General features: G+C 35.6%; 3 long non-coding RNA genes across 18 annotated transcripts; all 3 read left to right on the top strand.

Moving 5' to 3' along the window:
* Nucleotides 1-37,785: 37,785 nt before the first annotated feature.
* LOC147382550 (uncharacterized) lies at nucleotides 37,786-39,184 on the top strand. Its single transcript, XR_015173470.1, has 3 exons — nucleotides 37,786-37,904; nucleotides 37,999-38,094; nucleotides 39,111-39,184. It is a non-coding gene; the product is annotated as an uncharacterized LOC147382550 (long non-coding RNA).
* Nucleotides 39,185-39,909: 725 nt separating this feature from the next.
* On the top strand, nucleotides 39,910-41,223 carry LOC147382549 (uncharacterized). The gene is made up of 3 exons (XR_015173841.1): nucleotides 39,910-39,978; nucleotides 40,305-40,768; nucleotides 40,977-41,223. It is a non-coding gene; the product is annotated as an uncharacterized LOC147382549 (long non-coding RNA).
* A 1,531-nt stretch (nucleotides 41,224-42,754) lies between these two features.
* LOC147382548 (uncharacterized) lies at nucleotides 42,755-50,348 on the top strand. Of its 16 annotated transcripts, XR_015173465.1 has the most exons (9): nucleotides 42,806-43,296; nucleotides 45,033-45,143; nucleotides 45,402-45,589; nucleotides 45,991-46,148; nucleotides 46,913-48,367; nucleotides 49,136-49,171; nucleotides 49,294-49,354; nucleotides 49,483-49,648; nucleotides 50,050-50,348. It is a non-coding gene; the product is annotated as an uncharacterized LOC147382548 (long non-coding RNA). The 16 variants fall into 16 exon arrangements; XR_015173462.1 differs by having other exon boundaries at nucleotides 42,755-43,296; nucleotides 46,913-46,962; nucleotides 48,056-49,354; XR_015173464.1 differs by having other exon boundaries at nucleotides 42,795-43,296; nucleotides 46,913-48,151; nucleotides 48,312-49,354.
* The last annotated feature ends 21,741 nt before the right edge of the window (nucleotides 50,349-72,089 follow it).

Below are 72,089 nucleotides of genomic sequence, written 5' to 3'. Positions count from 1 at the left end.
AGACCTTTGGACCTTTTAAAGGTCAATTTAGTATATATTTCTTTCATAGTCCAGGTCTTTTAAAGACCTTTGGACTTTTCAAAGGTAAATCTAGTATGTTTTCCTTTCATAGTTCGGGTCTCTTAAAGACCTTTGGACTTCTTAAAGGTCAATTTAGTATGTTTCTCTTCTACAGTTCAAGTCTCTCAAAAACCTTTGGACCTCTTAAAGGTCAATTTAGTCTACTTACCTTTATTAGATCAGGTATCTCAAAGATTTTTAAACCTCTCTAAGGTCAACTTAGTATGCTTTCCATTCATAGACCAAGTCTTTCAAAGACCTTTGGACATCTTAAAGGTCATTCTAGATCATAGACTTGATCTCTTAAAGATCTTTAGACCTCTTAAAGGTCACCTTAGATCGAGCTTTAATGTTAGAAGGTCTGGGTAGGGACTAAAAGCGCCCTCAATCCGCGGGGTGCGCGAATCCGCTGTTGACTTTGAGGTTTGGGAGTCGCCACCTAGTTATTACGGTCTAGGAATCGAATATTGACTCGAAATGGATAAACAAACAACTAATCTCTAAAAAATACTGAGTCCAGGGATCACATTACGGGATTGGAAGGTATTAGGCACCAACCTCGCCTAGCAAATGTCGGTCTCTACTAATTTCCCAAAATGATTACATTGCTATAAAGACCTAAATAATAATAATAAAAAAAATAAAAATATTTACCTTTTCAACGCAACGGTTTTGTTCCCTCAGATTTGATAGAACAGCTCCTCGTATAGTACTCCTCGCTTTGTTCTATAACCGGATTCGCTTTAGACCTCCAAGACGAAGTACCTCCTTCTTAGATTTGAATATTTCTGATTTGTTTATGAATTTCTAAGTGTTTTTTAGGGGTTTCTAAGTGTTTTTTAAGCTAAAGTTGGGGTATGGATGTTAGGTAAGGAGTTAGGACTTCAAAATTAGGATTTATTAGAAGCTAGGGAAGCTTTTTGACCTACTTTTCTTAGGGTTTATTTTTTGATACGAAAATAGGTTGCAAGGACCCTTATTTATAGATTTTTTAAAGTACTTTTTAGATAGAGTTGTGTTTAATTAGAATTATTTTTAAATAGAGTTAGTATTTAATTAGAATTACATTAGATAGTTTTATAGTTTAATTAGAATTCTATTAGATAGTTTTAGAGTTTAATTAGGTTTCTTTTAGATAGTTTTAGAGTTTAATTAGAATTCTTTTAGATAGTTTTTGAGTTTAATTAGAATTCTATTAGGGTTTTGACTTAAGTCTCACATGATTGGCTTGACTTTAGGATTTTGACTTAAGTCTTACTTTATTCACTTGAATTTTAATTAGTATTTCAATTTACATAAATATTTTAATTATTAATTTTAGAATTTTTAATTATTAAAATTGTAAAATTATCATTTTGCCCTCAAAAAGGAGTTTTTGTATTTTAAGTCATTTTTTAATATTCTAGGATGTTTTGGAATCGATTTTTCGTAAGGCATTCAATGGAATATTGGTTTTTGTCATTTATGAAATTTTTTGTGTGAAATGGTAATGAACTTTATAAGGGTATTTTCGTAATTTTATCAAATTTTGTGAAAATTGACGAAATGATTTATTTCATTTCGATTTGTTGTGTTATGTGTTTGAAAGGGTTTTTCTAAGTGTAATGTAGGCTTTAGGGATGTTTCGAGGTTAGGGGTATTTTGGTAATTTAGGTATTTTTTAGTGATTTTTATCGTGAAACTTCTTTTTATCTGAAAAATGATGATTTTTAGGCTTTTGAGGTTATATTTTCCTAGCGTAGCGTGATTTTTACAGTTTTTTTAGTTTAAGATACCTCATCCGAATTTCTGAAACACATCTAGTAACCAAATAGAGCATTGGAATAAACATCCATCATTGGGAACCGTTGCAATCGGGTTGACGAGTTGATTAATCAAGCAAGTACGAAAATGGAGTGTCTATAGATGCCCCTCTTTGGCAGAGGGTTGAAGCAAAGTAGATAGCAAATCTATTTTGGTAGATAGTGCGATATCCGAATGCCAAAGCCAGTGACAGTTCATTTTGTTGCCTAATTTAGCAATTCGTAGAGGCATTCAGATCCTTGAGGGTAAAGCTCTCCCCGAACTAAAAAATGTCAGGTCCTTGAATGCGAGCTCTCACTGACAGCGTCAGATCCTTAAATTTTAGAAAATTCTCCCTGACTAATGAAACAAAGGTGCACGTGTATATTTGAGATAAATCTCAGAAGATCTTAGCAAAATTTAAGCAAAAACTAAGAAAATCTAAGCATAACTAAGCATAATCTACGCATTATCTAAGTAGAAATTGAGCATAATATGAGCATATCCGAGAAAAAGTTGAATATCTTACTCTACATATCCTGGGTGAAAGAGTAATGAACAATTTTTTTTTTAAGTCCTACTCTACCTAATCGAGGTGAAAGAGTAATGGACTAATTTTCTAGGAGTCCTACTCTACCTTCTCGAGGTGAAAAAGTAATGAACTAATTTTCTAGGAGTCCTACTCTACATACTCGAGGTGAAAGAGTAATTCACTAATTTTTTTTTTTTTGAAGTCCTACTCTACCTGCCCAAGTAAAAGAGTAATGAACTAATTTTTTTGGGAAGTTTTATTCTACCTGCTCGGAGTCAAAAAGTAAGAAACTAATTTTTTGGGAGTCCTATTCTACCTGCCCAGGGTAAATGAACTAATTTTTTTGGGAAGTTCTACTCTACCTACTTAGAGTAAAAGAGTAATGAATTAAGCTTTTTGGGAGTCCTACTCTACCTGCCCAGGGTGAAAGAGTAATGAACTAATTTTTTTTGGAAAGTTCTACTCTACCTACTCAAAGTGAAAGAGTAATGAACTAATTTTTTATAGTTCTACTCTACCCACTCGGGGTGTGTAGACACCCTATTTTTGCATTCGCCTGATTAATCAACTCGTCAACCCGATCGCAATGATTCCAAATGATGGATGTTTATTCCATTGCTTTATTTTGTTACCAGAAATATTTTAGAAATCCGGATGAGGTATCTCGAACTGACAAAACCTTAGAAACCACGCTACGCTAGGAAAAAACGACCCCAGAAACTTAGAAATCATCATTTTTCAGACAAAAAGAAGCTTTAAGATAAAAATCACTAAAAAATTATCAAATTACCAAAATTACCAAAAAAATTACTATCAAGAGGGTAACTAATGAGACTATCGTTGTTCTTCTCACCGGAGTTAATAATAATCTTACTTTTACCTTACTTGTGGGACAAATAGGGGATCGAACCCAAGAGAAAGGAGGAATAGAGTTAAGCTAAGAAGATAAAATTCAAATTAACTAAAAGAAATTAAAACTGTTTTTCTTTGTATTTTTGAACTTATAAGAAAATGTAAAATTGCTAGAAAATAAACTAAAGTAAATGAAATTAAAAGCAAGTAAACTCATGAAATTAAAATACCATTGGAGGTGGATCTACCTAGAACATGTTGATGAGCAATTCCTAATTTCTAGTCTTTTTATAACTCAATCGTAAGGGCTTGGTGTTAGCTCCTTAGATCGGAAAGTTTTACAAATGAAACGAAATAAGGGAACATAAACAAAGTAGAATTCTTTGAAAACTTCCTACTACCAATTATCTAGTTTAAGCATATTTTATCTTGATCTAATCTAAGCATAAAGTATCTATATTAAGAATAAAAGGTGCAAGAAACTTAAAGAGAACTGATAAGCATTTTAAATAAAAAAAGGCATGAAATTAGAAATAACACAAGAACTTGCTCTGGGCTTTTCCACTATCCAATGGAGAGGAACTTAGCCTAATATCATTGCAAGAGAGGGAAGATAAGAGATGAAATAATTTTTCTTCATTTCATGGAGAAACTTACAACTTCTTCTTCTTCTACTTCTTACAAGACTATTTAGCCAAAAAAAAAAAACTAGAAAATGAAAATACAAAAAGTAAGAGAATAAGCTAAGAGCCTTAGATTAAATGAGTCTTGGATAAGAAAACTAAGATGGAACATTTTCTCTAGAAATGGAGGTTCTATTTATAGAAAAAAAATGTGTGTAGAAGAGTCTAAAAGTAGCATCTACTTTTCTTTGCACAAAAAGACAAAAGAGGAGAATATGAGTTAAGGATTACGACATTTCAAAGTGGCCCAAATACTTTTGCCTTGAGATTTTGATTCCAAATTGTTGATTTTCTGCATAAGAAACACACGTAATTAGATTTATTTAGTAAATGAATTTATTTATATATAATTAAGCCTAATTAACATGCAACATGATGTTTTGAGGCTTAACATAATTATTACCTTAATATGGAGAATTAGGTACAAAAATCAAGATAAATAATCGAAAAATGTGTGTATAATTGAGTGTTTGGAGACACTCATCACACCCCTAACTTACCTTTTTCTAGTCCTTAAAAAATAAAACTACCACTTTCGCAGGCACCTCGACTGCATTCAGCGAATGCAGCAAGCCCTTGAACCGCTAGGTTACCCCTAGTGGACGAGTTTGACTCGTGAGGATTTGTAGAAAATATACCCACAAAATTTGAAAATAACTTTGAAGTAAAAATAGTCAAAATCAAAACTTATATTGAAAAGCACAAGTCTTTTTTTTGGTTTTGTCAATCAATTGGAAGTACTACTTGGTACAGAGTCCCAACTCTTATTTCTCTACGACAAAACTTAGACTTAAATTGACCTTTTTGAGCGATAGTGATTCTAACTCAGAAATTTAAGAGATTCGATTTCCTAAAATGAGTTTCAACCTTCTAACTACTCAAGAATAGTTGGAGTAACTTAGGGTTTAATTCTAAACTTAGCATCCTGTCTGGGGTAGTGAGAAGTGTGGATATTCACTTTAATACCTCTAAGGGACTTTATCTATGATATTCCAATATACTCGCATTTTTACACTTGATGGCTTTCACCCTATTAAAATTTTACATAAACTTTTAGATCTTTGAATTTTTTTTTTTTTGAAATATCTCTTTTTTCTATTACTTTTTCACTCTTTTTCTAAGAAAAGTAGGTAGCCCTTTTCAAGGTACCCAGTCTAATTTAATGGTTGCTATACAAGGTGTATACAATCAAGTTCTGTTTTTCTTCTAATCAGCCAACCAATTGATCAAGGAAGTCAAAGTTCATCAAACCTAGTTTTTCCTTAAACTCTAGGTAGAAAGAAGGTAACAAGCTCTCTTAATAATTGGTGTTGACTCATTTTTTTATTTGGATTATTTTTTTGGTTTGTATTATCCTTTATCAGTACCATTTGGTTCAATTTTGGATATTTCAGATTAGGCATATAATTTTTCTTTTGATTCAATCTAGGGTCATTTTGGAAATGACCCTAAATAATGAAAGATTTAAATTGACATAAATTGAGGATGGAATGATGGTGATTGGAATGTGAGTTATGGATTTAAAAAAAAAAAAAATTTGGATGAATTTTTTTTAGCGCGTTACTAGGCATAGGTGGCGAGTTGTGAAAATAAATTATTTGTGAGTGATGTGGTAAGAAATAAAAATTTTGTCTTTTTTAATATTGTTTATGATGAGGAAATAATTTCAAGAAAAAAAAACAAAAAAAAAATCAGAAAGAAATTATTTTTACTTGTGGTGTGCCATTAGCAGAAAACAGCTTTTGCTGTTTTTTATCTTCTTCCCCATGTGTTTAAAAACGGAAAACATCAAAGAAACGTTTCTCTCTCTCTCTCTCTCTCTTCCTCTTTCTTGTAAATTTGAAATCTTTTTAAAGATTCATTGTACACTCTGGTCAAGGATTGATCGACCGAAATCAATGTATTTATCAAAGCAAAATCTGAATCGAACGAGAGGTTCTTGGATTCAAGAAGATTTGGAGGAATTTGATGGATTGCTGGGAGTGGCAAGACTACTTTAACTAATAAGTTAGATTCGTAAAGAAATTCATAAACTCGAAGGTCACATTGATAGGGTTTGGAGTCTCGCATGAAACCTCACCCACTGAGTCCCTCTTCGATTCCATCCCAGCTCACTGTCGATTTCACTCTCCCTTTCCATCATCTTCTTTACATCCATCTTGACAATCAAACTTGAGGGCATCGTTGGGCAGCACTTCATCCTCATGGAAGGTTTTATTGGTGGAGACCCATTCAATTCTTGTAGATGGGTCTGTAGTTCCTCCAGGCCGAAAGATTCTAACTTGCGAACCATGGGCTGGGAAACCAGCAAGGTTCGTTCAAACCCTCAGCCACAAAGAAACCTTAGAGATCCCCCAAGTTACTGTTGCAATTAGCAATCTGAGCAAAAATTTATCCGAATTTCTACCTTGCTCCATAGTTTATTTGTAGGTTGAGAAGAGAAAAGGAGAGACCGAGTTGTTTCAGTCAAGTTGAATCGGTGTTGAAGCAGTTGTGATGGATTTGAAACTTTTTTTTTTTTTTTTTTTTCGTTTGTTCTTATTTATGTTTCTTGCCACTCTTTCTTGGATTTTGGCTCAAGAACCTGCAAGTGCAACAGTTATAGTTGGGGCTGTTTAAACAGGTTGGATGACCTCATTCACTCATCAGCAAGATAGGGGCAATAGTGATGTTTGGCTTGAATGCAATTTATGAAAAAAAAAAAGAAATTCAAAAGGGTTATGTAAATTGTATGTGCTGTTAGCAACCTCAACAGTAAAAAAAATTGAGATGGAATCCACTTTATGGGTCATGCTTTCATGACTAACTTAGTAAAATATTAAATCTTACTAATTGTCATTAGGTTCATTGGGATTATCAAATTAAAAATCCAATATCATTGTTTCTATATTTCATGGAAATCTCTTATTTAAAAGAAAATTTAAAAAAAAAAAAAACTATTTTGATTTTGATCACGGGTATAAAAAAATGGATGGTTACGATCTCCCAAATTTAAAATTAAAATTCAACGGTGAAATAAATTTTTATATTTCTAAAATCTCATAATTTTGTGTGTTCTAACAGTGTGCCAGCGGATCATGTTTTGAAATTTTGACCTCTCCACGTGACATTTAAGAGCATGGTCCAATGTTGAACAAAATCTTAAGGATATTTTTTATTAAAAAAAAAAAAAAAACATTTAAAAGAAAATTCTTAAAAATTAATCTTCATTTTGATTTTAAATTTGATTTTGTAGCCACTTATTTTTCAAAACTTTGGATCAAAGTTATATATATACGTGCATATTGAACTTTTTCATTAAATGCAAAAGGTTGTGATATTGGATTATAAATGTGACGAACCATGTTGGCCTAATGACCCTTAGTGAAATTTGAAACCTTATGAGTTGGTCAAGCTAGCCTATGTTCGCAAAAGGTTTGCCATGCATGAAAAAAATCTTTTTGACTTGGACTAAAAATTGTGTGCTTATTTCAATGATTGGATCCAATTATTAGTCTTCGTGTTGATTGTTTATCTAACATTGCCATGATCTTGATTGAGATATATGCTTAATGTGCTTATGTGATTGGAATGGTATTGATCTTAATTAAATATTCATATGATTCGAATGGTTTTTGTCTTGATTAAATATTCATGTAATCCAATGTATGATGATCAGGCCCATGGGCCCATTAGTTTGAAAAAGGCCCCGGGCACACCCCACCCTGTTTTGCACACACCACATGCACGCTTACTGTTTTACTCACTTACACGTCCCATATAACCAACGTGGCACGGTCTCTTCGTAGATGCGACGTCATTCATGAAAACCACAACTCCAGTCACGTACCTTAGGGTATATCAAACTGGGACATCAATACCGTCTGATCAGGTGATTCTAAGAGGTATATTGATGCACCCATGCCGGAGCGACCTGAGCCTTTGACCTATTGTGAGCCACACAGTCGCACGTCCCGATTGCCAACGTAGTACTAGTACGTGGTCGGTCCCCTCGTGGGATGCCAAACCATTTATGAAAGCTACATCTCTTGACTCATACCCATACGTATGTAAAAGATAATCTAAGTATATCAATTGCACTTCTTGGTCAAAACCAGTGCCTAAGCAAGATCTTGCCCCGCTGTACCCTACTGTACGAGGGGGATAGACCACGTCTATTATAGACGAGTGGTATTTAAGTGGGCCCTTGCTCAGCATCGTACGCCACCTCTCAACTAGAGATCGAACTGGCTGTTTTTGGCTTCATAGAAGTGAATTGAGGTTTTAGATTATCACCTATACAGTATATCAAACCAAGTCACCACGTATCGAAAGGTATATAGGTGTGCTTGGGCAAGGGTGGCCAGATAAAAATGCATTGCACGTAGTAAGCTTAGAGTCTAGAAACCTTCCCTGTAGATCACGACTCGAACTTATCGTGGGTATTCCCGGGTTGTTTGATGAATGTATGTGAATGATGTGAATGATGAGATCAAAGTCTATGATTATCCTCAAGAATCAAAAATTTATTTTTGAAAATTAAAATGGGTGCACCAACCCAATAAAAAATCCATTCTTTTACAATAATGACCCAGTCCACCTCGATCCAACAATCATGATGGACCGAGCCATTTAGATCAAAATGGAAATCGAATTTTCAAAGAAGAAAAGGAAAATATTTTTCAGAAAAGAATGTTTTCCAAAAGAAGTGTTCTCTAGAAAAAATATTTTTCAAAAAAGGTTTTTCATAAGAATAAGATTCTTGAAAGGAAAGTATTTTCTAAAATAAAAAGAAAATTGACATTTTACATGGACCTTGGAAGAGTACTAAAATACCCTTTTGTGTCAAACCAGGATGCTAGTCGCCGGCGATAACCCAGTCGAGCAGTTAGTCAAAACAACCGTCGTAGGGATGCACCCTGTAGAGAAGATCAATTTTGGGAGATTCATGTTGAGGAGTGCTCTCTACTTCCACGAATTTGAGATAGACTGGAACCTCTTACATGCTAAGGCTAAGCGATGGAACCCCTATCTTCACATATTCCATATGGGGTATATGCATTTGTGCCCTACTCACGAGGATTATTGTGGCATCATGAGGATATCCACTTCAGGACCTCTAGTCAGGCCCTCATTGAAGACCGGATATTCTGGTGACCTCGCCACAGGACTAAACATTTCCAAGGAAGAAGCCAAGGCCTTAGTCCATGACAGGAGATTGAACTTAGTACCTTTATTGGGCCCGTATCGCTCCCGCAGTCACCCTATCAATGTAAAATCCGAAGCCTGGCGAGCTACTAGAGATTATCGATTGTGCCTAGGAATCCTAGCCCAATACATACTGACCTCCAATAGTGATGGCCAAACTATCCCTGAGTCCTTCATAGATATAGTCTCTCAACTCTCAAGGAAAGCCAACCAGGTACCTCTCATCCTAGCTGAAACTTTCTCAGGTTTAGATGTCATAAAAAGGGTGAAGGGGAAAACTTCGAAGGAAGCCCCTACTTACTCTATATGTGGTTTTGTGATCGTCTCAAAATCGTAGATGTTCCCTCAAACCTTGAATATGGGCTAGAATACTTTTTCAAGAGAAACCTGTTAGTGCGTCACAACTCAGTCAAAGCTTGGAGTAAATGGTTAGACTCTCTCCTTAACTGTCATATCAGTTTTAGGTGCCCTTGGTGGATGACTGATCCCCCTGTTCTAGGAACCAAAGGATCCTACTATGTCCGTCTGATTAGTTTAGAAGAAACATCTTTTTACCATCCTAATCTGATCCCAGAACAGTACGACATACCTATACCTTTGACTGAAAAATTAGTACACCTCATTGAGAAAGCTTGGAACAAACGCACCTTAGGGTATCCAGACGGACCAGCAGAATTCAAAGAGCATGTTGTTAAAGCCAAGAGGGTCAAGCCTGACAGCAATCCTGATGACCATCAAGACAAAGCCAAGCGTCCATGTAAAAATAGTTCAAGTCAAATTTGTTGAAAGATGTTTTAATAAGAACATATTGTTTGTCAATCATTTTCAATAAAACTATCTTTATTTTTTAATAAATATTTCCTTTTCGAATACTCATTGTGTGAATGGATTAATTAATGGATTGGTGTACAAACCTCAAGAAAATGATTCTTTAAAATGTTGTCAAGAGGGTAATAATGAAATTGACTAAATCTACCTTTGATGGGGTCATATAGGATTATCATTGCGCCCAAACTCAAGCGTCCACCTCCTAGTTGGAGTCGTAAGTCCAGTCGGTTAGAACGAGCCACAATACCAAGTCAACAAGTCGAAATGGCATCAGAATCTGAGCTCACTGAGATCCGTAAGATTTTAGCTGCCTTTGCCAATGATATCAACAGTATAAAGGGCAAAGTGGAAGTCTTAGAACAGATTTCGGAATCAACTGGCAATCTCCATGACGATCCTAAAAGAAAAAGGGTAGAAGAAAATATAGCGAGACGTGCCCATGAAGTCTTTGAACTCGATGGAGATGAAGAATATGTTGATGAGAATCCAGTGTTAGCCAACAGAATGTCTCAACTAGAGTCAGCTATGAAGAGTATAAAGGGTATCGATGAAATTACAGCTGGCATTGAAGCCCTGAACCGTATCCCTAGAATTCATCTACCAGAGAAGTTTGTGATTCCTGAAATGGACAAGTTTAGTGGGGTAGGTTGTGCAAAAACACATCTTAAGGTGTATGTTACTCACATGCGCACTATGGGGCTTAACGATGAACAGATGACATTGCTATTTCAGCGAACTCTGTTAGGATCAGCTCTACGATAGCTGATGTCTCAAGATCCAACTATAATAGGTACATGGGAAAATATGTCAAAGGCTTTCTGGCATTAGTACAAATACAGTACCAAAATTGAAACTTCAAGAAGGGACTTGGAGTCAACTAAACAGAAGAATAGGGAAACATTTACTGACTTCATCGGTCGTTGGAGGACCAAGACTGCACAAATGTGGGATAGACCTTCAGAAAAAGAACAAGTGGCTATTATTTTAAAAAAACTCTCGCAAGAGTATGCCCGACATCTAGTCTCCCAATACCTTCCTACATTCGAGTCTCTATTGCAAGCTGGTAGCCAATTGGAAGATGCTTTCGCTTTCGGAATCCTTTCCAATCCTTCGGACAACAAGTTCAAAAAGCCTTTCACCAATTCCAAGTCTAGCGCTGATCACGCCTATGTAGCCAATACGTCTACTACACCCGTCCAATCTACTATCTTGCCTAGTAACCAAGTTAACCCTAGTCAACCTCGACCACGTAGGAAATTCACCAATCTTGGTATGCCTTTGAGCATTGTCTTTCAGAAACTATTAAGTAAAGGGCTCATTGCACCTCTCCAACCTCGACCTTTACCAAATCCATTCCCCACTTCTCACAATCCCAACCTATTTTGTGAGTTTCACCAAAATTCCGGTCATCTTATTGATCATTGCGTTGCTCTTCGTCATACAGTTCAAGACCTCATTGACGCCAAAAAAGTTACTTTCCCTGCCCCTGAGCAGCCAAATGTTACTACCAACCCTCTACCCATTTACCAATCTCCTCAGACTTTGAACATGGTATCCAATACTCAACTCTCATTTGACCCAATCCTTCTCATCCGATCAGTTAATCATAAACCTCCTAGCCCCCTCTTACCAGAGTGACGGTTCCTAATGAGGTTTTCACCACCAAACACAGTCTTGGCCAAGAGAGAAGAATTAAGTCTGAAGAATGCAAAGAATCTGAAGAAGAAGACTCAGTCCAACCGCTTGAAAATAGTTTCTCGAGTTCTCAGTCTGTAATCAAGTCCGTTGTGGGTAATTGTCTTTTATGAGTCTTGAGTCTAGTTCTTTCTATCAATTCAGTAATCAAGTCTATCTTTTTATTTCTTATTTTGTTCTAGTCAAGTTAGTTTGTCGAGTCTACAATGGTGTCAGTCGCCCTATCTAAATTTAATTGAATAAAGAAATTTTTTTTAATACCTTGAACGCATTAACGAGTTAACTAATAACTGGCTTCAAAGAGAAATTCCTCTAATAAGGAACCCCCTCTTGAATGAGAAGATAAATGTCTTACTCAAGGAACTAAAGGTCATTGACCTCGGAATAAAAATAATTCTCAAGAAATTCAGATTGGAACTAACTTATCCCCAGAGGAGCACAAAGAGATGATGAATTTATTCAGAAAATTCAAAAGACTTGCTTACATGGTCCTATGAGGATATGTCGGTTAAATTTGGAGTGTTGTTCAACATAAAATATATACCCATCCTGTGATAACACCACATATACAAACCAGAATTGACTGACATAGTCAGAGGAGGGATTATAAAATGTATCAGTGCTGGAATTTTAAAATCGATGGAATAGTTAAAGCAGCCAGTAAAAATCTCAAGACAATCATCGTGAAAATGTGTCAATCACACATCACACCGGGATTGGCCAGAGAAGTTACCATTCGCATTATGGACATATTACACTTCAATACAGTCTTCTACTAGAGTCACTCTAGTATGATATGGAAGCAATCTTACCGGTTAAAAGGGAAAATCCTTTATCTCAAGGTCTTGATGGAAGTTAATTATTAGAAATAGATTGGGTCTGTCAATGGAGAGGAGTCACTCGCATGTTTGACAAGAAAGTCAAAGTTCATCACTTATAAGTCAAGGATCTAAGCATCAGACTACCAAAAAAAAATTTTGAGTGCTCTTCCTCGATCATAGAAGTTTGAACTCAATTGGAGAGATTCAATCATTAAGGAAATATTATCTGGAAAAACTGTTAGACGTCAAGATCATGATGGAATCGAATTACTAGAGTCAACCAACCTTGACCGGATCAAATGGTACTACATTTAAGGAGGTCATTTTTGGCCGAATCAATTTTCCTGCTACCCAGTTCATTATCTCCTTTCTCAGCCCTTTGCAGCCTTTTCAAAAAAAATGATGCATTTTTTTTTTCTCAGCCCGATCACCTAACCTAGGGGAGGGAAAATTCGAACTACGTTTTGGTCTGATCCCAAAATTCTGGGGTACGTAGGCAACCTGAGAAATTACTTCAGGCCCGACCACATCAAAATAAAAAAAATAAATAAATAAATTCCCCGACAAAGAAAAAATTCAAAAAAAAAAAAAATTGTCAAAGTGGGGAAGAAAATTCAAGGAAAAAGAAAATAATTTAAAAGGAAATGCCACACGAGGGGCATTTGGGTTCTTGAGCCTCAAGATTCCTTTCTTTTTATACCCAGTCCTAAGCTTACCCATGAAAGTCCTCTTAAGTACCGTGCGAAAAGTCAAGGAAGATAGCAAAACATGATCAGACAGCAACTCCAGAAATTCAGATAGGAAGGAAAAAAAAGAGCCTGCTAAGTTGAAAATCCAAATGGGCAGCTAAGGCAAAAATTAAGGCAAGCTCACGACGTTGAAAATCTGAAAGGATGACCTTGGCAACAATCAAAGCAAGGAAAAAAGAAAAAATTGTAAGCTCGCTAGAACGAAAACCTAAAAAGGGGATCTAGGCAAAAGCTAGAGCATGCTCGCTAGATTGAAAACCTGAATAGGCAATCTAGGCAAAACTTAGAGCTATCAAAAAATAAAGAAAATCTCCGTTGAGTTGAGAATTTGAAAAGGTAGCCCAAGCCGAAATATCAGAAGTCCAAATGATCAAGTTTCAATACCCAGTTTGAACAAAATATAGACTCAGTGGATATAAGTATCTCATCTATGATTGATCTGAATAGTTTCATGTCCCTAAGCAAACCGACGGGGAGAAAGAACAAATTCTATGATGAATTTCAGAAAGAAATATTTTGTTCCAATTTCTTTGAGCCTGACTCAAAATCTTCAATATAAAAAGTCAAAATTAAAAGTTAAACCTTTATTGCACTTACGGTAATCAAGGATTTCAAACTTTCATAACAAGGGCACTTCCTTATTTTAAAGAGTACAGTTTCCCCCCTTATACTAGGGGCATTTATTTTCAAATTATGTTCAATTATCCCCAGTGCAATGTTCCTTGTCAAACTATGGGCATTTTTGTTCTGATGCCTGGTCAATTTCAACCCCAGAGGATAATGTTAACTTTGAATTAAAAATTACCCTCTTGATAGCAATTTTGAAAACTCCTCAGATTCAATGAGAGTTAAAATGTTTACCGGACCTTCATAAAATCCAACTTTTTATTAAAAAAAAAAATCAAATGCGAGGTTAATCCCCCGTTTGTTCCCTCAAAGCTTAGTTCATTATTCTTGCACCCTGAGCAGGTAAATAGAACTTCCTAAAAAAGAAAAAAAATTAGTTTATTACTCTTTCACTACGAGTAGGTAGAGTAGAATTTCCCAAAAAAATTAGTTCATTACTCTTTCACTCTGAGTAGGTAAAGTAGAACTTTCAAAAACAAAATTAGTTCATTACTCTTTCATCCTGGGCAGGTAGAGTAGGACTCCCAAAAAAATTAGTTCATTACTCTTTCACTCCGAGTAAGTAGAATAGAACTTCCAAAAAAAAAATTAGTTCATTACTCTTTCACCCTGGGCAGGTAGAGTAGGACTCCCAAAAAAATTAGTTCATTACTCTTTCACTCCGAGTAAGTAGAGTAGAACTTCCCAAAATAATTAGTGCATTACTCTTTCACCCTAGGCAAGTAGAGTAGAACTCCCAAAATAATTAGTTCATTACTCTTTCACTCCGAGCAGGTAGAGTAGAACTTCCCAAAATAATTAGTTCATTACTCTTTCACCCAGGGCAAGTAGAGTAGGACTCTCAAAAAGTTTAGTTCATTACTCTTTCACTCCGAGTAGGTAGAGTAGAATTTTCCCAAAAAAAAATTAGTTCATTACTCTTTCACTCCGAGTAGGTAGAGTAGAACTTCCCAAAAAAAATTAGTTCATTACTCTTTCACCCTGGGCAGGTAGAGTAGGACTTTCAAAAAGCTTAGTTCATTACTCTTTCACTCAGAGTAGGTAGAGTAGAACTTTCCAAAAAAAAAAAAAATTAGTTCATTAATCTTTCACCTTGGGCAGGTAGAGTAGGACTCCCTAAAAAATTAGTTCATTACTCTTTCACTCCGAGTAGGTAGAGTAGAACTTCCCAAAAAAATTAGTTCATTACACTTTCACCCTAGGTAGGTAGAGTAGGACTTTCAAAAAATTAGTTTATTACTCGTTCACCTAGGGTAGGTAGAGGAAGACAATCAAATTTTGCTTAGATTATGCTCACTTTGCTCATATTATGCTCAGTTTATGCTTAATTTTTTTCTCAATCTTTGCTCAATTTCACACAATACATACACTCACACTTGCACTTTTTAGTCAGGGAGAATTCTCTAAAATTCAGGGATCTGACACTGTCAGTGAGAGCTCATGCTCAAGGACCTGACAATTTTTTAGTTCGGGAAGAGTTTTACGCTCAAGGATCCGAACATCTTGACGAATTGCTAAATCAGGCTGCAAAATGAACTGTCACTGGCTTTGGCATTCGGATATCGCACTATCTACCAAAATAGATTTGCTATCTAGTTTGCTTCAACCCTCTGCCAAAGAGGGGCATCTGTAGACACCCCATTTTTGCATTCGCCTGATTAATCAACTCGTCAACCCGATCGCAATGATTCCCAATGATAGATGTTTATTCCATTGCTTTATTTTGTTACTAGAAATGTTTCAGAAATCTAGATGAAGTATCTCGAACTGACAAAACCTTAGAAACCATGCTACGCTAGGAAAATACGACCCCAGAAACTTAGAAATCATCATTTTTCAGACAAAAAGAAGCTTCACGATAAAAATCACTAAAAAATTATCAAATTACCAAAATACCCCTAATCTTAAAATACCCCTAGAGGCTACATTACGATTAGGAAAACTCATTCAAACACATAAAATAACAAATCGAAACCAAATAAATCATTTCGTCAATTTTCACAGAATTTGACAAAATTACGAAAATGCCCCTCATAAAGTTCACAATCATTTCACACAAAAAAAATTCATAAATGATACAAACTAATATTTCCATTGAATTCCTTATGAAAAATCAATTCTAAAATATCCTAGAACATTAAAAACTGACTTAAAACGTGAAAAGTCTTCTCCGGGGGTAAAACGGTAATTTCACTATTTTTATAATTAAAAATTTTGAAATTAATAAATAAAACATTAAATAATTAAAGTGAAACATTAATAAAATTAATTTAAAATTTTGAATTAAAAAAATCGATTAATCGGGCTCTCAGGCAAAATTGTTGAGGGTTCGTAAAATATTTCTTTAAGGACCCCTCCATTTGGGGGTCCAAAGAATTAAAAATATAATAGAGGGGGTTCTCCAAAAATTAAAGTCAACCAAGCAAGACTAAAGTCAAGGTATTAAAGTCAATCAAGTAAGACTAAAGTCAAAATTAAAATCAATTAAGCAAGACTAAACTCAAGATATTAAAAGTCAATCAATTAAGACTAAAGTCAAAATATTAAAAGTCAATCAAATAAGACCAAAAGTCAAAAATCCTAATAGAGTTCTAATTAAATAATAACTCTATTTAATAGAGTTCTAACTAAAATATAACTCTACCTAAAATAATTCTAATTAAAATACAATTCTACCTAAAACAATTCTAACTAAAATACAACTCTAACTAAAAGAACTCTAATTAAACACTAACTCTATCTAAATCAACCCTTAAAAAAATCTATAAATATGGGTGCTCATACCCTATTTTCGTATCAAATCATAAACCCTAAGAGAAGTAGGTCTAAAAGCCCCCTAGCCTCCCATAAACCCTTGTTTTTGAGTCCCAACTCCTTACCTAACATCCCTTCTTCGATTTTGGCCTAAAAAATACCTAAAAGCCCTTCAAAAACACCCCAAAATCCATAACAAACTTGAAGAATCCAGATAAAAAAAAAAAAAGAGTGATACCTTACCTCGGTGATCAGAAATCAAATCCGGAGACAGAACGAAGCAAGGAGTACGGTACAAGGAGCAGTTTTTGTCGGATCTGAGGGAACAAGGTCTTTGCTATCGGAAAGGTATAATTTTTTTTTATTATTATTATCTAGGTTTTTTTTTAGCAATGTAATTTACTTGGGAAGTTAGTAGAGACCGACTTTGGCCGGGCGAGGTTGGTGCCTAACACCTTCCAACCCCGTAACATGATCCCCGAGTTCAGTTTTTTTTCTAGTCTAGATTAATTCTTTATCCGTTTAGAGTCATTGATCGGTTCCTAGACTATAATAACTAGGTGGCGACTCCCAAACCTCAAGGGTCAAAAGCGGATCCGCGTACCCCGCGAATCGAGGGCGCTTTCAGTGGCGACTCCACTAGGGACATTGAGGATCAAACTTGAAAAACCCCAAGTATGGGAGCATTGCTAATAACCTAGTTGTTTTATTTGATTTTATTTAATTTTTTGTTAGTTTTTCTTTATTGTTCGTTTATCGTTTTCTTATATATTGGTGGGTCCAATCATTAATTTCGGTACAATTTTGAATATGTTAATCTGGCATATTATTATTCTTATATAGTTCAATCGAGAGTCACTTAGGGTGACTTTAAATAGTAATACCCAAATTTCAACGGATAATTTTGTTAAGGGTGGAATAATGATCATTGAGGATGGAATAATGAAACGAAAATGACTTTTTTTTAAGGTATGTCAATCCGTTTTTGGATAACAAAGGATTTTTTTTTTTTTTTTTTTAAAGGGAAACATGTTTGATATATAAATTTTTTTAGTTATTTGTTTTTCACTTTTTTTTAGATGTTTTTATAGGCAAGATATGCTGCCCATTGACAGCAAAAACAAGAAAAAAAATGAAAAAATAAAATTCTTTTAGTTGCTGCCGGCAGTAGCTCTTGGTGGTGTGTCCCTAGCACAAGCCAGTTTAAATATTTAAGCCCAACGATATTCAATGGGGCGTTGGTAGTAAAAAACCCTTTTTACTTATTTCTTTTTCACCTTTTAAAACAGTTTTTTAAAAAGAGAATCCATCGTCTTCTTCCCCATTTGTTTCTGTCGGCCTCAACAGAGAAATCGACCTCCCAAGTGTTCTTAACCTATATTTAGGTTTGTAAATCTCAATCGACGAAGAGATCTGCTGTACGAGTTCGTTCTCATCCTGTTGTTCCTCGATCAAGCAGATAACAACGAACAAAGAGGGCTGACAGATGGTGCGATTTCCTCTGTGGGATGAGATATTCAACGAAAATCAAAGGTTGCATGAATTTCAATCTCCACCTCTGTACTTCATTTCATTCGGACATCATCTTGCCTCTCGGTTTTAATGGCTATGTTCTTTTTTCTTTTTCCTCTCTCGGTCAATCGGTTATGGTTCAGGTGTTTTTTTTTATCTCGACGTGGAATACAATATCCTTCGTAGAGATGAGTTTGATTTTCGGTTTTTTTATTGGTTTTCAAACAAAAAACCCAAAGAGACATTCCAGAGAGATTGTTTTTCATCTCAGGTAGTGGATTTAAGTCAGCCCGTTGGAAGAAATTGTTACCAAATTTTAGACTATTTTTTTTCTCCAACAAGTTAGCATGACAGATGAGTCACCCAGATTTTTCTTGATTTTTTCTACGATGTTGATGTCACATGCTCTCTCTACTTTTATTTTTTGATTAATTGTGTCAAAATTGGTGGGTTTGTTTTTTTTTTCTTCGCTGCTCTCGGCTATGGACATCCAAGAACGTTAATGGCCAAATACCGACTGATTTAAGATGAGGGAATGAACTTTCTTTAGCAGCAACATCTACTATAACCCGAGTCAATGGGATTGACTATAGATCACATTGGGTTCCAAAAATTTGTTATACAATGTTGTTCCCATCTTACTTGGAAGGTATTGATTGGGAGTTTTGAATTAATTGAGTTAAAAATCAAATCTTGTGATTTTATCACAATTTTCGGATAATTGTCTATCAATTGAGGGGTTTAACTCATATTGAATTATACCTCCATCAAGTCCCGGAATTGATAAGAAAGCTTTTTTTCATATATATTTTTTTCAAAAAATTGAGGTGTGAGTGTTGCTGACAACAACATAGGGGTTTATATCTTTTTGTTTTGTTTTGTTTCATAAAAATTCTTTTGAGATCAACTTGTTTTTTAAAAAAAATAAAATAAAAACATCCTCTTTATCTCATCAATCATTATCATACCCTCAATTCGATATCCTTTGAAATTTTGAATTATTTAGGGATCACCCTCAAATAACCTTGATTGGACCATGTAAATTGTTCTTGTGAAAATTGGAACTATGGGTTTATTTCAATGATTCGGACCATATTATTAGTTCATGTTAATTGCCGATTTAACGTGCCATAATCTTGTTTGAGATATATGTTTGATGTTGATCATAATATTGATGTGAGGGAATGTGATCGGATTGGTATTTTAATATTCATGTGATATCAATGTCGTAGTGATTTGATTGGACCCATGGGCCCACTTGTTTGAAAAAGGCCCCGGGCACACCCCACCCTGTTTTGCACACACCACATGCACGTTTACTGTTTTACTCACTTACACGTCCCGTATAGCCAATGTGGTACTAGTGCGTGGCCCGGTCTCTTCGGAGATGCGAAGTCATTCATGAAAACCACAACTCCAGTCACGTACCTTAGGGTGTATCAAACTGGGGCAACAATACTGTCTGATCAGGTGATTCTGAGAAGTATATTGATGCACCCAGGCTGGAGCGACCTGAGCCTTTGACCTATTGTAAGCCACACAGTCACATGTCCCGATTGCCAACGTAGTCTAGTACGTGGTCGGTCCCCTCGTGGGATGCCAAATCATTTACGAAAGCTACAACTCTTGACTCATACCCATAGGTATGTAAAAGATAATCTAAGTATATCAATTGTACTTCTCGGTCAAAACCGGTGCCTAAGCAAGATCTTGCCCCGCTGTACCCTACTGTACGAGGGGGATAGACTACGTCTATTCTAGACGAGAGGTATTTAAGTGGGCCCTTCTCAGCATTGTACGCCACCTCTCAACTAGAGATCAAACTGGCTGTTTTTGACTTCAGAGAAGTGAATTGAAGTTTTAGATTATCACTTATACGGTATATCAAATCAAGTCACCACGTATCGAGAGGTATATAGGTGTGCTTGAGCAAGGGTGGCCAGATAAAAATGCATTGCACGTAGTAAGCTTAGAGTCTAGAAACCTTCCCAGTAGGTCACGTCTCGAACTTATCATGGGTCCCAGGTTGTTTATTGAATGGAACTTTTGATTGATGAATGCATGTGAATGATGGAATGATGAGATCAGAGTGTATGATTGTCCTCAAGGATCAAAAATGTTATTTTTGGAAATTAAAATGGGTGCACCGACCCCATAAAGAATCCATTATTTTTCAATAATGACCCAGTCCATCTCGATCCAACAATCATGATGGGTCGGGCCATTTAAATTAAAATGGAAATCGAATTTTCAAAGAAGAAAAGGAAAATATTTTTCAGAAAAGAATGTTTTCCAAAAGAAGTGTTCCCTAAAAAAAAAATATTTTCCAAGAACAAATATTTTCCAAAAAATGCCTTACATAAGAACAAGATTTTCTGAAAGGAGAATATTTTCTAAATAAAAAGAAAATTGACATTTTACATTGACCTTGGAAGAGTACTAAAATACCCTTTTGTGTCAAACCAGGATGCTAGTCGCAGGCGATAACCCAATCGATCAGTTAGTCAAAACAACCGTCATAGGAATGCACCCTATAGAGAAGATCAATTTTGGGAGATTCATGTTGAAGAGTACTCTCTACTTCCACGAATTTGAGATAGACTGGAACCTCTTACATGCTATAGCTAAGCGATGGAACCCCTATCTTTACATATTCCATATGGGGTATATGCATTTGTGCCCTACTCACGAGGATTATTGTGGCATCATGAGGATATCAACTTCAGGACCTCTAGTCAGGCCCTCATTGAAAACCGGATATTCTGGTGACCTCGCCACAGGACTGAACATTTCCAAGGAATAATCCAAGGCCTTAGTCCATGATGGGAGATTGAACTTAGTACCTTTATTGGGCCCATATCGCTCCCCCAGTCAACCACTAGAGACTATCGATTATGCCTAGGAATCCTAGCCCAATACATACCGACCTCTAATAGTGATGGCCAAACTATCCTAGAGTCCTTGATAGATATAGCCTCTCAACTCTCAAGGAAAGCCAACCCAGTACCTCTCATCCTAGCTGAAACTTTCTCTGGTTTAGATGCCATAAAAAATGATGAGCGGGAAAACTTCAAAGGAAGCCCCTACTTACTCTATATGTGGCTTTGTGACCGTCTCAAAATCGTAGAGGTTCCCTCAAATCTCGAATATGGGCCAGAACACTTTTCCAAGAGAAACCTGTTAGTGCGTCACAACTCAGTCAAAGCTTAGAGCAAATGGTTAGATTCTCGCCTTGCCTGTCATATCAGTTTTAGGTGCCCTTGGTGGATGACTGATCCCCCTGTTCTAGGAACTAGAGGATCCTACTATATCCGTCTGATTGGTTTAAAAGAAACATCTTTTTACCATCCTAATCTGATCCCAGAACAGTACGACGTACCTATAGAGTTATCTTTACCTCAGCACAAAGCTTTCTTTCCCCCTGAGCCTTTGACTGAAAAGTTAGTACACCTTATTGAGAAAGCTTGGAACAAGCGCACCTTAGGGTATCCAGACGGACCAACAGAATTCAAAGAGCCAGTTGTTAGAGCCAAGAGGGTCAAGCCTGACAGCAATCCTGATGACCATCAAGACAAAACCAAGCGTCCATATAAAAATAGTTCAAGTCAAATTTGTTGAAAGATGCTTTAATAAGAACATATTGTTTGTCAATCATTTTCAATAAAACTATCTTTTTGAATAAATATTTATTTTCTTTTCGAATACTCATTGTGTGAATGGATTAATTAATGTATTGGTGCACAAACCTCAATTAAATGATTCTCTAAAATGTTATCAAGGGGGTAATACTGAAATTGACTAAATCTACCTTTGATGGGGTCATATAGGATTATCATTGCGCCCAAACTCAAGCGTCCACCTCCTAGTTGGAGTCGTAAGTCCAGTCGGTTAGAACGAATCACAGTACCAAGTCAACAAGCAGAGATGACTTCAGAATCTGTGCTCACAGATATCCGTAAGATCTTGGCAGCATTTGCCAATGATATCAACAATATAAAAAGCAAAGTGGAAATGTTAGAACAGACCTCGGAATCAACGAGAAGTCCTCTAGATGACTCAAAAGGAAAAAAGGTAGAAGAGAAACGTCCATGTGAAATCTTCGAACTCGATAGAGACGAGAGTATGTTGATGAAAATCCGGCGTTATCTAACAGAATGTCTCAATTGGAGTTAGCTATGAAGAGTATAAAGGGTATTGATGAAATTGCAGCAGGCATTGAAGCTCTGAATCGCATCCCTAGAATCCATTTGCCAGAGAAGTTTGTGATGCCTGAAATGGACAAGTTCAGTGGGACAGGGTGTGCGAAAACACATCTTAAGGTGTATGTTACCAACATGCATACTATGGAGCTCAGCGACGAACATATGACATTATTGTTCCAAAGAACTTTATCAGGATCAACACTATGTTGGTTAATGTCTCAAGATCCAGTTACTGTGGGTACATGGGAGAACATGTCAAAGGCCTTCTGGCATCAGTATAAATACAGTACTGAGATTGAGACCTCAAGAAGGGATTTGGAAGCAACTAAACAGAAAAATGGGGAGACATTCACTGATTTCATTGGTCGCTGGAGGGCCAAGGCTACTCAAATGTGGGATAGACTTTCGGAGAAGGAACAAGTAGCGATTATCCTAAAGAACCTCTCTCAAGGATATGCTCAACACCTAGTGGCCCAATACCTCCCTACTTTTGAATCCTTGTTACAAGCCGGAAGCCAACTCGAGGATGCATTTGCCTCTGGGATTCTTTCTAACCCCTCAGATAACAAACCTAAGAAACCATATGTCCCCTAACCCAATATCAACCATACTTACATCGCCAATACCTCAGTTACCCCAGCTCAACCCCCGGCCCGGGCTAATAACCAGGTTCACCCAAGTCAACCTCGAACTCCACGTCAATTTACCAATTTAGGGATGACCCTTACCGTAGCTTCGCAAAAACTGTTGAAAAAAAGGTTGCTTACCCCGATTCAACCTCGACCTTTACCAAATCCCTTGCCAGTCGGACACAATCCCAACTTATTCTGTGAATTTCATCAAAATCCTGGCCATCACACGGATCGATGTATCACCTTGCGCCATGCCATTCAAAACCTTATTGATAACAAAAAGATCACAATCCCTAGTCCACCAAATGTCACCACCAATCCACTACCTACCTATCAACCTCCACCAACCCTAAATATGGTTTCTCACACCTCATTGCCATTTGATCATGTCTCTCTTATCCATCCAATCTAGGTCAAACCGCCTAGTTACCCCCTTGCCGGGATAGCTTTCACTGATGAGGTTTTCACTACGAACTATGAACCATTTGATCTAACCTCGGATGATACATATTGTTTATCCCCATCCCGTTACGATAGTCCCACATTCACTAGTTACCTGTTGGCCCAAATGAATCTAAAAAGTCCTGTACCTTTGACAGACGAAGATCCATACTTGTTGACTGAAGAAGATGAGCCTTTCTCCCTTTCATGTGATGAAGTTAGACATATGACTCAAGGGGGAAGAGTTTTTAAGCCACAAGAACTCTGTGTTGATAATCCTGCAATCCTGGCAAGAAAAGAAGGAAAAGATCCCACCAAGGAAAGCATCGAAGAAGATAACTCCGTGATCAAACAGTTGAAAAAATCAGGGGCCAATATCTCAGTATGGGGTTTACTCATGGCTTCCACTGCTCATAGGGAGGCTGTTCTCAAAGCACTAAACACAGCCCAAGTCTTCCTTGAAACTTCTCCAGATCAGCTGGCCAGTATAGTAGGGGTAACTTACATAGAGAATATCCTATCCTTCTCGGACTCAGATCTCCCAAAAGAAGGGGCAAGCCACACTAAGCCGTTGCACATTACAGTTGACTGTAACGGGATGAGGGTACCTCTGGTTTTGATCGATAACGGGAGTGCACTGAACGTTTGCCCACTGAAAACAGCTACTTGTCTAGGGTTTAAGGCTGAAGATCTCAAGCCCACTAATCAAGGTGTTAGGGCCTATGATAACACCAAGAAGGATGTACTGGAAATTTTGCACCTTCGATTGTCCACAGGCATAGTTGAATTTCCTGTGGAATTTCAGGTCATTGATATCCAGTCCTCTTTCAATTTACTGTTAGGGAGGCCATGGTTACACCAGATCAAAGCTATCCCTTCCACGCTACACCAGAAGGTCAAGTTTATCAAGGATGGGCTAGTGATTACTCTCCATGGAGATGCTAAAATTGTAGGGATTATAAACAGTGCTGAAACTAAGGATGAGCCGTTGCTTGAGATTCAACCAGAACAACAGGGAGTAGAACTCAGTGGGTTCGAGTTTGAAAAGATATGCTCAGTCCAATGGGATCAAGCCATGAAGGAATATTTTCCAATGGAAAATACCTCTAATTGCTACATGGCCAATATATTCAAGAAAATGAGATTCTTCCCTGGTATGGGCTTAGGTCGCAAGCAGCAAGGTATTAAAGAGGCACCAGTGATTAAAGAGGTCATCGGCACATTCGGACTAGGATATAAGCCTACTAAGGAAGATTGGGCCCAATACTGGAAGACAAAACGGGACAAGGCCATTGCAAAAAGGCAAAAGCGCACCACAGATCTCATTAAAATGAAGCCCTATCGAAAGACCCTCAATGGTTATTTTGTGAAAGAGGGAGAAGACTTCCGTTACTGTGGGTTCCCAGAGCCGTTCATTGATCACATCACAGGTACTCGTCTGCCGGGGTTTGAAATCTTCTTTGGCATGGAATGGCCTGAAAAGGAAGCAAGCACAGAAGTTAAAGAGAAGAAAGTTGAAGACTGGCAGCTCGATCTGGACTTCCTCAACATCGATCAGCTATTCATTGAAGATCATAGTGTCTTAGCGTTGTCAGTTGAGATAGGGATCCCAAATCCTCAGTCTGTAATCAAACCCGTTGTTGGGTGTCTCTCAAATTATCATGTAATTAGTCCTGTGTTGCATATCAAGGCTGGGTCTGTCGGTCCCCTTAGTCCTGTTCAGTCTGACATGCCAGTTGAGTCATTTATTTCTGTTGAGTCGAGTAAGTTAGTTGTTTCTGCTGAGTCTGTTACTTCTAGGGAGTCTGTTTTTCCTGCTGAGTCAAGTGAGTCTGTCAAGTCTGCAATGAGTCCTGTTACCCCATCTCTTTTTAATGAAATGAAAGAAATTTTTTATTACCCCGAGCACAATAATAATTTGACTAATAATCTGGCTTCGGAAGGAGAATCTTCTGACGAAGAACCTCCCCCTGAAATAATCAAATTACTTGAACAAGAAGAGGAACGTCAGGCTCAAACTCTAATAGAGGAAGTAGAGGTTATCAACCTCGGAACAAAAGAAAGTCCTCAAGAAATTCGGATAGGGGTCACTTTATCTCCCGATGAACGCAAAGGGATAATAGACTTGCTCAGAAAGTTCAAAGACGTGTTCGCGTGGTCTTACGAGGATTTGCGGGGGGTAAGCACAGATATTTTTCAATATCGGATTCCGTTATATCCTGATGCTCGACCAATCAAACAGAAACTTCGGCGTATGAAGCCAGAATGGACTTTGAAAATTAAAGAAGAAGTTACGAAGTAGATTAACGCTGGATTTTTGGAAGTAGTAGAATACCCTGAGTGGATTGCCAATGTCGTCCCGATGCCGAAAAAGGATGGAAAAGTCAGGATGTGTGTGGATTTTAGAGACCTAAACAAAGCAAGCCCAAAAGATAGTTTTCCTTTACCACACATAGATGTCCTAGTAGATAGTACAGCAGGGCACGCTTTGTTGTCCTTCATGGATGGATTTTCAGGGTACAATCAGATAAAGATGGATCCTCGAGATATGCAAAAAACGTCGTTCATCACACAGTGGGGAACCTTTTGCTACAAGGTCATGCCTTTTGGTTTGAAGAACGCTGGAGCCACCTATCAAAGAGCAGCCACGACTTTACTACATGACATGATACACAAGGAAGTCGAAGTCTATGTAGATGATATGATAGTCAAATCTAAAGAACGACTGGGGCACGTTACTGCGTTAGAAAAGTTTCTCACAAGGATTCAAAAGTACCAACTCCGCCTCAACCCACAGAAATGCGTATTTGGAGTAACTTCTGGAAACTATTGGGATTTGTGGTCAGTCAAAGAGGGATCGAAGTAGACCCTGTGAAGATTAAAGCTATCCAAGAGATGCTGTCGTCTGAGACTGAAAAGCAGATTCGAGGTTTTTAGGCAGAATCCAGTATGTTAGCAGATTCATTGCTCAACTCACCAACGTCTGTGAACCTATTTTCAAGCTTCTCAAGAAGAATGAACCAACAATTTGGAACGAGCAATGTCAAAAGGCTTTCGACCAAGTCAAGGAGTATCTCTTAAACCCACCTATTTTGGTTCCACCTACACTAGGTGAACCACTTCTTCTTTATCTGTCAGTCACAGAAGAAGCTATGGGATGCATGCTTGCACAATATGACAAAGATACTCGCAAAGAGAGGGCTATATACTACATCAGTAAAAAGATGTTAGAATATGAACGAAAATATTCGACTCTGGAAAAAACTTGCTTAGCACTGGTATGGGCTACTCAGAGACTCCGGCACTATATGCTGTCTCATTCAATTATCCTGTTATCTCGGATGGATCCTCTCAAGTATCTTTTCGAGAAGCCGACGTTGACAGGGAGAACCGCGCGATGGTTATTGTTGCTATCAGAATTTGACATTACGCATGTTACACAGAAGTCTATCAAAGGGAGAGCTGTAGCAGAATACTTGGCAGATCACCCTGTAGTAGAAGGAATGAGGCCTGTTGATCAATTCCCAGATGAGAACATCTTGCACGTTAAAGAAGAATCGCAGAACCAAACATGGCAGTTGTACTTTGATGGAGTCGCCAATCAAAATGGGTATGGAATAGGGGCAGTCCTGTTTTCCCGGAATGATGCCACATTCCTATCGCTATTAAATTAGCCTTTTCGAACACTAATAACACGGCTGAATATGAGGCATGCATCGGGGGGCTCGAAGCTGCTTTGAACCTGGGCATTACAGAAATTGAAGTTTTTGGGGATTCAGCCTTGGTCATACATCAGTCATTGGAAGAATGGAAGACTAAGGATGAAAAGTTGAAACCCTATCATGAGTATTTGTTAAACTTAGTCAGTAAGTTTAAAGCTATCCTGTTCCAACACTTGTCAAGGGAGGATAACAGATTTGCTGACTCCTTAGCAACTTTATCTTCAATGATCCACTTGCCCCATGGCATGGAATTGAGACTGATCACTGTTGAAGTTAAAGACAAACCCGCATACTGCCATCAGATCAACATTGCTACTCGACTACCCGATGGAAAGCCATGGTACACAGATATAAAGAGTGTTGGAAAAATAAGAATTCCCGGAAGAAGCATCGAGGAAGGAACGACAAACCCTACTAAGATTAGCATCTCAATTCATCCTGTGCGTAGGAAGTTTATACAAAAGGTCTTATGATGGGATTCATTTGTCGTATGTTGATGAAGATCAAGCCGAACAGATAATGATTGAACTACATTCAAAAGAATGTGGCCCTCATATTAGTGGAAAAATGTTAACTAAAAAAATTATGAGACAAGGATACTACTGGCCCACGATGGAAACAGATTATCATCACATGGTCAAAACCTGTCATAAGTGCCAAATACATGCGAACCTTATACATGTGCCACCATCTCAATTAGTGGGTCTGACTTCACCATGGCCATTCTCAGTCTGGGGAATTGACATTATTGGTAAAATATCGCCTAAGGCATCAAACGGGCATGAATACATTCTAGTTGCCATCGATTATTTTACCAAATGGGTCGAAGCTGCCTCTTATGCTGTCCTCACTGCGTCTCGAGTTGCAAAGTTCATTCAAACAAACATCATCAGTCGATACGGGGTACCTTCGGAGTTGATCTCTGATAACGGGTCACACTTCAAAGCTGAGGTTATCAAATTGTGTTCAAAGTTCAAAATCTCACACCATAAATCATCTCCTTACCGCCCTCAGACTAATGGAGCAGTCGAAGCAACTAATAAGAATATTAAGACTATCCTCAGGAAAATGTGTCAATCACATCGAGATTGATCAGAAAAACTGCCATTTACATTATGGGCATATCGAACCTCAATTCGATCCTCCACTGGAGCTACTCCCTACTTCTTAGTGTATGGCATGGAAGCAGTCTTGCCAGTTGAAATGGAAATTCCGTCTCTCAGGGTCTTATTAGAAAGTCAGTTGTCAGAAGCAGATTGGGTTCGCCAACGGTATGAAGAATTGAATTTGATCGAAGAAAAATGACTAAGAGCGTTGTACCACGTGCAAGCTTATCAAAGAAGAGTCGCCCGCGCATTTGACAAAAAGATCAAGGCCCGTCACTTACAAGTCGGGGACTTAGTACTCAAAGAGAATCGAACACCTATCTTTGACCCTAGAGGGAAGTTCAAACCAAATTGGGGAGGTCCGTTTATCGTCAAGGAAATATTACCAGGAAAAGCTGTCAGGCTTCAAGATCATGATGGAATCGAATTACCAGAACCAACCAACCTTGACCAAATCAAACGGTACTACATTTAAGGAGGCCATCTTTGGCCGAATCAATCCTCATATTACTCAGTTACCCAGTTCAACGTATCCTTTTTTAACCCCTTTGCAACTTTTTCAAAAAGAAAAATTATGTCTTCTTCTTTCTTAGCCCAATCACCTAACCTAAGGGAGGGAAAATTCGAACTACGTTTTGGTCTGATCCCAAAATTCTGGGGTTACTTCAGGCCCGACCACATCAAAATAAAAAAAAAATCTATTTCCCCACACAATAAAAAATCAAGAAAAAAATTCAAAAGGAAAGAAAAATATCTTCAAAATGGGGAAGAAAATTTAAGGCAAAGTAAAAGAAATGCCACACAGGGGCATTTGGGTTTTTGAGCCTCAAAATCCCTTTCTTTTTATACCCAGTCCTAAGCTTACCTATAAAAGTCCTCCTAAGTACCATGCGAAAAGTCAAGGAAGATAGCAAAAATGATCAGACAGTAACTCTAGAAGTTCAGAGGAGAAGAAAAAAATGATGAAGCCTGCTAAGTTGAAAACCCGAAAAAGGCGACTTAGGCAAAAATTAAGGCAAGCTCGCAAGGTTGAAAATCTGAAAGGACAACTTTGGCAACAATCAGAGCCAAGAGAGAAAAAAAAAAGGAAAAATCTCGCTAGATCGAAAACCTGAAAAGACGATCTAGGCAAAAGTTAGAGCAAGCTCGCTAGTTTGAAAACCTGAAAAGGCAATCTAAGCAAAAGTTAGAGCAACAAAGAAAAACAGAAGAAAATCCTAAGTTGAGAGCGGTCCGAGCTGAAACATCAAAAGTCTGAATAATCAAGTTCAATACTTAGCTTAAACCAGGAATAGACTTAGAAGCCACAAATATCTTGTCTACGATCGATTTGAAAATTCTTAAGTGAACCAATGGAGAGAAGGGTGAATTCTATGATGAGTCTCAAAAGAAAATATTTTGTTCTCTTGAGCCTAACTCAAAATCTTCAATAAAATTAATCAAAATTAAAAGTTGAGTCTTTATTGCGCTTGTGGTAATCAAATATTTCAAACCTTCATACAAGGGGAATTTTCTTTCTTCTTTAATGTAACTTTTTTCCCCTTAAACTAGGGGTATTTTTCTTTAATTTTTGCACGATGTGTTCAATTATCTTCAATGTCATGTTCTTGTCAAACTAGGGGCATTTTTTTTTTAGCAATGTTAATCCTAAAAGATAATGGGAACCCCAAACTTAAGGTTACCCTCTTGATAACAGTTTTTCGAAAAACCTTTGAGGTTCAAAAGAAGTAAAAACTCAAGTTTTCAATTCATAAAATTTTTTTTGATAAATCCTTGAGGTTTAAATAAAAGCATTTTGGATCTCACATAGGAGATATGGCATTCTTTCATTCTCCAGATTTTTTTCCAGATCCAATTATTTTTGGATTCGATCATTTCTCTTTCAGATTCATTATCTTCCAGATTTATTCATTCTCCGATTCATTCTAATCAGTCTTCTCCAAATTCATTCATTCTTTCCCAAAATTCTTTCATTACTCTGCCAGTTTTGCTCAGTTGCCGCCAAGGGTTATCTTGGATTTTGCTCAGATGCCGCCAAGAGTTATCTTGGATTTTGCTCAATGCCGCCAAGAGTTATCTTGGATTTTGCTCAGTTGGTAATCTTGGATTTTTCTCAGTTGCCGCCAAGGGTTATTTTGGATTTTGCTCAGATGCCGCCAAGGGTTATCTTAGATTTTGCTCAGTTGCTGCCAAGGGTTATCTTGAATTTTGCTTAGTTGCCGCCGAGGGTTTTCTCGGAATTATGCTCAAATTATGCTCAGTTATGCTCAATTCATGCTCAGTCTATGCTCAGTTATGCTCAGTTTATGCCTAATTTATATTTACTTTGTGCTCAAATTATACTCAGATTTTACTCAGTTTCACACAGTGCACACACTTGCATATTTGCACTTTTTAGTCAGGGAGAATTCTTTAAAATTCAAGGATCTGACACCATTGGTGAGAGTTTGCACTCAAGGACCTGACAACCTTTTAATTCGGGGAGAGCTTTACCCTCAAGGATCCGAACTCCTCGACGAATTGCTAAATCAGGCTGCAAAATGAACTGTCACTAGCTTTGGCATTCAGATATCGCACTATCTATCAAAATAGATTCGCTATCTAGTTTGCTTCAACCCTCTGCCAAAGAGGGGCATCTGTAGACACCCCATTTTTGCATCCGCCTGATTAATCAACTCGTCAACCCGATCGCAATGATTCCCAATGATGGATGTTATTTCCATTACTTTATTTTTTTACCAGAAATATTTTAAAAATCCGGATGAGGTATCTCGAACTGACAAAACCTTAGAAACCACGTTACGCTAGGAAAATACGACTCTATAAACATAGAAATCATCATCTTGCAAACCCAAAAAGAAGCTTCACGATAAAAATCACTAAAAATTGATCAAATTACCAAAATACCCCTAACATCAAAACAACCCTAGAGCCTACGTTACGATTAGGAAAACCCTTTCGAACACATAAAACAACAAATCAAAACCAAATAAATCATTTCATCAATTTTCACAGAATTTGACAAAATTACGAAAATGTCCCTCATAAAGTTCACGATCATTTCACACAAAAAATTTCATAAATGACACAAACTAATATTTCCATTGAATTCCTTACAAAAAAGTGATTCTAAAACATCCTAGAACATTAAAAACCGACTTAAAACGCGAAAAGTCCTCTCCGGGGGTAAAACGGTAATTTCATAATTAAAAATTTTAAAATTAATAAATAAAACATTAAATAATTAAAGTGAAACATTAATGAAATTAATTTAAAATTTTGAATTAAAAAAATCGATTAATCGGGCTCTCAGGCAAAATTGTTGAGGGTTCGTAAAATATTTCTTTAAGGACCCCTCCATTTGGGGGTCCAAAGAATTAAAAATATAATAGAGGGGGTTCTCCAAAAATTAAAGTCAACCAAGCAAGACTAAATTCAAAGTATTAAAGTCAATCAAGTAAGACTAAAGTAAATTAAGCAAGACTAAAGTCAAGATATTAAAAGTCAATCAATTAATACTAAAGTCAAAATATTAAAAGTCAATCAAATAAGACCAAAAGTCAAAAACCCTAATAGAGTTCTAATTAAATAATAACTTTTTTTTAATAGAGTTCTAACTAAAATATAATTCTACCTAAAACAATTCTAATTAAAATACAATTCTACGTAAAACAATTCTAACTAAAATACAACTCTAACTAAAAGAACTCTAATTAAACACTAACTCTATCTAAATCAACCCTTAAAAAAATCTATAAATAGGGGTGCTCACACCCTATTTTCGTATCAAATCATAAACCCTAAGAGAAATAGGTTTAAAAGCCCCCCTAGCCTCCCATAAACCCTAGTTTTGGAGCCCCAACTCCTTACCTAACATCCCTTCTTCGATTTTGGCCTAAAAAATATCTAAAAGCCTTCAAAAATATCCCAAAATCCATAACAAACTTGAAGAATTCAGATAAAAAAAAAAAAAACTGATACCTTGCCTCGAAGATCAAAAATCAAATCCGGAGACAGAACAAAGCAAGGAGTACGGTACAAGGAGCAGTTTTTGTCGGATCTGAGGGAACAAGGTATTTGCTATCGGAAAGGTATAATTTTTTTTTTTATTTATTACCTAGGTTTTTTTTTAGCAATGTAATTTACTTGGAAAGTTAGTAGAGACCGGCTTTGGCCGGGCGGGGTTGGTGCCTAACACTTTCCAACCCCGTAACATGATCCCCGAGTTCAATTTTTTTCTGGTCTAGATTAATTCTTTATCCGTTTAGAGTCATTGATCGGTTCCTAGACCGTAATAACTAGGTGGCGACTCCCAAACCTCAAGGGTCAAAAGCGGATCCGCGCACCCCGCGGATCGAGGGCGCTTTCAGAACTACAACACCAATATTGTCAACTCTACAACAATAACTAGCAACAGAAAAGAATAAAATTTACTCGATTGCCAATGAAATTATTAGAGCTTAAGCCTTCCCTTTTAAAGGGTGGTTATGTTACACTGAGACAACCACATCCAGAAGATTCACAGATCACGGTTTACTAAACATGCGGAGACTCCTAGAAGTACACCAAACTTCTGAATAAGAAAATCCTGGGAATTTCGCTCTGGAACCTCATAGGAAGGTCAGGGATTTTACTTTATGTCTGGGGATATTGTCAACATATTTTCTGATTTCATTTAGGATGGGTCATCAGTTACCGAACTTCTTCACAGATATTGGCGGACAACTTAAAAACAAGGTTAACCCAGTCCCTACAATACTCACCAAGACTTTTGAGGGATTATCAAATGAGAATGCACTAGGAGGGGCATGATTTCTAGGAAGTCCACATTTGTTTTATCTGTGGTTGTGTATCCGACTTCGAATTGCAGAGTTCCCGCAAATCAATGAAAGTATATGGAAAAAATATGATTTAATATTCAATTAACTCATATTGAATTGATGAATATTAGAAAATGGATGTTTTATTGAAGAGATTGAAAACTGTAAAAATCGAAAAAAGGGAAAAATGGTATGAAATAGTGAAATGTCATAATTACACCCGAGGGGTGATGTCTGCATTTTACATTGTTGGGTGGTGTGCAGGTTGGTGAATGGATATCTAGGGATAATGTTACTGGTTTCATGTTTATTTACTTTCTGTTAGCGCGAGGTGCTGTTTACTTTTCCGTTCTATTATTTATTTTAGGCCTTGTGGATACACTTACATGGTAGGAAACTGGATTTCCATTCTCAACCTTGTATTTTTAATTTCTCTTTTATTTTCAAATGAAAATAATATGTATATGTAACTATTTTGTGAGTTGTTAAAGAGTCTGTGAATGCTTGAAGGGATAGTACGTCATATCATCCGGAGTGGTGTACTATCCTGGGATGTACGGTAGGGACCACCAAGCTCATACGTGATATGGGACGTGTATGAGAGTGGAGTCACAACTGGAATCCAGGTTTATTCCTCTCTATCTTTACCAGTGAATTTGTAATGTAAAGGTGGTCGGTCGTATATGAATGGTTTGTATTTTTGGGAATCACATGCATGCTTGATAAGCATAGACGAAGATGATTAGTCAGTGATCACTAACAATCTATAGTAATCGAATGTTCTGATACATTGAAAAGAGATTCATTGCTTACGGTCACGTCAAACGGCCAGTTTGAGCCGGATAAATGGTCAACCAAGAGTGGTAAGTGCAGCGACAATCCACAAAATCAGGAACTAAAAGCTAGAAAAAAATTATAACATCATGTCCCGACTGGGAGCGATCCTGTCGTGAATCCCAACTCTGTAATTCTAATACTCCACCATAGTGTATTATGTATCTGTTGTTTTACTTTGATGTATAAAATGAAATGCATGTTTAATGTTTCCATTTGATCAATTAGATTTGTATAAAAAGAGAATATTATAGTGAGTGCTGCTGATCGATGTAATATGAGTTTTAAAATGCTTAGTTGCTAATCCGTGGCTATATGTACCAATTAATCGTAGTTTCTATTGTAAAATTTTACATATTTTAAAATGATTCAGTATCTTTATTCGTTCATGTTAGGAGAGGTTATTGGCAGAAATTGTTTGCTTCCTTACTGGGATTACCATTGGTACCCACCCTTTCCTTCTTCATTTTTTTTTAGTTTCAGATTCAGAGCTTGGCGAGGTAGGTATAGAGTACAAATGAGGATCATCTGGTTAGTTAGATAGACACCAGAGTCCGTCACCTAGTGAGTACTAGGGCTATACCCCTTAGTGATGTCAGTTTCTCCAAGTAATCTTATGGATTCTATCTAAGCGATAGGACTTATGTTAGAGTGAGAAATTTTCGTATAATCCTGTCTTATAATTTTTTCTTCCGTACTCTGATCTTTCGTACGTTATTAGACGTATATAAGTTTCCGCTAGTATTAAATTTTGTATATATATGCAGGATTGTATGTTGTTTATCAGGTGTAGGTTGATCACCTTGGAATGCTAACATAAACAGAGGAGACCATGCCGAAATTTCGAGGTGCTACCTAGTTCCTCGAGATCTAACATGGGGATTTGTATTAGCGTTTGGCGGGGCGCCACACTTCTGAAATCTATTTTTTTTATTCCTAAAATACCCTCCTCAAAATCCTGATTTCTATCACTTATCCTTTCTTTATACGAACCTTAAAACCTAATTTTTAACTTTTCTACCTTTTTTTCCTCTACAACTATGTTGTCAAAGTCTCCCTTTTCTCTCGTTTCATGTTTGAAAATCCTATATTTTTATACGAATCGTAAAACCCTATATTTTTCAACTAAAAAATGGATGATTATTTATTGTTTAAGTATTATCTTGTTGGAATATAATTACTTAAGTATGAATTCAAATTGAAAACAATAATTTTGGGGTGTTTAATGTGTTAGAAATCGAAATTAAATGTGTGGATGGTTTCATTATGCATAACATATTAGGTTTTTCGGTTAACAATTTATTAGAATTACAAAAGGGTATTATTGTCAAAATGGCTATTATGTTTTAAAATTCTATTTGTAACCAGCAGTTTTTAAAAATGATAAACAAAAAACTTTTCCAGAATCAGATTTCAGATTTCAAAAAACAGGCTTCAGACTTCAGACTCCAGACTTCGGAAGTGTTATCAAAAATACCCTTACTATGCTACTCATCACCTCCAATTAGTTCCAACAAATAGTTCTTGATCAATACAATTATTTATTAGTAGTTGGATAACCAATATATGATCTAGCCATTGAAGCTTCTTCTACTATGAAGGTTTTAGACTAAGCACATTTGGAGATAATAGAACTGGGCTGCAATATGTAAATCAGTTACGATTTCTTAAAATGTAATTGAATCTTCATGCCCCCTTAATTTCCTGATTGCATTTATACATTATAGGATATAGTTAGCTACTATCGCAAACTTTGTAGCTGTCTCGTGGTTCCCATATAACGACAACTTACCAACATAAAATAATGTACAAAAGTAATAAATATACTTCAAGTCTTTTGGAAAATCATTTAGTCCATAACTTCTCATGTTTGGTTGAATATGAAGTTGATTTAGCTAGCACTTGGAATTTTTTTTTCTTGTTTCATGACTTTTGTAAAACTTTCTCTATTGTCCCTCTTTTCCTTTCTAATCATTTGCACTATTTTTTTCCCTTGCAATGAATTCCATCTATTATGTTCTACTTTGGCATCCACTTTGAGAACGATTTGTTATACCTGAAATCTCACTATCCTTGGCCATTTCCTTAAACTTTTTCTTGTGTTCAATTGTAGAAAGTAGTTTAGATCTCTTGTGGATGGAAGCACACCCTTGCTGCTACAGAAAAACAGAACATATTTTCTTGGGGTAGGGGTAAAAATGGACCACTTGGCCATGGGACCAATATTCAATGGTAATTGGATTTGCATTGACTCCAACGTTTGATTACCTAAGTATATCATGCATGTATGCCCGTAGTTTTGTGTATCATACTATATTATGATGTAATTAATTGATGTCGGAAACAAAATCTAAATTGTTTTTGCATGCACAATGCTTCTAGAAGATGTGAGAATGGATTTGTGTTCATATTTCGTAATCATTGAATTATTTTGCAAGAGAGACTGTCAGCAAAACATGAATTTTGGATATAAAAATATTCGTTAGGTTACCCATCTATTATTATTTTGATTGGATCCCCGATTACTTATTGATTGGATTTTATGCATTGGTGCTAGAACTGTCACCTTCTATTAATGGCATTTCTATTCATTTAATTTCAAATTACTTAATAGGTGCTTGGCTGAGTTTCAAGTTTACTCGCTGGAAAGTTCAGATTGACAAACACCCACATTGAAATATAGTTACAAAATTTAATGAATCTTATAGCTCATTTGATGTATCATAAAATCATTCCTCCTAAAAAAATGTTGTGGTTGATAGTATTATAAGTCATTGCTTAAAGGGATACATTTGGACATCATTGCTTAAAGATGAGGCAGGCTGGATTGTTCAGTTCATAGAGATCCACTAATGCTCTTGATTGTTCACTTTTTGGTGTAAAATGTTAAAGAAGTTCAAAGGTGTATTTTTTATGGACATCTGATGGGTAGATTTACCTATTTGGAAGACAAAATGACCATAAATTCTACAATATGTGACCATGTACATATCCGACATAAGCCTATGTGGATTGAATTCATGTTCCCATATTTGGTCAACAAAAGGAAAAATCCAGAAAGAACAATGAGAACCATGACCTAAAACTATGTTGTATTTTTTTCAAATTACTTGTGTCCATAAGCTTTCATCATGTGTGATGGGACTCGTTAGCTATTATTTGTGTTGTTCTAAATCAAATAACTTTTTGTCCTGTGTAGTTATTGGAGTTTAATGAGTCCAAGACTGCTACTTCATCTTAAGATGGGACGAAAAGTTAGACTCATTAAGGAGTATGGTTCATGTTCTCATCTGTTGCGGAGCTAAATTGGGTAAGACATGAGGTCATTTGCTTACATTAGGGATTCTGATACCTTAGAGCTTGACCACAAATTAACATTGTGGAACTAGACAAAGTGCCATTGTTATAAAAGTAAGTAATTTAGTAATAAATTGTTAGGTTTTTTTTTTTTTTTTTTTTTCAGACTTCTATACATCAGAAATATGGTCAATCACAAAACATAGGCCCTATATATAAGAGCTAAATTCATGTCACATCGTGTATATAATTGCATGAAATCACTTTATACTTGATTATCATTTCTGAACCAAGTATTTAATAGAGAATATGTGGAACTTGGGTTTTTTTAGTAATCATCGCCATCATATTGACATGCCTGTTACATTTGTGCCAAAGCCCAATCTTGTATAGTCATTGGTGGCTCACTTTCCATTAGTGATAGAAATGTAAGTTGTTTGAGTTATTAACTTCTTTTGCGTGTGATTTGATTTTTGATATAGTTTTTTTTTTTTTTTTTAATTTCTATTTGGTTCCTTTTTATCTCATTTTTAGATAACTATTTTTTTAAAATATAATTCTTTCTTTCTTCAAAGTTCATAGTTAAATGATTCTTATATATAAAATATATTCTTCCCCTCCCCCCTGTTTAAAACGATGTGTTGAACCACTGACAAGACAGGAGTGGGCCGTAGCATTAACATAAGGCAGGCCACCTCTAGCCCTGGGTGGGAGTGTAGAGATGTTTGATCTCTCAACATGGATGACTTTAGATTTGCACACGAACAGGTACACAAGGAAAAAATCACTAAGTCATAAATTGATACTAAATTTTATTATTGCTCATTTTTTCTCAATTCAACTCCTCAATCTATGGAACTAGGTCTGTGCAAGTGTATCATCCGAGTCTGTAAACATAAGCGAGCTGTTTCAGTAGAATGAACTTTACGGTGAGGGAGGATAATTATCAATACAAAAGGTACAATATTTGTTCCCTTGGAGCTAGTTGGGCACGTATATAACATGAAAAATGACAACTACGTCAAAAATTTGCATGGCTGACTTGCATTATTTCTAATTCAGTTTAATTTACATGTTATCGTCAACAACTGAGTCAGTCTAAAAAATGCCTTCTGTTATACATATAGTTAACCATAACCAAAATTTTCAAAACGTGGTTGTTTCAACCCCATTCCAATAATAATCACTATTTCCTGTTATGTTCATTACAAGTTGGATTGGAAGATAAATAGTTCTAACCTTGTTCATTTTGCCAATGCAACACCACAATATGGTCTGGGAAGTGAGACACCCATGCACTCATTACGAACCCTGCTACATGCATTTATGACTCCCACGAGAGATCCGGGAGCTTTGCTTCTTTTCATACCCCGTCTTCATTTTTTAGCAATTTATAACACCCTTACTAATAGTGTTCATGCCTGCCTTTTTCTTTTTTTGCAACAAATAACACACTTAAGTGAGATGCATGTAAGCTGTCATCTCCGTTTATTGTTAGAACAATGGCGTTTATTAGTAAAGTTAAATCTTCGGAGTTTGGATTAAAAGTTAAATCTTTTCAAAATCTCAGAAAAAATCTTTATGAAAAGATTCCAATTCAGTGTTTGAAAAGAGAAAAAAAATGCAAGAGGATTTCTATCTTTTCTTGTTGGCATCTTCCCTTTATAACCATTTTTGGGGGAGAGAAAGGGAGAAGACTCAGAAGAGGAGATCGACTCATCTCTTTGAAGTTTAGAAACAAGAATGTATGCATAAAAGACATAAATACCCCTTTGGAGATTAAGTGAAAGAATTATTTTATAGGTTTATTTGAAGATTTTGGCAAAAAATTTGTATGTATCTAAGCAACCCTGTTCTTTACAAGTAACATATATTAAATTAGAACTTTAACAACTCTCTGATGAATGCCTGCAGCAGTGTAGCAAAATATTCAATCTTATTTTTTGATTTGTGTATGTTCCTTCTATTCAAAAGGTTATTTTCATGGACTCTATGATCTAACTTATGGAGTTGATATCGAACACATTAGATGAACGGGTATACTGCAGGTATTTTTCCCCCCTCCATATGCTACAATTTAAGACATGAGATTTATTAGCATGGCTAGCTGGTTTTTTTTTTCCAAGTTGGAATTCTGAATTGGTTGAATCTTGTGAGATTCAACCAATTCAGAATTTATATCTGAGATTGGTTCAAGATAGCATCTCAAATGGCACCCAAAAAGATGACAGGACAGGACTGGAACCCTATCAAAATCTGGTTGCTAGGTATACTATTTTAGTTCTGGGTGTTTCTTTTTTCTGTTTTTGTGCAAATATTTATGGCTAATGAAAAGGTTGATTTTACTTATGTTTTCTTGTCTACTTCCCCAAATGTGGTTTAATTTGCACAAATCTTTTCCACTTTTTACAACTAAGGTACTAATTCTCTTTTAAGACTTTTCTTATCCACTTGCTACATGTTACAATCTCTGTAACCAGTTTCTGGATGGGGTCTGATAAAACTCCAAGATTTAGAAAAGGAATGAAAATAGGTCAAATTTACAGTTTTCAGTTCCACTCTTAGCAATAATATTTCCTATTGGTTCTTTAGCCCATTTGTATTGAACCCATAAGATCTATCTTGTCATGAGCTTATTTTTCATTTATTTTACTTTCGCAATGAAAATTATTCGACTTCCTCTTTACACTATTTTTTTTTTTAAATCATAAAAAGGATTTTTATATACAATTATATTCTCTTGGTTGTTATTTATGTTCATCTTTTGGATTTACAGAAAGTACTTTGGCGAGGTGTTATGGAAGAACTCTTGTGGTTCATTAGTGGTTCAACAAATGCAAAGGTAATAATATCTAGAAATATTTTTGACCATTTCTACATCTTTTGTATCTTATGCTATAATCAACTAGTGAATTTTTTTTGGAAGCTTGTGGTTTAACATTAGGCTACAACTTGTTTATAAGCTTAGTTTATTTGGTCTACAAGTTATCTAATATTTGGTGTGTTGGAAATTGTGGTTTTCATTATTTTTTTGAGTTCCATGATGAGGCATGGGTAAAATCCTGATGATTTGTACAATATGGAAGCTCTGAAGTGATGTCCTTAATATCATTTTTATAAAGATTGTGAATTACCATGAAGTGCGCTAAAAGATGTTATTGTTAACAGGTTCTAGAGGAAATAGAGGTTCACATATGGGATAGCAATGCCTCTAGAGACTATCTTGACAGGCAACTACTTGAGCTATCCCACACTGATTAACAATTTTAAGGCACTATTTTAGTATTATAAATCTAGCACCTTTTTTTTCTCACACTTTCTCTCAGTATTGGTTTGGCAGATAGGGAAGAAGGTGATCTAGGATCTATATATGTGTTCCAGTGGAGACACTTTGGTGTTAGGTTAGCTGAAGGAATTTATAAGATATCTTAGTCCATTCAGTTTCTAAATTTTAACAATTATTTTTACCGAATTTGTAAAGAATTTGTATATATGCCAATATTAATTAATTTGGACATTTATTGATTAAGCGAAGATCCTGTTTCTTAGATTTCTTGAAATTGGGTTTGGGCTGTTTGTTATTCTCAAATGACTTGTTCTTGCAGTCTCACTCAAGTCTATCCTTCAATAAGGTTAGTTTAGTTCAATTTCTACATTTTGATGATTCTCAAACTCCCAACATAGATCCATTATAGCACTTTAGGCCACTCCCAACATAGAACCATGTTCTAGCACTTTTGTAACATATTTATTATTTTTTAACATTTGTGAATAAAATCTAGCTATATTCTTCTATTACTTTGGGTTGATATCTCAATATACCAAACTTTTTCCGTGTAGGTACGAAAGCGCTATTAGGATTTCTTTCAGAACAGTAGCAATGTGGGGGAAATCCAAACCTTGAGGAAAATAAGAGGATGCGATAGAGTGGAGAGAGCCAGAAGAGATCAAGGGCATCACGACCATTTGCTTCTAATTGTGTTTTATTTCTAAATAATTATGTGACGTAATTTCATTTGTAATTGCCCAATTGCTTCAATTAGAGCTTGTTTAGTAATGAAATTTCAATATATAATATGAATTTTAAATTGTTCAATTTAATTTGGAGCTTGTTTTATGATTGTTTTGTTTGTTATTTTTCTGATTTTTTTATTATTATTTCATTTATTGTGATTGGTGAATTAGAGGACCGTCCTATTGTTTGTTAAAACTCCATATTCAACGGCCATATTCTATGGATTATTTTTTATTTTTTTTTAAGTTCATTATCTAATAATTTGATAATTTAGGGTCGTCAAAAAAGAAAATTCTATACGAAAATATTTGATGGGCATATTTGACAAGATGGTCCATCAAATTTCTCAAAATTTGATGGGCTGAGACCGTCAAATATGGGCTTTTTCACATAGTGGAAGTTGATTGTGTTGTTGTTCTTGGTATTGGTGATGTCCTATCTCAAGATGGTCATCCAATTGCTTACTATAGTGAGAATAATTCTAATACTTACAAGAAGTGGTCTATATATGAGTTAGAATTGATTGTAGTGGTTCAAGCAGTCAAACATTGGCATCCATACTTGATTCAAAAAGAATTCATCCTCAATACTGATCATCATGCTTTGAAATATCAAAACAGTAGCCAAAGTGAACCATATGCATGATCGTTGGCTCTCTACTATAAACAAGCACACTTTATCCATCAAGCACAAAAGTGGTCATCATAATAAAATTGTTGATGCCTTAAGTAGATGTTCTCATCTTCTAGTGACTGCTCGACATGAGCTAACAACCTTTGATTATTTAAAAGACTTATATGTTGATGATGCTGACTTCAAGACTATGCGGTCCAACAAGCAATTAGGTACGAATGACTTTCTTATTCAAGATGGTTTCCTTTTAAATCGCTTATGCATTCCTCAAGGTTATTTACGTGATCATATTGTTAGTGAGTTACATGCTAATGGCCTTGGTGGACATTTTGGTCGTGTTAAAACCATTGCTTTGGTTGAAGAATGTTATTTTTGGCCTTCTTTGAAGAGGGATATTGACAAATATGTTAGAAAGTATTTTATTTGTCAACCAGCTAAGGCACATGCTCAAAATACGGGTCTCTACACTCCGTTACCTATTCTGGATGCTCCTTGGGTCTATTCTATTAGGGTAGTGGTAGATCATTATTCTCAGATAACGCACTTTATTCCTTCCAAATAGACATCGGATGCTTCACATGTTGCCTTCTTATTCTTTAAAGAGATCATTCGCCTTCGTGGAGTGCCTAAATCTATTATTTTGACTGTGATACCAAATTCTTAAGTTACTTTGGGAAAACATTATGGACGAGATTGGATACTTCTTTGCAATTCAAAAGCACTTCTAATCAGCAAATTGATATATGGACTGAAGTTGGTAATCGTACTTTGGGTAATCTAATTTATGCTAAGTGTAGTGAAAAACCAACACAATGGGATCTTCTTCTTCTTCACAACCAATTTACTTTCAACGCTTCAGTAAATCGTTCCACAGGCAAAAATCCTTTTGAAATTGTTTATTCTAAGGTTCCTAATCATGTTCTTGATCTCATTGTGTTACCAAAAGTGTTGGGCACTAATGTTTCTGCAGATCATATGGTGAAAAAAGCACACTACAAGAAAATAGTGAATTTGGAACAAAATTATGAAACGGGTTAGGACCGTTTTTTATGAAAAACGGGTTTGAACCGTTTCTCAATCTCAGATTTTATATCCGTAACCTCCTGAGAAGCCTTCCGAATTTCAAATTTGAGTAGGAACGAGAGTGACGGAAACCCTAACAAAGCTTAATCTTCGTTTTCGATCAACTATTCTTTGATTTCATCGTGTTTCTCGTACTCCAACGAAACTCTATCTTTGATTTTCATATTGTTCTTCGATTTCTCACATCTGATATTTCTTTCTCAGACCCTAACGAAGCTCCAGCTTTGTTTCTTAGACTTAACGAAGCTCTATCTTCGTTTTCAATGAAGTCTTCTTCGATTTCTCAAATCCTCAAATCCTACGAAGCTCTATCTTCATCTCGATCAGTCTCAAACTCTCAATGCACGGGTGCAGAGGAAAATTTTTCTAGGATTTTTGTTTCTCTTTGAGATTTCAAGTTCTATTTGAGGATTTCTAACAATCTTCAAGGTACGGCTGTTTATTTGTAAAAATATTTTATAGAGTATTTATTTATTTCTTTATTTATTTATTTTATTTTCAATGTTTTTTATTGAATTTCAAGTTCCAGGCTCGTTCATTGGCAAGGAAACTCTGAATCTGAGCAGAATCCAATAATTTTAGGTTGTTCTTTTAAGCAGATAGATCTGATTGCAATAGCACATGCAAAATGTTATCTTGGTTGTATAGATCTGATCTGATATCGATCTTATTTTCATTATTTTATTCTGATTTCTTCGATCTCAAAAGAATTTGATACTTCTGTAAAATCTACTAGTGAGTGTCATGTTTTTTTGTTATTTTTTATCTCCTCTATTGTTGATTTAGTCTTTAATATATACACTCACATATTTAGAGACATTTAAATTTTTATTATTTTTTATTATTTCAGCCCAATATGAAACTGGTTTTGCACATCGTGTTGATGTCGCATATGTGGCCAGGGCGAATTCAATAGAAACATTGAACAGTTCACAAAGAAGATAGTCTCTATTAGGATCAATGATGGGTGTGAATGTAGCCTTAATTCTAATCTTTTAGAAGCTAAAAGATATTAAATGTGACACTTGAATCCAATGGTAACCAAACATATGATGTTCAACGTAGGGTGACTAAATCAGGTTCACCAGCTACAATCAGGAAAGATAAAGAAACCCAGAAAAGGTTCACCTTTTATAACTTTTAGACTTTAGATTGGTAGGGAAACTCAGAAAAGGTTCACCTTTTATAACTTTTAGACTTTAGATTGGTAGGAAAAAAAATTAAAATGGCGAAGATCTGAGCATCAGTTTGATGTGAGTAAGTGACAGACTATGTTTTCTGAGCAAGAGGTGTGTTGGAGGACAGAGAGGATTCCAATGAAGGATCCATGAAGGTATGTGGTGTTGAGGGTCATGGTGATGTGGATGATTGGGGGATTGTGTGAATGTTTGTTCAGAGTAATATTTTGGGGCAATTGATGCCATTTTGGAAAGCTGGGGCATCTCTGAATGGTGGGAGATCTCCACCAGATTTGGTGTCAGAGGTGGTGTTGGTGGTGGAGAGTAAAAGTATTAGAACAGATGTGAGTGTTACTGTAGGAGAGGGGGGATTAGTTTTGTGGAAACATTGATGGTGGTGGTGATGTGGTGGTTGTTATTTGAACACCCAAATTAGTATGATGGATAAGCAATAGCAAGTATGGTTGAAAGTAAGAGATACTTTAAGTAATACTCTTCGGTGTAAATCTTTTAGTGAACACTAACCATGCATGTGCACTCATTAGTATGTCTTTTGGGGACTGGAGAAAGAGGTTGGGTATGCACATGCAAATAGGATGAGATGTTTCCTCAACATTCCATCTATTTTGGAAACTTGTTTCTTGGTGAAACGGGTTTCCTGCCCCATTTGGAAAACAAGTTTCCTAGAGCTTCACTGGGAAATGATTTACCCAGTAACTATGGTAAGTTGGTAGCAGCTACACTTCATTCTCATCACCTGATTAGTTTGCATTGTACATTCAATTTGGGATTTCAGGAATTGCTCTCATTTCTTTCATTGTTATGCTCAGTATACATTCACAGCTTAACGTTGCTGACATTCTTCTTTCAAATAAGCCCTTTGCTGACCAGTTATTATTTGAAAATAAAATATTTATTATATTTTGACTGTATTTTTTCAAACATCGGAAATTAGAGTTCCTTCTGACCAATGTTCTTAATGTGTAGGTTCTTCTGTGGATGCTGCTAGACTATCACCATCACGTGCGTGCATATGAGAACACACTTATAACTAAATTTTTTGGTCTTCACAGGATTATACCTACAAGTGGTCAAAAGGTAAATGATACAGTAAATTTCAAATGTTTTTGCATGTATAAAGTCTGATGTCAAATTCATCATCCTATGGTAACATTCACAGTCCTGCATCAATGTATCTCTGTTGTTTCTTTCCAATTGAACTCTGGCATACAGTTATTTCATTATTTTCTTTTGTGTATATATATATACATATATACACACAATCCTACCTTCAAGAACGTTAGAATGCCTTGGTACCGAATGATGTGATCTTGTTAAACTATTCTGATTTTGCAGTTTCGCTTTGTAGTAATGGGAAACATGTTTTGCTCAGAATTGAGGATTAACCGAAGATTTGATTTGAAAGGTTCATCCTTGGGGCGTTCTGCAGATAAGGTTGAAATTGATGAGAACACAATACTGAAAGATTTGGATTTGAACTAGTGCTTCTATTTGGAACCTTCTTGGCGCGAGTCTCTGTTAAAGTAACGATGCTTCTAGTAGTAACCCTTACAACATTCTTTTCGTGGTCCACAATGTGTTTTCATAATTTGATGGGGCAAGTTATTAATAGGTTTTGAAAATGTACTGAATGGTTTTTTTTATTGTTAATCGTTGATCTAAATTTCATTTCAAGGTCAACACTGGCATACATAAACTGGAAATCTATTTTTAAGGGATATTCTTGTTTGAATCCAAGTTAAAAGTTTATTAGTTCTTTATTTATTTCATGTGCCTATTGTTTTTTGTTTTGGTCAAATTTTTCTATGCTTGTTGACATAATCTACTGAAATTTATATTTCATAGGTTAATGCATTTGGCTTGTTTGTCATGCATATTGTGTCAGTAGTTATTTGTAGTACTTCAATTATCTATATTTTTGCAGGCAAATTGAGATTGATAGCAGATTTCTGGAAACACAACACATAATGGATTACATTTTTTTATTGGGTGTACATTATCAAGCCCCCCAACATTTGAGGACTCTCATGTCTTCCAATGGAAGTATGACGTCAGATGGATTGGAGGTTCTTGCAGAAGAAGGTAAACTTCGCATTCAATTACTAACACAATATTAAATTTCAGAAAGTTAAGGTTTCTTTTTGTACGTATTCAAGTGGAAATCGCTATTCATTTCACGAAATATTTCATTCAACAGTGAACTTTGACCTAAATAATCAAGTTTTTAAGTATAAACATACCAAGATTTTGATGGAAATATTTCTATAAACAGTAAAGTTAGACAGGAATGTGATGGAAGGATTGAATGAGAATTTTTTTTTTTTTTTGCTGAAATGGATTTTTGTTATGTCTGAATGGTTGGTCTGTATTTCTGTGTGTGAGCATGCTATTCCAGAAGAATAACCATCAGGGTGGTATATGGCCATTGGGCTTGTTATTAAAACATAAAATGTTATTTTTGAGTGCTTGTTATTCCTTTTTGTTTCTTTATAGAATTTCAGACCCCACCTTACATTTGGTTTCACATATTCACACTGGGCAGGTTCACTCGATTCTTTTCTCACCATTCTACTTGTTTGACTTTGATTATGTTTTAATTGTCGAAACTGATTACAGGGTTTTCTAAGAATTTATATGAATTACTCAAATAGTAGGTTTTATTTGTTGAAAATAATTTGGGGTGACATGGTTTTGTTGTTTCTCTCCGAAATAACAAAGACAAATCTTAAAATATGGGTTTGTTTAATATTAGACAAATCTTCATTCAAATACAATGAAGCATTTGTTGGGAAATTCACATTAAAGCATGCAAAATTTATCGATTTCTTGTTTCTAATCTGTTATAGGGTTGAAATGGACAATAAAGCATGCAAGACTACAACAACTATAAGTGAAGGCATGATTTCTTTCCCTTTTTATGGGTTTGGATGGTTATAGTTATCTGTTTCTTTATTTCTAACCTGGTTGGTAAAATTTGTAGTTGTTTTCACGGCTATTTGTAGATGTTTTAACTGATAATTTACCTCTTTCATTTATTTTTCCTGTGTAACAATGACACTAAAATGTATCTTGGCGTCAAATAAAGCTCACTGCAAGTAGGTTTGTACCCTCTTATGTGCTTGGATCTCATTGAAAAATTACAGCTTCTCAATCCTTTGTTTTACTGTTGGAGCATTAGAACTATGTGGATGTATGTTGGGTTTATATCAATATATCTTATGCACGATTTGTGGATAAATGGAGCTTATATAGCATTGATTTGTAAACTTGATCACATCTTTTTCTATCTTATATCAAGAATTTCTTGACTTGTCTTATACTTAAAAAAAAAAAAATCTTGACTTCTCTTATGTAAACGGTTTCCATGATTATCAGTACATTTTGTAGTTGTTAAAATAATGACATCACCATCGAAGTTATGTTGTTTTCTAACTTGTAGTTGAGGTAGAGGTTGAATAGGTTGAACCGTTGAATAACTAAAAATAGAAGTCATACAATCTGCATTTTAACATACTTTTATCAACACATTGTAAATTACATTCATTTCTTAAACATGGCTTTTATATTTTCCATTGAAAGTTATTACCGTCAGAATTCACTTATTAATTTTCCTACTTCACCCAAAGATAGATGTTTCAGTGTATTTTCTAAGAACAAATACATTAGATACTTGGGTAGGATAGTATTGCTAATTCTCATATAGACAAAGGATCACTTGATTCTTAATTTAACATTTAGTGCCCTCAGTTAACTTGTTTAGATCACTTGACAACCCTCCTGTTTTATTATATGTATGACTTCCAATTTGTACTCCCACTTGGCCCATGTGGATGTCATGTAGGATGATCCAACCACCCAATGCATCATATTGAATGCGATGACCATTGTCCCAAAACTCCGTCCATTCTTACATTACCATATAAAAATTCCGAAATTTGAGTAAAATCTATGCTTCTAATTGTTTTATTTATAAAAAAAACACATTGCAGATTTGGTATGTACAGTGTGGTTTCTGTACCTCCTCTATAGTATTATAACAGGTTAGCTGCATTTCTTCTTGGTCACTATGGCTGTGGAATTTGCAGGTTTGCTTCTTTCGATCTTTATTTTACTGTGTTATTTTTTAGGGATTGGAAAGTTTTAATACTTTTGTGTCTCAATGTTAATGTTATCTTGTAAATCTTGTCCAACTAATGTTCCTGACACCAGTTTACTCTGTGATTTACTCTGATCTGATCCTAGTAGAGATGTTAAGGGGTGGGGAATGAATGATAACCCCTATTCCAGAGCAATGGCCTCAGGTACCTGAGGGATTTCTTCCTCAAAAGATTTTCTTTTTCTGAATTATGAGCTAGTTTGGGTAAATATGTAGTTCTACCACTATGATGGTGACTATAAAATGGGTTCCACATTGGTGATCTTGACAATTTTGAACCTTATTGGACATCCATCCAACCTATCATGTTCTGTTAATTTGATGAGAAAACATAATCTTTTAATTTGACCTTGGTGAGGTAGTAAAGCCTTGTATGTTACCATAGACCTGAGCTCTAAACCCTGCCTTTGCCTGCTTGTTTAGTTATAATTTTGTTTTTCCAATTTCCATACTTTGTAACAAAGTGATTCCTTTTGGATTTTTTTGTGTCTTCTTGTTGCTAGTGTAGCAATTTTTGATGCCTAAATGTCTGAGTAGTGTAGCTAGTGGCATAGGCAAGCCATTATTCATGGACAATGCCTCGCAAGAGTTAGTTTGTTGGGTCAGCCATTGTATATAGTTCAATGGTTTACATTATGTTTCAGTTTGTTGGGTCAGCCTTTGTATATAGTTCAATGGTTGAGGTCTTCAATGAGTTGGTTGAGACTCGGTCACATAAACAAAATGATATTAATTAGTTGATAAATTTCAATAATGAAAGCCCCTAGTGTGATTTTACCTTTGAGAATGTTTTGGTTCTTCAACTTCTGTTTTCGTCATGGATCTAAAGTGTTTGTGGTCCTTGTAATTTTCAATTAGCTCGTAACTTTCTTAGTTAGCTGACATTGGATTTGACTTTGATGTTGATGATGAGATTATCAGAATGCTACGTAGCTTTCTTGCCTTCTTGGTATGTGTGTTAGACATCTTAGTTTTATCATTTTCTTCCAAATGTTTGAAACATAATAGTACTTGTATTTCTGTCAATTAATGCTCACATTCATGTAAAATATTTTCATTTTTATTTTATAGATAAGAGACTTCTATATTGCAAAAAGGGAAGAAGATATTGGATTCTGTGCAGGTTTTATGGGTAAGCATATTTCACGCTTTATTATAGCCCACGATCCAACAAGGTCTGGGAAGCATCATCTGATACAGTTATTGAATGGGCTCTCCATTTTTTTTACATGGAGATTTTGTGTGTGTGTGTGTGTGCAGAATTTGTTGGCCAAGTTTGCAAGAATAAAAGGTGCAACTATCTCCAAAATCTGGAAGCCAAACATCACCTATGTGATTGCAGCCACGGATGAGATAGGTGCTTTCCACCGGACATTGAAAGTTCTTATGGCCATCTTGAATGGGAGATGAGTTTTGAAAATTGACTGTAAGCTCTCTGTTTTTTCTTGTGCCTGTACCTCCCACTTGTTGTGTTATATTAGTTTTTATATATATCCAACGATCAGCATTTTTGATGTCATGGACTTGATCTTGGTCATTGTTGCGTGCATTTTTCATCAAACCTTTATATCCTGATATTTCTAGTTGACAGCTATATTCTATTTCATTGGCTTTTCTAAACATGTGTAGTACTTTAGCAGCACCAACCAATCCCAGTTGAGAAACTAAAAGATGGAACAATAAGGGATGACTAAATCTATTGTTCTTATGTCAAAATTGTGTGTTTAATCTTTTATGACAAGAATTGACCATTTAATTGGCATTAAAGATTCAAATGCTTTATTAATTGTCTTTTGTGTATTTATACAACTGAGTTCTTGCTGGCAGGGATAAAAGCATCCATGGAAATTATGCATCCCATGGATGAAGAGCCTTATGAAGTTAGCCTTGATGTTCATGGTTGTCATAATGGGCCTAAAAATGATAGACTTAAGATTGTACATATACTCATTGTTGATATAGAACCAAACGAGCACATGAAGTGGGCAATGATATCTTAGTAATAGGACTTTTATTAGTAAGCATGGTTGGTTAAGAGTATTAATGGTGAAGTACTCGGTAATTTTGTAAATTATGATTCATTGTAATTCTGTTTGTGTATAAATTAATGTGATAAAGAACCTCAATGTTCTCTGTTTGGATTTATTTTGACTGTACGTAGTAAATGTGTAGAAAAAAAAAATTTAGATATCAGTTTATAACTGATGCTTAAAGTCTCAGACTCAAAGACATCGGATTTTAAATCGATGTCTATAGTGTTTTTTTTTTTGAGTAGTACGATTTAATTTTTAAAATATGATATTTGGAACGGATTTAAGCCCTTCCAAAATATGAGTTTTGCAACGGTTTTCAACCGTTCCAAATCCTGAGATCTGAAATCACTTTCAGCTGTTTATAGTCATTAAGGACGCCTCGATAAGACGGTCAGTCAACCGTTTCCGACCGTATTAGGAACAGTTACAAACCGTTCCTAATTCCCATTTTTTTTTGTATTGGCATGACAAGTGCATAATGAAGTTCGTCAAAAGCTTGAAGCCTCCAATTCCAAGTATAAGGCCAATGCGGACAAACATCCTTGATACAAATCTTTTGACAAATTTCATTTTGTTATGGTTAATCTACGCAAAGAAACGTTTCCAGCTGGCACTTACAACAAGACAAAGATGAAGAAGTACGGTCCTTTCAAAATTCTCCACAAAATCAATGACAATGCTTATGTCATTGATCTTCCTTTGAAGTTCAACATCTCTAACACCTTCAATGTGAAAGATATTTTCCCACTTTATGGTGACGATGACTTTACAACTTTCAAACAACCACACAAGGTCGTATTATTTTCAAGAAAAGGGGATTGATGTAGAACATCGAGCCCTTCAATTCCTAGAAGACTTTGATTAGTAAAAATAACTTTCAATTCCACCAAAATAGCAAATTGTATTTGAGTTGGACTCTTCTTAATTTAAAGTAGATTTCTACTTTAATGAGAAAACTCTTTTACTTATTAGGATTATGATAGTTTATAATTGATAGGAGTTATTATTTTATTAGATGAGTCTACCCCTATCTATATAAACCGGTCGACCCATTCTATTTAGAGATTATTATTGAGTTTTCTATACAATTAATTTCCCAACTTAAATCTCTCTCCTCTTCCCCTAACTTCTTCCTATTCTTTTCTTATTATAATAGAAGGATTTCCTCATCCTTTTCTTCTCAACACGATTCCCATACATTTGAACGATGTTTTGCACAATGTTTGGCTCTCTTTAAGGCCTTTAATCGCTCCCCATATAGATATATATATAAGTATTCGGAGGCCCTAAAGAGTGCCAAACATTTTTCAATATATGGGCTGAGGTTTTATGAGGATGATCTCTATGGTGAAAAGATCACCATCACAGAAAATCAGCTCATTCTGAAACTTCTAACCCCATCAAAAGTTGTTTACAAATAATTGACGGTCCACAATTCTTCAACTTGTAAACTGGGGTTAGAAGTTTCAGAATGGGCTAATTTTTGTGTGAAGATGATCTCTATGCCCATTTCAAAACTTCTAGCCCATATATTGAAAAATGTTTGTCTCTCTTTAGGGCCTCCAAATGCTCCTCATATATATATGGGTCGGGTTCAACTACCAAATTCCTAGCCAAAGTTTTATTTTATATGGGCTAAAAGTTTCAAAATGGGCTGATTTTTTGTGATGAGATTTCTATTATGAAAAGATCATTCTTAGAAAAAATCAACACATTCCAAAACTTCTAACAGCACCAAAAGTGGTTTATAAACTAATGGTAAAATTAATGGTCCACGATTTTTAATCTTAAAAACTAGGGTTAGAAGTTTTAGAATTGGCAGATTTTTTTTGAGGATTATCTCACACCATTGGGGTCATCCTCACAAAAAGTCAGTCCATCCAGAAACTTTTAACAACATTAAAAGTGGTTTATAAACTAATAGTAAAAGCTGATGGTCCACGATTCTTCAACTTAAAAATTGGGATTCGAAATTTTAGAGTTGACTGACTTTTTGAAAGGATGATCTCACACCATTGAGACAACTCTCACAAAATATCAGCCCATTCTGAAACTTTTAGCCCATATACGACAAAACACTTTGGTGAGGAATTAGGCTAAGGTGCTGTTTGTTAAACTGAAAAAAATAAGTGCTGAATAGCATTAAGCGCTGAAACTTATAAGCGCTGAATTTAAGTGCTAAAAAAGTTGTTTGTTTAGATGCTGAATCATGTTTGTTACACATTGCTGAAACTGATAAATTGTCTTTGTTACCCTTACAATTATATTATACATTGTTTGCATGTTTTAAATGCTTATTTATTATCAAACACAATAAAATATATTATTTCTTATAAAATTAAAATACAATTTATTTTTAAATAATAAATAATACTTAAATCTTCAATTTATAAATAATAATTTCTATTTATAAAAGCCCACAAATTCAAATTAAAAATAATAATGTCATACAAGTCACCAAAATTTGAAATCAACTTTAAAAAGAACTTAATTTTTTATGAATAATTTTCGATGGAAATGAAGGATGTGTAATTATAAAAGCACCCTATGAATTAATAAGGGCAACCCACACTATAGCCATTTTTTGTTTTGTTTTATATGGATTAAAATTTTTGGAATGACCAAATTTTTAGTGAGGATAATTTATATGGTCTAGAGATCATCCTCACCAAAAATCAGTTTATTTTGAAACTTCTAACTCGTTAAAAATAGTTTTCAAAAAAAAAAAATGGACAATTTACGATTCTTGAACTTGTTTTGATAGGGTTAAAAGTTTCAAGATGTGCTGATTTTTTGTGAGAATGATCTCCTCATTGTAGAGATCATCCTCACCAAAAATCAACTCATTCCAAAATTTTTAACCCATATAAGACAAAATAATTTAGCTATGGTGTGGGTTTATTAATTTGTGGGGTGTCTATATACTTATCCATGGGATATAAGAGGTAATATCCTTTTAAGAATAAGGGCATAGTTGTCCATGCTCAAAAAAACAAAGGGCATACTTGTCCGTATTGAAAAAGCGAAGTGCTTACCGCTTCAGCACTTTTTTTCAGCATCAAAATAGTGCTGAATTTTTTTCACTTATTTTCAGTAATAAGCACGAGTAAACAAACGCGCTATTTTGACAAAAGTGCTGAATTTAATTTTTTTCAGCAATAAGCACTGAAAAATAGCGCAAACAAACACCACCTAAGACTTTGGCAACCAAACGCTACATTATATATATATGGGTAGCGTTCAATGGCTAACTTTTTGACAAACTTTTTGGCAAAACATTTTTCAAAACATGAGTTAGAAGTTTTGGAATGGGCTGATTTTTGGTGAGGAGATCATCCTCACCAAAAATCAGCCCATTCCAAAACTTCTAACCCATGTTTACAAGTTGAAAAATCGTGGACCGTCCATTTTTTGTAAACTATTTTTGATGGGGTTAGAAGTTTTGGAATGGGCTGATTTTTGGTGATGATGATCTCCTCACCGTAGAGATCATCCTCACAAAAACTCTGCCCATTCCAAAACTTCTAACTCATGTTTTGAAAAATGTTTTGCCAAAAAGTTAGCCATTGAACGGGACCCTATATATGTGTGTGTGTGTGTGTGTGTGTGTGTGTGTGTGTTTGTGTTACGTTCGGCAGCCTAAACATTTCTTATGTGGTTAGAAGTTTTGGAATGCGCTACTTTTTTTTAGGATGACCTCTTCAAAAAATCAGCCCATTCTTAAATTTTCAACCCATCAAGAGCGATTTTGACATTAACAATCCATGATTTTTCAACTTGTAAACTGGGGTTAAAAATTATGAAATGGGTTGATATTTTGTAAAGATGATCTCCTCACCCTAGAGATCCTTCTCACAAAAATCAGCCTATTCTGAACTTCTAACCTCTATAGGGAAAAACTTTGGCTCCCTATTTTGGCTATTGAACATTGCCATATATATATAATGGGGGCATTCAGAAGCCCTAAAGGGAGCCAAACATTTTTTTCAAAATATAGGTTAGAAGTTTCGGAAAGGGCTGAGTTTTTGTGAGTATGATTTTTATGGTGATGAGATCATCTTTACTAATAATTAACAGATCACGTTTCTTCAACTTGTACATTAGTGTCAGAAATTTAAAAATGGGTTGATTTTTATTTAGGATGATCTCCTCACCATAGAGATCATCCTTATAAAAAATCAGCCAATTCCAAAACTTCTAACCCATATTTTGAAAAATGTTTGGCGTAATGTTTGGCTTTCTTTGGGCCTTCGAACTCTTCCCTATATATATAAGAAAATTGAACTGACATTTTTTTTTGTTCTAGTGTCAATGAGTAAAATATGTTCAAAACAATGTATCGAAATGGTATCAATAACGAATATGAAGAAATATAATAAAATCGCTTCTATCAGAAGCTTACATGAGGGATCTCTTTAACATAAAAAATATTTGGTGATTCTAGTAAATAAGGACTTATGCTCAAAGATTGTTTTTTGAAACTAAGCATCTCTTTGAAGGAATTTAAGCTATAATTATTATAACACTGAAATCTATATTAGAGCAAGTAATGACTAATAAGATACAACACTACCTCAAAAAAGCTAAAATTTGCTACTATTATAGCATTAAACTCGACAGCCCAAGCCTCACATTTATTTTCGTCGGCCCAATAATCACGTTTAAGCCCAAGAAAAAAATTCGACAGCCCAAGTCCAACGAACCACCAAATGTTTTTTTAACAAAAAACTTAAAACATCTTTATCGACTTTCATTCTTAGCCATCTCAGGGAAAACGAAACCAGATCCAACAGGGAAAATTCGATTCTTCTCAATCACCAATTTCAATCGATAACTTACAAATCTCTCTTGATTTGGTTCGATCAAACTAAACACTGGAGAATACCGAGCGATCGAGAGCACCGAATGATCTCTCAATCTCACTCACATCCCTCAATTTCCCATTTTGGATCGATAACTCACTTCGTCAATGGATTTTTAATCTCTCAGAGCTCAAGTCAAAAATCCTAAGAATTGAAGCTCACTTATCAGCGTCACCGATCAAACCACTCCAAATCTCATCTATAAGTCTATCTCTATCAAAAACCCTAAAAAAAACTCTTAAAAAACTACTCTAGATCTCTCTATATAGTTTGTGTTATTGTCATTTTCAAATTAATTGTAAGTAGTGGTATTGGGGTTCCTAATATAAGTTAAGTTTGGTTTGCTAATTATTCTCGTTTTAGGTAAAATAGCCTAATTTAGTCTAGATGTTGAGATTTGTCATTCTCTAAAATAGTTGTTGATTTGATACCATACAATAATGTCAAAAGTAAAACTTGAATTGGATTGTCAAACCCTTATCATAAATATCTAAGCTATGTTTTTGGTTGATTGAAATTGGGGTCATTAGGTTGTAAGTATGTTATCCAGAAGGTAGTTCACTTGTACTTGTTAAATATATATAAAACAGTGTTAATTTGCAAATTGTATTTAAGAGATGTTCTCCACAGTTTAGAGTATTCAACTAATAATTTAAAAACATTATCATCAATATATTTATAACAAGATTAACTTCTTGAATGAGCTTGAAGAACAACTCTTCATTTGAACATCACAGGAGTAACTCACATGGATTCAACTATTGTGACTGGGAAAGTTGAAAGTGCCTCAGTTCTGGATTGACTCACTAGCTTTAGGATCCAAAATTAATATGTATATCCAAGATTCCTTTAACTATCTTTGCGAATCCAACTAGATGGATTTCTTGTTTTCTAATCCATTTCGTGGTGATTAATGATCACCTTCTACAATAGGTGGACAAAAGAAGGAAAGAAAAGATATGGAATGTATAATCATATATTAATTCCTTTTCTTTTTTAATTAATTTATAACTCTTTCCTACAATGCTTGATTTTTTTTTTTCTTCTTTTTTTGGTACATTGTTGAATACACATTTGAAAATTTTGTGTTTTTTCTCATCTTAAGTTGGTTAATTGATGGAGAATGCTCATAGATGCTTGGAAAACTTGATTTTTCAAGTTTTTCATATATAGGGCCTGTGTATGCTGGGAAAACAAGTTGATCTATTAACCAAGTTGAAAATAATTCATACAAAATTTGAAAAATTAATCGAAAAGAAAAGAAAAAAGTCTATGAGTGATGAAACTACATGGTCAAAGAGATCAATATTCTTTGACTTGCCTTATTGGAAGAATTTGTCACTTCGCCACAGTCTTGATGTGATCCACATTGAGAAGAATGTGTTTGAAAATTTCTTCGTAATAATTATGAAGACGAAGGATAAGACCAAGGATGGTCGTAAAATCCGATTGGACTTGAAAGAAATGAAGATAAAAATTTTTTGTAGCCAATGAATATTAATGACGATGAGATTTTACCAAAAGCTCTTTACGAATTGTCTAATGAGGAAAAAAATTAATTTGTAAAATCTTGTGGGATTTGAAAGTTTCTGTTGAATATAGTTCAAATTGGAAATAAAATGTCAGTTTAAAATAACTTCAATTGAAAATTTTGAAGTCACATGATTATCATATCCTTATACAGCATTTATTACTAGTGTTGCTAATGCACGCATTCAAGATAAAAAATTAGAAATCATTGTGTGCCACTATTCGATAACTCTCGATATTTTTTAATGTCTTATACTCGAAAAATCAATCATATGGACCTACAAAGTTTTAAAGGACGTATTGTAGAAATAGTGTGTGTATTCAAAAAATATTTTTCACATTTTTTTGTTTCTATAATACATCTCCTTGTGCACTTGGTGGAGGAAGTGCTTATGTGTGGATCAATTAGATATCGATAGATGTATCCTTTTGAACGATATGTAGTGATCAATAAGTAATTAATATTTTAATTAATATCTTTATTTGTCTTATCATTGTTTAATTTGTACAACATTATTAATATGATGAAGAGTTACAAATGATACGTAGTGAACCAAACATTTCCAGAAGATCCTATCACATAATACTATCTTTTGTGAGAAGCAAAATGTATGTTATACATTACGTGCCCAATGATTTACGTAGAATAAAAAGTCATCAATGAGGCCAACATATGATTATGAATAATGACTGTTAACCTACTTACCCTATTAATAAAAATAGGATATGTTATGTTCTGAACAATGAAGAGTACAAGCAAGTTCGCAAAGAGGTAGCTCGCCAGTCTATTAAAAATTCTCAGTGGAAAAAGTATGCAATAATAACTCAAATTTATTTCTATATCATATGAATCTAAACCCCATTAATTCATAATATCTACTATAGGAAATATAATGAATACCTTCAAATTCTTGCGTTAAGGACTAATAGTCGAAAGACCAGTTCACATGCAGAGAAGGAAATGCCATACGCTCATTGGGTTAAAGAGTAATTGTATGATGATTTCAGCCCCTCAATCACAAAAAAGTTCGTTAACAGCCCAAATGCTTCTGCAATTTTATATAATGTATATGTAGTAAATGGGTATGTTTTCTATACAGAAGAATATGAAATTAATATATCAACACAAAACTCTCGAGTGTCAATGAAAGTTGTAACTAGTTTCCAAGCAAATGCTAAAAATACGAATTATGTACATGAAGAGGTACCTACTATGGTATTATAAAAAAATACTTGAGTTGGGCTATCTAGATTTCAAAGAGAGTATAAAGTTAATCGAGACACAAATTTACGATATGTTAACTTGGAGAGATTGATGAGAAATACAAAAGTGGGTGATGAACTATTTATTATTGCCTCACAAGCAACTCAAGTTTTTTATTGTAAAGATCAAAGTCAGCTTACGGAAGCTTGGCACATGATTTTAGAAGTTCCGAAGAGATTGAATAAAGATGCAGACACTTTTGAAGATCCTCTAGCATTTGTGACAAGTAACGTGAATACTTTATCATCTATTCTTAAAGAATTGAAAATGATGATAAAAATGGACTATATTGGTACGTTATGTATACATTTATGGAAAGTAATGTGTTATAATAGTAGAGATATACTTTTATTTCTTTCAAAAGCAAATTCATTGTTGATATTGTGTAATATTTCTACTTTAGTTGCTATTTAACTCACTATTTAATTTATTGTTTTCATTTTTAATCTTATTACTTTCAAATATCTATATTATTTTTTTTAATGTTATTTCATACATGCATTATGTCATTGATAGAAGATTCAGATAGCTTATCGATGGAGAATTCTAATAGTTCATTGACATTGGATTCTGATAGCTTGACACCCTCGATTCCTACACGAGATATTCATCAGAGCTCGTTGACAACAAATCTATATTCATCATCTGATTCACACCTCCATCTAGAATTCAATTCTATGGGGCAATGCATTGGAGATAATTCGACAGACTTATCAACAAATATAGGTCGCTATGCCATGGCACACGTGCCACCTTTCTATTCTTCTTGGAAAAAGGTACCGATGGAGCTGTTTGAACTTAAATGGGTCCTTCTTTAAGTAGTTTAAATATTCTATTGAATAGTTGTAATAATAATGAATATTTTCATTATATTAGAATTGATTTATTTGTTCATATTTTGACAACTCTATTACAATATTTCTTAGGTCTACAAGGAGTTCTGCCTACAGAAAGTCGGTCATACATGGAGAGATTAGAGATATCGATTAGGCGAGGAATATTGCAGAATTGGTAGTACTGATGCAGAGCAAAAGTTGAATAAGCCCAAAAGTAGATGGGTCAAGCAGGATGATTAGGAGAAGTTTGTTGATTTAAAATCGACATTGGCTAACCAAGAAAAGTGTGAGAAAATGAAAGAGCTTCATAAGAAAAATAAAATTATACACACAACAAGTAGAAAGGATATAGGAAAAAAGGTAGAAAAAATGGTAAATATTAATCTAATTATTAATCTAATGTTTACAGGTTAACATTCCTTTTGTTGTTTATAGCAATATTAAATTTGCATTTTGAATATTGTATCGGTTGAGTTTGTGAGTCGTAATACCAAACAAGATTAGTGCCTATTGCCATTGTATGCATTATTAATTAAATGTCCATATAGTCAAGTTTTGAATTTAGTTGCATAAGTCAACTATGTAAAATTCCAATTCCGTGGGAAGTGACACATTGTTTATTAATTTCAACTTTATTTTGAACAAATATAGGATAAGACCTATATACTTTAGAGTGGAACTTCACCACTTTTGCTAATGGGATTCAACTTTTAAATAGTAGAATCAAGGATGATTTGTTACCATTATTTGACTTTTAATAGCTTGGAGATGACTTGTTACATATATAATTCTTATATATTTTATTTTTTATCGAAATAGAGAAAACATAAGATGGGTGGTTGACAACCCAGAAGAACAGAGCTCTTCATTGAAAATCATACAAAGAGCGATGGTAGCACTCTCATTCCTGAGCTGACTAAATCCCTCGTAAGTGATGTCATTTGTTTGGTCAAATTTTTTATTTTTATTTTTAAAATAGTTACTTGTCATCTTAATGTTTTCATTGTTTTGTAGGGTCAATTAAACAATCTTTATTAAAAAAGATCTTAGCTTTGCCCATTAAAATATCAATCATGATCCTATTTCCATTATATGTATGACTTATATTACTTAATTTTGATTTCTTATTTACATATATTATATTAATCGTAGTTGTGTATAGGTGTTTGGGAAAGAAGAAAAAGGTAGAGTAAGAGGTATGTGGTGGAGTTTAAAAGACTTCATTATGTTATACAACTTGAAGTCAGAATTATACGAATTAGTTTGAAAGTGAAATGGTTAACTTAACTCAACTAGTTCATGTACTAATGAAAGATGAGAAGAAGAAAAATAAAAATAAGAACAAGCACAAGAAAAAAAAATCATCTACATTTGAAGTTGGAGGTCCTTCTACTCAAGTTAGATGTAAAAACACTTTAGTTTGGAGATTTTTCATTTTTCATTAATATTTAATTCACATAAATGATGGATTTCAACTTACATATCTAATCATAAACAATAATTCTATTTTATAGGCGACATTATATTTTATAGTTCCTAATAGGCAATGAGGTAAATAACCAGTATCAGAACCATTACCATCATTGAATAATGGTAGGGTGTGGTTATTGATGAGCTTCAGAAGGAATGTGATATATGCTAAAGGAACACTATTAGATCTTGAGAAGCCAGATAAGGAGCATTATTCAATTTCTATCGATAAGATCATTGACTCTTCAACGGATCTAATGGATAGAGCTGGTCCCCAAGAGACTTTACTTAATATTCTTTGTACTGAGGTGGTTAGATGGCCTATGAGCCACTGTCATGTCTTTTGAGAGACTCGTGTTTAGTTAACTTTTTTGTAACACATTTTCACATATAACTTTGACTTATATTACTTAGATAAGTAAAAGAAATTATAACATGTTAAATATTTTTTTAAAGTCTTATTACTCTTTGATACCATTGATTGAATGCTAATTGGTGTGGATGGATGAGATATCGATATGAATATGGATGGGAGTGAATGAGATGTAGATGGGGATGGGATGTAGATGTGGATATGTGATTTTCTTAGTAGGTACTGGTCGAACTACTGGTATTTTTTATAATAAATTCGACGGTTATGATAAAAAATACCAGATTCGACGGCCCAAAGCCATCAGATTAATATTTTTAACAGTTCAAAGCCATCTGTAAAGGGAAATAATTGCGCAACGATCTTAATCCTACACGTGTCCAAGCTAGATAAGTGGTACCTGACACAGATCAGCTTATGAAGCTAGATCAACTTATAAGGCATTGTCCAACAATCAGGGCAGGTTAGAGCGAAGACCTCCCTAGCTTGGCTAGTAGGGCAGCGTAGCGATAAGCAGAGCCAATCTTGCCAGGCAAGGCAGGCCAGGCTTCGAGAAAATCATAATACTGTTGCGTGCACAAAAATCTCAGAAATCTCGGAGGGGATCTCTATAGATAAGTTCAATCGATCCAGAATATCCCGATTAGGTAAACAACCCCGTAGAACCAGTAGAAATCCCATGATTGCAGCATATAGAGGGGGAAACCTTAGGGTAAAGTAGGGGGTTAAATAGCACAATAAGTACTATTGAAAAATGGGAGACTAGAGAAATAGAGAGTGAACCAGTACTGATTACTATTCCTCTGCTTTTCTAACTTGAGTGTTGGAGTTTTTGTAACAAGTACCAGGCCACCGTGAGGAGAGAGGAGCTAAGAACAACTTCGGATCAGTGCGAATTGAGACCATCAGAGCCATCCACTAGATTTCGATAACAATCAACTGGTAAGATCCGTGGGAACACCAGCAGCAAATTGATTTCAGTTGAAAGAATGGTAAGATCCAAAAAAATAAATGAAGTCAATGCGTCCGCACCAGCGGTTTTGGTCGCAGATGCGCAGTTTCTGACGATGTTGGAGGCTATAAGAAAATAGCAAGAGGAAATGCATAAGAAGATGGACAATTTGGTATAACAGAACCGCAACTTGAGTCAGCGTCTCGACGACCGATAACAGGCGGAACGGATAGCATGCCGAAGGATCCTCAGGCGGCAAGTAAGGATAGTCATGCCTCTAGTACAGAAGGAAGCACACTGTTATTAATCCCCACAAGGGAAGATGGAACGGAGGTTGTCACGGCAACCACTCAAACGGAACTCGTAATAGGTTTAATTTGAGAAGAAATTAGAGAGATGATTAAAAAGGAGAAGCAAGTGATAAAAAGTGTTGACGTGGGCACAGCAGCAACGCAAGCCGTTCAAGAAATTCAAGTATCTTTTTTAACAAAAATTTTAATCGAAGAAATCCCTAAGAAGTTTGCGCCACCGTGGTGTACCCCTTATTCTTGGACGAAGGACTTGGTGGAACATTTATTTCATTTTCGACAGATGCTCGCATTGTGGAAGGAGAAATAGGGGTTAATGTGTAGGTGGTTCCCTTCAAGTTTGCAGGGAAACACTTTGACTTGGTTCCACAAGTTGCCATGTGGATCCATCAGTTCATTTGAGGAGCTCTGCATTGCCTTCATCACGTAGTACATTGGTAATAAGAATAGTGGAGGAGATGTTGACGCCCTACTTAGCATGAGGTTAGGATGAAGAGAAAGCCTCAGGGAGTTCACCAGGAAGTTCAGGGAAGAAGTAATGTCGCTAGAGAGTTGTGACGAGCAAACGACAATAGTAACATTTAAAAACTCCCTACCATCTAGCTCAGGGTTGTATAGATCCCTCGTGAAGAAGATGCTAAAGACTTTGAATGAGTTATTCGAGAGAGTGGAGAAGTACATCCGCTTAGAAGACGATCTTCAAAGCTCAACAGGAAAGAGCAAGGTCATACACGCTGTAGAAAAGCCTAGCAAATGTACCAACTGCAATAGTAGGACAAGAAGAAGTCGTTCAAACAAGATGGGAGAAGAGATGGACTAGGACATATTTCGTTATACCTCCTAGTGAAACATTACCCTTTATTACTCATGAATTATATTTAAGGTGGCCGTGCCGCTTTCTCGAGATCAAGTCAATCAGGGTGAGAGATACTGAGAGTATTACAAGGTGCAGGCCTACACCACTAATAGATGCCAAGCTGAGGAGATTCTTACAGAAGCTGGTAGAGTAGGGCAGGCTAAGAGACTTACCTAAGAGATAGAGGGAGGACCTGGTTCAAGACAGGAATTGCAAGGTAGACCAACCGTCAATAAAAGGACAGGATGGAAAGGCATCTGTGATACACGTTGTCCTTAGAGAGGAGAACAACAAGCTTGGGCAGGCCAGAATAAGTGAAAGAGTAAAAAGGAGGACAATTGAGCATCTGGCTCACATTTTTACAATAAAAAATGGACCTACTGAATTGGAATCCTTTGGGAAACAAACGGTGGCGTTTATCGAGAAAGATTTGGAAGGGGTGGCAAGACCTCATTACGATACATTGGTAGTAACCTTGCAGGTAGACACCTTCACGCTTAAGAGAATGTTGATAGATAACGGCAACTCAATAGACATCTTGTATGCTTCGGTCTTCTTAAAAATGGGCCTCAGCAGAAATGTGCTTGCCCCAGCAGGAGTACCGTTGATCGGCTTCAACGGGAGATCCAGTCAGCCCTGGGGGAAATAGTATTACCAATCGAAGCAGGTCCGGTGATCTTGATGACCAAGTTCGTGGTCGTTGAAGCGAGTTGTCTGTACAATGTCATTTTGGGGAGATAGTAGATGGATGAGATGAAAGCAGTTTTGTATACATATTACTAGGTTCTCTACTTTCCCACATCGCAAGAGATGTGGGATGTACGGGGTGATCAAGTAGTGGCGCAAGTGTGCGCATTGAATAGGGAAGAATCATCTGAGGACGAAGTGCAGCAATAACAATTATAATAGGGGAGACCAAACTAGGTAGACCCCTATGTCTAGTAAGTATTCAGATAGTAGATGTAGGAGAAGAAAAACAGATAGGTGCAGGGGCCGAACTGGAGTCGAGAGAGTTGAGGGAGATAGTGGAGTGTTTAAAGAGAAACCGAGACATCTTTGCTTGGTCCATCAAAGAGATGCCAGTGATTAGCCCAAAGGTGATATGTTATCATCTGAATGTTGAGCAAACCTTCATACCAGTTAAGCAGAAACCAATGAGACTAGTGCCTCGGTTCAGAAAGGCGGTGAATGATAAGGTAAACAGGTTGATCAGGACTGGATTTATAAGAGAGGTATAGTTCCCAGAGTGGATAGCAAATATTGTGACAATGCCCAAGAAGAATGGGAAAGTCAGAGTCTGCATAGACTTTACGAATTTAAACAAGGCCTATCCCAAGGATAACTTTCTGATGCCAAGGACAAACCAATTTGTATATGTGACTTCTAACCATGAGAGATTGTCCTTTATGGATGGTTACTCAGGCTACAATCAGATACAGCTCAGCCCAAAAGATCAAAAGAAAACAACATTCATTATAGAGCAAGGGCTTTATTGCTGTAAGGTGATGCCCTTCGGAGGGCCACCTACCAGAGGCTAGTGACAGAGTTGTTCAAAGATTTGCAGGGAAGAACAGTAGAAGTGTACATAGATGATCTGCTAGTAAAAAGTAAAAAAAGGAAGATCACGTCAGAGACTTAGAAGAGGTCTTCTCCAAGATAAGGAAGGTGGGAATGAAGCTCAACCAAGATAAATGTACCTTTGTGTTAACATCAAGGAAATTTCTAGGCTATCTAGTCACTAAGAGAGGAATCGAAACCAACCCAGATCAGATCAAAATGTTGTTCAAGATGCCCTCCCTAAGGACTCAAAAGCAAGTCCAGAAGTTAGTAGAGAGAGTAGTCGCCTTAAATCGCTTTATAGCCAGATCTTCTGATAGTACAGGCTTTTGTACCAGTTGTTGTGGAAGAATTCCAGGTTTGAATAGACAGAAGAATGTGAGTGAGCATTCTCGAAATTGAAAAGATATCTTGGCAAGTCACCCATACTCTCTAAGCCAGAGGTAAGAGAAGAACTCAGGGTATATTTGGCAACTTTCGAGCATGCATTCAACTTAGTTCTGGTTAAAACTGGGATAGTAGGGGAGCAACCCATTTACTTTTTGAATAACACCTTTACAGATGTGGAGATGTATTATACGAGGCTCTAAAAAGTAGGGTTAGCCCTGGTTTATACAGTATTATGCTTGTGACCATACCTTCAGGCACACCGGGTGCAATCATCACAAAATTTCCTCTAAAATCTATGTTGGGAAAAATGGAAGGATCAGGCAGAATAGCCAAGTGGGCAATACAGTTAGTGGAATTTGGCCTTGAATTCAAGCCTAGGGTTTCAGTGAAAGGCCAAGCAGTAGCTGACTTCTTGGCAAACTTCCCGGTGGAAGAGAAGACAGACATGTTGGTAGAAGAGTTGGAGCAGGCGGAGGATGAGCAAGAGTTGCAGAACAAATTGGGGTGGAAGGCTTACGTAGATGGATAGTCCAATTTTGAAGGGTCAAGCATCGGCGTAGTATTGATCACCCCGGATAGAACAATGATAGAGAAGGCCATGACTCTAGGATTCAAGGCCTTGAATAACGAGGCAGAGTATGAGGCGATGCTGCTCGACCTCGAATCCTTAGTAGGTCTGGGAATAACTAAGGCCACGGTCTACAGCGACTCGCAGTTAGTGGTCAACCACATCAGTGGAACGTATGAGGCCCGAGATCCTTGGATGCAGCTCTACCTTGGGAAAATTAGAACTGCTATGCATCGAATGGGAGACATCAAAGTTGAGCACATATCACGAACAGATAATAGGTATGCAAACGCTCTGGCCTACATCGCTTCAATGTTGGTTGGGCAAGACAAGAGAGAACTATCGTTGTGCTACCAGAAACACCCGTCAATAGACGAGGATGGGCTGCCCAAAATGGTAGCGGTTGAAGGAGACCAAGGATAGATAAGTCTAATCCTAGCCTACTTATAGCAGAGGGAGTTACCAAACAATCCGAAGGAGGCCAAGTGTAGACACCCCATTTTTGCACTCGCCTGATTAATTAACTCGTCAATCCGATCGCAATGATTCCCAATGATGGATGTGTATTCCATTGCTTTATTCTGTTATCCGATATGTTTCAGAAATCCGGATGAGGTATCTCGAATTGACAAAACCTTAGAAACCACGCTACGTTAGGAAAATATGACCCCATAAATATAGAAATCATCATCTTGCAGACCAAAAAGAAGTTTCACGATAAAAATCACTAAAAATTGACCAAATTACCAAAATACCCCTAACCTCAAAACAACCCTAGAGCCTACGTTACGCTTAGGAAAACTCTCTCGAACACATAAAATAACAAATCGGAACCAAATAAATCATTTCGCCAATTTTAACAGAATTCAACAAAATTACGAAAATGCCCCTCATAAAGTTCATGACCATTTCACATAAAAATTTTCATAAATGACACAAACTAATATTTCCATTGAATTTCTTATGAAAAATCGATTCTAAAACATCCTAGAACATTAAAAACCGACTTAAAACGTGAAAAATCCTCTCTGGGGGCAAAACGGTAATTTCACAATTTTCATAATTAAAAAATTCGAAATTAATAAATAAAATATTAAATAATTAAATTGAAACATTAATTAAATTAATTTAAAATTTTGAACCGAAGAAATCGATCAATCGGGTTTTCAAGTAAAATTGTTGAGGGTTCGTGAGATATTTTTTTAAGGACCCCTCCATTTGGGAGTCCAAAGAATTAAAGATATTTTAGAGGGGGGTTCTTCAAAAATTAAAAGTCAATCAAGCAAGACTGAAGTCAAGGTATTAAAGTCAATTAAGCAAGACTGAAGTCAAAATTAAAAGTCAATCAAGCAAGACTGAAGTCAAGATATTAAAAGTCAATCAATTAAGACTAAAGTCAAAATATTAAAAGTCAATTAAATAAGACCAAAAGTCATAATAGAACTCTAATTAAATAATAACTCTATCTAATAGACTTCTAACTAAAAAACAATTTTACCTAAAACAAGTCTAACTAAAACACAACTCTAATTAAAAGAACTCTAATTAAATACTAACTCTATCCAAATCAACCCTTAAAAAATTCTATAAATAGAGGTGCTCACACCCTATTTTCGTATCAAATCAAAAACCCTAAGAGAAGTAGGTCTAAAAGCCCTCCTAGCCTCCCATAAACCCCAATTTTGGAGCCCCAACTCCTTACCTAACATCCCTCCTTCGATTTTAGCCTAAAGAACACCCAAAAGCCTTCCAAAAACATCCCAAAATCCACAACAAACTTGAAGAGTTTAGATCCAAAAATAAGGAGATACCTTGCCTCGGATATCCGAAATCAAATCCGGAGACAGAACGAAGCAAAGGAGTACGGTACAAGGAGCTATTTTTTGTCAGATCTGAGGGAACAAAATCCTTGCTATCGGAAAGGTATGAAATTTTTTATTTTTATTTTTATCTAGGTTTTTAGCAATGTGATTTATTTGGGAAGTTAGTAGAGACCGGCTTTGGCCGGGCGGGGTTGGTGCCTAACACCTTCCAACCCCGTAACGTGATCCTCGGACTCTCTTTTTCTTTCGTAGATTAGTTTGCCTTTTTTAGAGTCAGTTTGATTCCTAGATCTTAACAACTAGGTGGCGACTCCCAAACCTCAAGGGTCAAAAGCGGATCCGCGCACCCCCGCGGATCGAGGGCGCTTTCAGTGGCGACTCCACTGGGGACTATTGAGGATCAAACTTGAAAAACCCCAAGTATGAGAGCATTGCCAAGATGACCTAGTTTTTTTTTATTATTTAGTTGGATTTATTTTATTTATTTTTTCTGTTTATTTATTTTTTTGTCTTGATTGTAGATGATTTTGGGTATTGCATTTTTTTTTCCAATTAAGGATCACTTTTTGATGACCCCTAAATAATGAAAGATTCAAATTGACCTATGAAAATGATGAAATGATGAAGGTTGGACAGAAATATTAAAACATTTTTAGAGAATATTTTAGTGAGAACTAAGTCTGAAAACCTCTTAATAAAACATAGATCTCATCGAGTAGATTAATTTAGAATCTGAGTTCACTCAATTTCGTTATCGGAAGCCTTAGATATCATCGATGCAAGTTCAATCTGTAAATCTGGAATTATTTCTGAATGAAAGTTGGGACAACAACGTTAAAACGTTTTTACAGAATATTCTAGTGAGAATTAAGTCTGGGAGCCTTTAATAAAACATAGATCTTATCGAGTAGATTAATTTAGAATCTGATTTCACTCAATTTCGTTATCGGAAGCCTTAGATATCATCGATGCAAGTTCAATCTATAAATCTGGAATTATTTCTGAATGAAAGTTGGGACAGCAACGTTAAAACGTTTTTACAGAATATTCTAGTGAGAATTAAGTCTGGGAGCCTTTAATAAAACATAGATCTCATCGAGTAAATTAATTTAGAATCTGAGTTCACTCAATTTCATTATCGGAAGCCTTAGATATCATCGATGCAAGTTCAATCTGTAAATTTGGAATTATTTCTGAATGAAGGTTGGGACAGCAACATTAAAACGTTTTTACAGAATATTCTAGTGAGAATTAAGTCTAGGAACCTATTAATAAAACGTAGATCTAATCGAGTAGATTAATTTAGAATCTGAGTTCACTCAATTTTGTTATTGGAAGCCTTAGATATCATCGATGCAAGTTCGATCTATAAATCTGAAATTGTTTCTGAATGAAGGCTGGGACAGCAATGTTAAAACGTTTTTACAGAATATTCTAGTGAGAACTAAGTTTGGGCACCTATTAATAAAATGTAGATCTCATCGATTAGATTAATTTAGAACTTGAGTTCATTCGATTTCGTTATCGGAAGCCTTAGATATCATCGATGCAAGTTCGGATTGTATTTTCCTAATTCATAGAAAATCCGAATTTATCTAATGTTAGCACAATTAATGTTCCTGAAAGTGAGCTCATCTCAACCATTGTCATTCTATCATCAATGTACCACCTATTGGAATCTCGATTTATTTTGGATCACCCAAAAGTAACCCTTGATTGGACCATAGACAACAAATTTGTGGGCCTTTTTAATGTTGGATAAGATTAATTATTATTTGTGTTATATGCCCATATAATGTGTCATGATCTCTACAGATATATTTGTGATGTGTTTGCTTTCATCTTAACTTAGATGTGATGGGTTTTGTATTATTTTCTTGATCAATATTCATTTGATATCCATATGTGATGACATAATCTGGCCCATGGGCCCATGTGTTTGAAAAAGGCCCCGGGCACACCCCACCCTGTTTTGCACACACCACATGCACGTTTACTGTTTTGCACACTTACACGTCCTATATAGCCAACGTGGCACTAGTGCGTGGCCCGATCTCTTTGGAGATGCGACGTCATTAATGAAAACCACAACTCCAGTCACGTACCTTAGGGTATATCAAACTGGGGCATCAATACCGTCTGATCAGGTGATTCTGAGAGATATAGTGATGCACCCAGGCTGGAGCGACCTGAGCCTTTTACCTATTGTGAGCCACACAGTCACATGTCCCGATTGCCAACGTAGTACTAGTACATGGTCGGTCCCCTCGTGGGATGCCAAACCATTTATGAAAGCTACAACTCTTGACTCGTACCCATAGGTATATAAAAGATAATCCAAGTATATCAATTGCACTTCTTGGTCAAAACCGGTGCCTAAGCAGGATCTTGCCCCAATGTACCCTACTGTACGAGGGGGATAGACTACGTCTATTCTAGACGAGAGGTATTTAAGTGGGCCCTTGCTCAGCATTGTGTGCCACCTCTCAACTGGAGATCAAACTGGCTGTTTTTGACTTCAGAGAAGTGAGTTGAGATTTTAGATTATCACCTATACGGTATATCAAACCAAGTCACCACGTATCGAGAGGTATATAGGTGTGCTTGGGCAAGGGTGGCTAGATAAAAATCCATTGCACGTAGTAAACCTAGAGTCTAGAAGCCTTCCTATATGTCACGACCCGAACTGACTATGGGTGTTCCCGGGTTGTTTTATTCAATCCAACTAACAGGTAGGTGGGCAGATCGATCCAGAATAATCAAACAAAACCTGCAATATCGGTCCGACCCAATCGGTGAAATGTACCGATTAATTTGAACCACTTAAACCAGTTGACCCAATGGACAAATGGATCAAACTGATCAATACCAAATCAGTTGGACTAATTGGTTTCACTTTTAGAGATCCAGACCACTTTATCTAGAAAGATTCGATTTTAGGATCAAATTAATTTGTCTGATCAAAGGTTCAATCCCAATCAAGGGTAGACCCGCGTCTAACTTTTCTCATATTTTTGGTCAATATAGACTTATAGTGCATTTGGATTCGATATTTCCCACCGGAGGGCTAATTTATATCAAATTTTAATCATGTGGTTAAGAGTCAAACCTTCAAAACCGATGGTTAATCTTAGGTGCCCCTAAACATTCTAAACCCTCATCTGTGTCATTTTGGGTCCGTCAAAAAAGTCGTCTAGTCAAAGTACCAATGTCAAGTCCAAGTAGTCCATCCACCCAGAATGACCTTCTCGCTTTGTACATAATTGTCCCTGATTTTTCTTTGAGTTTCAATCCAATTTTCGTCAGTCTTTAAATCCAGTTAGTTGTTTCAGTTACGTCAGTCTTTCTTCAACTTTCAAATTTTAGTCCATTTATGTTTTATAATTCCAATAAAATAAAGAAGCTTCTGATTATCATGTGTGTAATAACGATTTGAGCATAATATCATAACATGAAGAATGCATCAGAACTCACTAATCGAACTTGATAAATACTGGAATTAAAGAGTACACTCAAGAAGTGCAAATTGGTACTATATTATCCCAAAGGGAACATGAGAGAATTAAAAACTTACTTGAGAAATTCAACAACATTCCTACTTGGTCTTATGATGATATATTGATAGATTACACCAAAATAGATCAAGTTCTAAAGTTGATGATGAACTTCAAAATCAAATATTATCACTCAAGAATGATGTAGTTAAAACCATCGACAAAGGTGTTAAGATCCAAAAAAAGGGATTCATCATGTTTTTCACTTGAGTGAAGAGAGTTATCATTCACAAAAGAATATGAGATTTCTTTCGAAGTTTGGAAATGGTTGAACGAGTCAATGTCAAATACAAAGAACTCAATCTCACTCAACTCCGTAGAAGAAGACTGAAGATTACTCCTTCTCAGAAGAAGACTGAAGATTACTCATTCTCAAAAGAAGACCTTACTCGACAAAGTAATCAAGACATCAAGTTCATAAAACCTTAATCAAATCAACTAGCATTCACCAAAGGAGGCCTTCTTTGGTCGAACCATTTTCCTATCTTACCAAAAAAATATATATAACCTTCTTTAGCCCCTCGCAGCCTTTTAAAAGAAAAATAAAATAGCCTCTTCTTTCTAAACCATACCGACCAACCTTGGGAGGGAATCTTAGTATGAACTACGTTTTGACCTGATCCCAAAAGAAAAAATAAATATATTTGGGGTACGTAGGCAACCTGAGAAGTTACTTCAGGCCCGGTCATGAAAAAAAATATATTCTCTTAAGGAAAGTATCATCCAAAAGGAAAATCCCCTATTAAAAGGTTCAAAAGAAGATAATGTCAAACTAGGGGCATTAGCAAAAAAAAAGAAAAAAAATGCCAAACTAGGGGCATAAAAAAAAAGAGTCAAAAGAATTTACAGAAAATAATGATAAAAAAAAGAGAATATTAGACTAGGGGCATTTTGGGAAGTTGAGCCTTTTACCCTTTTTTTCTAAACCATGTCCTAAGCCTACCTATTAAGTCATCCTGAATGTTAATTGATTCGGTTAAGGTGCAAGGAACTAAGAAGTTGTCGAGTTAGTTATTCAAGATCATCAAGAAAAAAAGAGAAGCCTGTTAAGTCGAAAACCCGAAAAGGCGACTTAGGCAAAATTTAGGGCATAACCATAAAAAAAGAAAGCCTGCTAGGTTGAAAACCTGAAAAGGCGACCTAGGCAAAAATCAAGGCATCATCAGAAAAAGAAAAATAAAGCCCGCTAGATTGAAAACCTAAAGAGGCGATCTAGGCAAAAATTAGGGCATCATCAAATGGGAGGAAAGGTCCTATTAAAAAGAAAAATTCAGAAGGAAGCTTGTGCAGAAACTAGAAAATGCATAACCATTCAAGCCACAATATTCATTTTTTAACCAAGAGCTTACATCCAACGAAGACAATGTTGAAGTCAAAAAAATCAGAAATCATCTTGAACATTGTAGGATCTTCAAAAGTATGTTTACTTGTTCAAGTGTTCGCTAATGGAAGATGTTGAATCATCAACTACTTTGAAGAGAAAGATCTTCTATT

Source organism: Akebia trifoliata, chromosome 16 (assembly GCF_017979445.1).
Source record: "Akebia trifoliata isolate Shusen 1 chromosome 16, ASM1797944v1, whole genome shotgun sequence".
NCBI classification, from domain to species: Eukaryota; Viridiplantae; Streptophyta; class Magnoliopsida; order Ranunculales; family Lardizabalaceae; genus Akebia; species Akebia trifoliata.
This window is presented reverse-complemented; position numbering and strand designations above follow the sequence as displayed.